The sequence below is a fragment of the Aegilops tauschii genome, chromosome 1, assembly GCF_002575655.3.
Source record: "Aegilops tauschii subsp. strangulata cultivar AL8/78 chromosome 1, Aet v6.0, whole genome shotgun sequence".
Lineage (NCBI taxonomy): Eukaryota > Viridiplantae > Streptophyta > Magnoliopsida > Poales > Poaceae > Aegilops > Aegilops tauschii.
Genome location: NC_053035.3, coordinates 461,548,554 through 461,619,378, shown reverse-complemented (window position 1 = coordinate 461,619,378; position 70,825 = coordinate 461,548,554). Strand labels below are relative to the sequence as shown.

Sequence of the window (70,825 nt, the reverse complement as noted above, 5' to 3'; positions counted from 1 at the left end):
GAATTAAAAATAAATAAATAAATAAATAAATATTAAAAGAATTAAAATATTAATTAATTAATTAATTGATTAAAGAATTAATTAACTTAATTAATCATGATTAGATTAACCTAATTACTAGTTAACTTAATTAACCCCTGATTAGCCTGATCAGTCAATGACATGTGGACCCCACACGTCAGTTTGACCCAGTTAACCTTCTGTTGACTGCTGACGTCAGCAAACACTATTCTGGATAATGTTGATTTAAATAATTAAATAAATCCAAAAATGATTTAAATCTTTTAAAATTAATATAAAATAAACCGTAGCTCGGTTGGAAAAACTGTGTACATGAAAGTTGCTCAGAACAACGAGACGAATCCGAATACGCAGTCCGTTCATCCACCGCACGTCCCTAGCATAGAGAACATGCAACAACCCACCTCCGTTTCATTTTCCTGAAAACGACAAACACCGGGAATACTTTCCCGGATGGTTTCCCCTTCGTCGGTATCACCTACTACCGCGTTAGGGCACACCTAGCACTGCTCGTAGTCATGTCATGCATCGTCATGCTTATGTTTGCATTATATTTATTGTTTCTTCCCCCTCTTCTCTCCGGTAGACTACGAGACCGACGCCGCTGCTGCCCCGATCGACTACGGTGTTGACGACCCCTTCTTCTTGCCAGAGCAACCAGCCAAGCCCCCCCCCTGATCACGAGATATCGCCTATTCTTCTCTGTACTGCTTGCATTAGAGTAGTGTAGCATGTTACTGCTTTCCGTTAATCCTATTCTGCTGCATAGCTTGTCATTGTTGCTACAGTTGTTACCCTTACCTGCAATCCTATATGCTTAGTATAGGATGCTAGTATTCCATCAGTGGCCCTACACTCTTGTCCGCCTGCCATGCTATACTACTGGGCCGTGATCACTTCGGGAGGTGATCACGGGCATATGATATATACTTTATACTGTTACATTACTTATGATACTGTTCGGAGATGGGGGCTCAAGGGGCAGGTGGCTCCATCCCGGTAGAGGTGGGCCTGGGTTCCCGACGGCCCCGACTGTTACTTTGTGGCGGAGCGACAGGGCAGGTTGAGACCACCTAGGAGAGAGGTGGGCCTGGCCCTGGTCGGCATTCGCGGATACTTAACACGCTTAACGAGATCTTGGTATTTGATCTGAGTCTGGCCACTGGCCTATACGCACTAACCAACTACGCGGGAACAGTTATGGGCACTCGGCGTCGTGGTATCAGCCGAAGCCTTCGTGACATCAGCGACTGAGCGGCGCGCGCCGGATTGGACTGGAACGCCTGCTAGGCTATGTCTGCTTCTGGCCGCCCACGCAACGTGCATGTGTGCAATGGGCGATGGGCCGAGACCCCTGTGCCATAGGATTTAGACCGGCGTGCTGACCTCTCTGTTGTGCCTCGGTGGGGCTGCGACGTGTTGATCTTCCGAGGCCGGGCATGACCCAGGAAAGTGTGTCCGGCCAAATGGGATCGAGCGTGTTGGGTTATGTGGTGCACCCCTGCAGGGAAGTTTATCTATTCGAATAGCCGTGATCTTCGGTAACAGGACGACTTGGAGTTGTACCTTGACCTTATGACAACTAGAACCGGATACTAAATAAAACACACCCTTTCAAGTGCCAGATACAACACGGTGATCACTCTCTCACAGGGCGACGAGGAAGGGATCGCCGGGTAGGATTATGCTATGCGATGATACTTGGTGAACTTACCATCCACTCTCTCCTACATGCTGCAAGATGGAGGCTGCCAGAAGCGTAGTCTTTGATAGGATTAGCTATCCCCCTCTTATTCTAGCATTCTGCAGTTCAGTCCACCGATATTGCCCCTTTACACATATACCCATGCATATGTAGTGTAGATCCTTGCTTGCGAGTACTTTGGATGAGTACTCACGGTTGCTTTTCTCCCTCTTTTCCCCCTTTCCATTCTACATGGTTGTCGCAACCAGATGCTGGAGCCCAGGAGCCAGACGCCACCGTCGATGACGACTCCTACTACACCGGAGGTGCCTACTACTACGTGCAGGCCGCTGACGACGACCAGGAGTAGTTTAGGAGGATCCCAGGCAGGAGGCCTGCGCCTCTTTTGATATGTATCCCAGTTTGTGCTAGACATCTTATGGCAACTTGTTTAACTTATGTCTGTACTCAGATATTGTTGCTTCCGCTGACTCGTCTATGATCGAGCACTTGTATTCGAGCCCTCGAGGCCCCTGGCTTGTATTATGATGCTTGTATGACTTATTTTATTTTAGAGTTGTGTTGTGATATCTTCCCGTGAGTCCCTGATCTTGATCGTACACGTTTGCGTGTATGATTGAATCGGGGGCGTCACAAGTTGGTATCAGAGCCGACTGCCTATAGGAATCCTCCTTCCACACTCCTTGGCCGAAGTCGAGTCTAGACATTGCAAAAAAATTTACAAACATGGTTGTGTGTCTTACGGGCCCACGTCGCCATTGGGTGGTATTAGGATCTTTTATTCCTCGTCTATACTCTGGGATTCTGATCTCTCTTCTATTCGGGTTAAATGATTTTACTAACTCTGACTCTAGGTTCTCGTAATTACTTCCTCCCGGAGAGCTCCTCATTGCAGATGATTACTTTGTGCATCAGAAGATTCCGAAGATACTCTCTGATGTTCTCCCGAGACTTTGTGACCACCACTTTTGCTATTTCCCGACCACCGATAAATCCTTAAGGATAACTACTTACACTTGTCGTTCATACCTTCGTACCGAGTTGCCCTTGTTATTACTTGACACCTTGAAAAATTCTCCGATATTCCGAGAACCTTTGTGTCTACTGCTTGGAAGCTCTTTTCTGCATTAATACCCTTACGGATAATTCCTCGCACTTGTCGAGTATCCGTTCATCCCCAGTTGATTCATGTGTTTCACAAAAGTCTTCGAAATACCATTCGGTCTTCCAAAAATCCTGAGCAGCCTATTGCTTTTGAAATTCTTGCTTGTTTGCATTATGGTTAATCCCATAAGTCTCGTTATCTTATTGGCATCCCTTGTCATTATCATTTTGAGTCCTTTGATTCAGTATGTTGCGAATGCTCGCAATCCTCAGTCAGATCCTAGAATTCATCCTTTTGGCTTAGACGTCATTTTAAACATGAGTTGGATCTCGACCAATCAAATTGCCATTAATTGTTCCCCTAAGCCTACTCGACTTATCCATCCTTAATCAGAGCCTTTGCTTCTGATCCCTTGATTTAGAAATCCCAATTCCTTTGCATTTGAGCTTTGAATTAGTCAGTTGTTTCTATAATCCAATTCATTTGCATTGTTACTTCCTCTGATTGTGTGCCGATGCTCACATCAGCTCCATTATGGACCGGCAGATCCTTTGTTGGATTTTATCCAACAGGGTCCTTCATATTCAATAACCTTGTGAGCCTTCCCTCGGATACATAATGCCATTGGTAAATTGTATCCTCTGCTTTCTCAACCATGCTTTGCTTTCGAGCTTGTATAAATTACTCCTGAAGTTGTGGTATATATTTCTAAGATGCCCCGATGGGTTGAAGCTATGCTTTTTCTAATCTGTGTAAACCCGGAAGCTTCTACGAGTCATACTCTTCTGGTATTTTGCCAGATAAAAATTCAACACTACAACTTCATCGAACGCGAGAAGTGAATGAAAGGTTATGCATTGGAGAAGTGGGAGTCGACCTTGAACTTTGTGTTCATGCCCATGGACACGATGTAGATCTTCTCATCGAAGCTTCTTTTAAAATTAATTATTCCCTTGGTATAAGTTCATCTTAGATCTGGGATCTGGTCTTTTGTAATCGTGGTTTTGACCATATTATCTTTCTTTGATCCCATTTCTCGGACGAGTAAAATACTTGCTTTCATAGAGCAATACCCCAGTCCAACCTCTACTTTGATCTTTCGTCGAGTATTACCCCCCTGGTATCTCGAGATTATCACGAAACTGCATAACTTATGAGTTCTTCATCAAGTACTACATTCTCACTGATTCCAATTTTTTCCCATGGGATCTGAGTTATTAAACACTCAAAGACACCCATAACTGAATCGAGTTTGCACCGCGATTAAACAACTGTTGGTAACCTTCATTACCTACGAATTTGAACTCGATCACGTAAGTCCTAGCCTTCTCGGCTATATCATTATCGTGCCGATTTTAACTGTGCTACCTGGTCCTTAACCCCGGAGCACAACTTTCGATGATGAGCTAAGCTTACGCCGATCTTCCTCGTCATACCATTTCGCCTTGAACAACAAGCTTGATTTCGAGTTTGTGTCGTACATGTGGTTCCAATAACCTCTTGCTTCATCATCCCGTTGACTTGATGTCATCGTTGATCGATTACATTTTCATGAAATCTCTCGACAAAATTTGTCGTGATCATCATCAACATTTTGACTCCTTTCAGGATATCGATCGAATTCATGATGATAAGTACCATCCTCGTCCCTTGGTAATTTGAGTTACCATCGACAACATCCTTACTCCCTTTCATCACAAACTTGTTCATGTTATGGATGCAATTTGCTTTCCAACTAGTATTATGTTCTACCTTGAAGTAGTATTGTCTTTTATGTCAAGGATGTTGTGAGGATTGCTCCACCTCTTAAGAAATTCTTGATATAGTAATACTTATCGCCGTCTCCATTCATTCTTGGTTTCCGTGTTGTTTCTAACCGGAATACCGACAAATGGACTGTGAGGTGTAAAATTCAAAACTTCTAGCAACCCTATTGCTTGTAAGTTAATGAATGATAATTTCATTCTTTGGGTACTCTTTATCGAATCACCATTCTAACATGATCATGTGTCTAAGCCCATATTTCGGGTGCACCTTTCAACCAATGTTTAAGTGTGTGTTTTTCCTCGAGCATACATCATTATATCATTTGATATGACAAATGTTATCTCCTTGTTCACATGATTGTGGAAATCCATCTTTTTGAAAATCTCAATGCTATGTCGCTGAGTCCATCAGCCACCTACCCATCCTCTCCTTGGTTTATTGATGAACTCTTGTTTCGGGACTCGCTTCCATGGTTCATTTCCCGAGAATCTTACAATGTCATCTCGCCAATTTGTGTTGCACCTTTTTCTTTTCAGGAATCCCGTGTCTGAGTTATCTTGACACCAATCAGATCTGAATCTCGGTCAGGTATGATGGTTGGAACATATTTTCAAGAGTTATAACATTGATCCTCATATGACCCGGTAAGGTGATGTCATGCACACCTGACCGGAGGACCAAGTGTTATAGTTTCCTTTTTAACAAGGTTAACCATTTTTCCATGAGGAAATTGAATGACTTGTTTAATAAGTTTATCCCGATGGATCCTTTGTGTATCCAAAGTCTGACCTTTGCTTGAAGACCTTGTCAATGCTACCTCAAAACATGTCTATGGTACTTTGATTTTCAATAAAAACATTTAAAGCACAATGCTAAATTTTCCTTATCAATTATCCAAACACCGTTGTATGGGTAATGTCAGGAAATTTCTCTCCCCTTACCTAAATTGTTTTCTAGCTTCTATCATGTCATGGATATCATCTGCTTGTCCTTGGGAAGGATATACCCATGAAATATGTGTTTAAACACATTTTCCTTTCCATTGTTCTGTTTAATCTAATAATCATATTTTCCTTTTCATTGTTTGGTTTAACCTTTCTTGTGATCTATATGATCTAAGCAGTAATATTCTCCTGCTTATGTAAACACCACGGTGTACAATTCTGTCAGCAAGACCCTGTTACTATTGTTGATGACATTCCGGTAGCCACCGATGGATGAGAACTTTGCCTATCGGTGCGCCTCGTTCAACGAGCAGGATAATGGTTCTCTTCGTCCCTCGCCCTTGGTACCGATGTTGTTGCCAACATAACTGACAGGCTATCCTCTGACATGCCTTACTTACATGATCGTGTATGACGTCATCGCCTTCCTACTTTTAACCCACATGGTGGGCCCATACCCCACAGATCCACAGGATCGAAACCTGACTCTCCTATACACCCTGTTGTCAAAGTTATTCCTCGCGCTGGACTTCGTATGTAATTCACGGGCCACCTGCCTAGCGATCTATTCTGGATCAAACACAAAACTTATTACCATTGCTCTGGACCCTCTTTTACACTTTGTTCAGGCTTCAAACGATTGCCTGCCCGCTCGAAACTTCCCATGATATCTCCTTACTTTGCTCTTGATATTTTCTTAAGTTTCAATTCGAGTGTTACTTTCCCCCACCTTCCTTGATGTTATCGACCAGATAGTCAACGTTGCCAAGGTCCGTTCTCCCGGAATACTCCCCCTTTATTCTTTCGTAAGTACGATGGAGTTTTCGAAGAAAGGATGCCGACTTCACCATGATGACCTGAAGCAGAGAAATAAAGACATCAACGAGGAGGGTCAACTACTTCAGGAAGAGCAACCAAGACCGAGAAGATTCGTTAGAAATTTGTAACCAGACCTTTCCCTCTTACTCCACCTCTTAAATCTCGGGACAAGTTTTCTTGTAGTGGAGGACAATTGTGACGCCCGGATAATTAAGCTACAATGAACCTCTGCTAATGATGCCACGTCACCTCGATTACTGTTGCTAATCCCGCGTTAGTTCGAAACCGGTTCGAATTCAAATTTAAAATCTAGTCAAACAGTTAAAGTTTTCAAAAGTCAAAACTAAAATATTCTAGATGTGACAAATAATTCATAGGTAATATTGGTGGAGAAACCACATTTTTATAAGATAGTTAAATGCACCCAGGTAATTAAAACAACAGCTAAAACATTAATAAAATGCCTTTTATAAATTATATAATATTAAGACATCTTAATTGGGGGTCAAACTTTTTGTGGCAGTGGGTTTAAAGATAATACTAATTTAGAAGTTTGTTTTGTATTTCAGTTAAACTAAAATACATTAAAGACTAAAAGAAAACAAATAAATAGAAAAGAAAAATAAACACAAGGGAAAAACAAAATACAAAAAAAGGGGGAAAAGGGAACCCTTCCCTCCCTCGGCCCAACTGGGCCTTGGCCCAGCCAGGCCAGGCCGCTAGCCCAGCCGGCCACCCCATCCCCCCTTATTCCCCCGAAACCCTAACCCCTTCCCACAGTCGCCCAACTCCCCCACGTCGCTCGTTCCCCTCCCCTCTCATGATCCAGATCGGGATCGATCCGATCTCGCCGCTCGTCGTCTCCAGCGCCGCCCCGCCGATGCCGCGTGCCACCCTGCCGCACCTCGTCGGCGCCCCGGTGCTCCGCTGCCATCCCCGGGCCTCCCGCGCCTCTCCCTCGTTGGATCAACCGCGCCGCTCGACGCCGTCGCCGGAGGCCACCCCGCTGGACCGCCACCTCGCCGGACTGCCACCCCCGTAGTCGACCCCGCCGCCGTCGTCCCCGACATCCTCCCCGCGCCCCACTGCCCTTTCCCTACGGCCATCGTGAGCCCCTCCTCTCCTCCACTCTCCCCCGCGCCCGTAGCTCGCCCGCTCCGGCGTCCGTCGCATGTGCGCCCCACTCACCTACCGCACCGCCGTCCGCCTTGTCCGGACCTCGCTCTATGCGTGCTTGCTTGTGCCGTCTGCCCACGCCCTGCCTTGCTGAGGCCTCGTTGGCCGTGTCCCGGCTGCGCCCTGTGCGTGCGCCGCCCGCGCCATGCCTCCCTCCCGCATGCATGCTGCTGCTTCTGCCGCGCGCCCGCCTGCCTTTGGCCGCGGCCGCCCTTGCCGTCCGCACGCCCAGCTGCCTCCCTTGCCGCATCCGTCGCCGCTCGCCTCATCGCCTGCCTCACTCACAACCGCCCGCGCCTCCCGCTCGCCGCCCCCGGCGCCCATCCGTGCGTGCCCCGCCACTGCTCCCCTCCCCCTACCCTGCAGCGGATGCTGCTCGTTGCTGGTGCGGCTACCGCAGCCCCTGCCGTCACCCGCTCCCACCCAGTCCGCTCCTCGGCCGGCGCCGTTGGCCTCGCTCGAGCCAGCGCCCGGGTTCGCCCCTGTCGGGCTCCCACGCGCCCGTTACCGGTAGCGCCCGCACCCGTTTGGCCTATGGGCCTATGGCAAACGGGGCCCAGCCCCTAGAACGTTTTATTAAAAAAAGGAATTAAAAATAAATAAATAAATAAATAATAATTAAAAGAATTAAAATATTAATTAATTAATTAATTAATTAATTAATCTTGATTGGATTAACCTAATTACTAGTTAACTTAATTAACCCCTGATTAGCCTGATCAGTCAATGACATGTGGACCCCACACGTCAGTTTGACCCAGTCAACGTTCTGTTCACTGATGACGTCATGCTGATGTCAGCAAACACTATTCTGGATAATGTTGATTTAAATAATTAAATAAATCCAAAAAATGATTTAAATCTTTTAAAATTAATATAAAATAAACCGTAGCTCGGTTGGAAAAACTTTGTACATGAAAGTTGCTCAAAACGATGAGACGAACCGAATACGCAGTCCGTTCATCCACCGCACGTCCCTAGCATAGCAAACATGCAACAACCCACCTCTGTTTCATCTGCCCGAAAACGACAAGCACCGGGAATACTTTCCCGGAAGTTTCCCCCCTTCGCCGGTATCACCTACTACCGCGTTGGGGCACACCTAGCACCGCTCGTAGTCATGTCATGCATCGTCATGCTTATGTTTGCATTATATTTATTGTTTCTGCCCCCTCTTCTCTCGGTAGACTACGAGACCGACGCCGCTGCTGCCCCGATCGACTACGGTGTTGATGACCCCTTCTTCTTGCCAGAGCAACCAGGCAAGGCCCCCCCTTGATCACCAGATATCGCCTATTCTTCTCTATACTACTTGCATTAGAGTAGTGTAGCATGTTACTGCTTTCCGTTAATCCTATTCTGCTGCATATCCTGTCATTGTTGCTACAGTTGTTACCCTTACCTGCAATCCTATATGCTTAGTATATGATGCTAGTATTCCATCAGTGGCCCTACACTCTTGTCCATCTGCCATGCTATACTACCGGGCCGTGATCACTTCAGGAGGTGATCACGGGCATATGATATATACTTTATACTGTTACATTACTTATGATACTGTTCGGAGATGGGGGCTGAAGGGGAAGGTGGCTCCATCCCGGTAGAGGTGGGCCTGGCTTTCCGACGGCCCCCGACTGTTACTTTGTGGCGGAGCGACAGGGCAGGTTGAGACCACCTAGGAGAGAGGTGGGCCTAGCCCTGGTCGGCATTCGCGGATACTTAACACGCTTAACGAGATCTTGGTATTTGATCTGTGTCTGGCCACTGGCCTATACGCACTAACCAACTACGCGGGAACAGTTATGGGCACTCGGCGTCGTGGTATCAGCCGAAGCCTTCGTGACGTCAGCGACTGAGCGGCGCGCGCTGGATTGGACTGGAACGCCTGCTAGGCTAGGTCTGCTTCCGGCCGCCCAGGCAACGTGTAGGTGTGCAATGGGCGATGGGCCCAGACCCCTGCGCCATAGGATTTAGACCGGCGGGCTGACCTCTCTGTTGTGCCTAGGTGGGGCTGCGACGTGTAGATCTTCCGAGGCCGGGCATGACCCAGGAAAGTGTGTCCGGCCAAATGGGATCGAGCATGTTGGGCTATGTGGTGCACCCCTGCAGGGAAGTTTATCTATTCGAATAGCCGTGATCTTCGGTAACAGGACGACTTGGAGTTGTACCTTGACTTTATGACAACTAGAACCGGATACTTAATAAAACACACCCTTTCAAGTGCCAGATACAACCCGGTGATCACTCTCTCACAGGGCGACGAGGAAGGGGTCGCCGGGTAGGATTATGCTATGCGATGATACTTGGTGAACTTACCATCCACTCTCTTCTACATGTTGCAAGATGGAGGCTGCCAGAAGCGTAGTCTTTGATAGGATTAGCTATCCCCCTCTTATTCTAGCATTCTGCAGTTCAGTCCACCGATATTGCCCCTTTACACATATACCCATGCATATGTAGTCTAGATCCTTGCTTGCGAGTACTTTGGATGAGTACTCACGGTTGCTTTTCTCCCTCTTTTCCCCCTTTCCATTCTACATGGTTGTCGCAACCAGATGCTGGAGCCCAGGAGCCAGACGCCACCGTTGATGACGACTCCTACTACACCGGAGGTGCCTACTACTACGTGCAGGCCGTTGCCGACGACCAGGAGTAGTTTAGGAGGATCCCAGGCAGGAGGCCTGCGCCTCTTTTGATCTGTACCCCAGTTTGTGCTAGACATCTTATGGCAACTTGTTTAACTTATGTCTGTACTCAGATATTGTTGCTTCCGCTGACTCGTCTATGATCGAGCACTTGTATTCGAGCCCTCGAGGCCCCTGGCTTGTATTATGATGCTTGTATGACTTATTTTTTTTAGAGTTCTGTTGTGATATCTTCCCGTGAATCCCTGATCTTGATCGTACACGTTTGCGTGTATGATTAGTGTACGATTGAATCGGGGGCGTCACAACAAGCCGCGACTATGAAGCCGATTTAGTGAACTTGATGAAGGAATGATATGAGGTAACTACTGCTTAACTCTGCATGACTGTTTCTCTTCTGTCCAAATATCAACTCCAGTAACCCCCAAGGGCCGGTTTATGATATCGATCTGAACCGGGACTTTGTAATATCTCAGCTTTGCTTGCGTAGCCCCCAAGGGCCGGTACAATTTATTAAGATTAACCGGAACTTTATAATAATAATCTTGTCACGTTCGCCAGTGTAGTCCCCAAGGGCCGGTTTATCTTTCCTTGATGAACCGGGACTTTTACCACTATTTATTTTGAGCAAACACACATTAGCCCCCAAGTGCCAAGAATAATACTTGTATTGTGCTTGGGACTTTGTAAAAAATTCTGATAACAAGCAAATAGGCATTAGCCCCCAAGTATCAAGTGTATAACTTGTTATGCGCTTGGTACTTAAAATATGTGCTGCCCATTCATGTTATATCTGTCTCTTATAGGCTGAGCTGAGCAAAAAGGAAGCCCAAACTGCTGATCTTCAAGAAAACATCAAGTCCCAACAAGCAGAAACCTTCAAGGCAAAAGATGAGCTGACCAGCGCCTTAGCGGCCATGGAGAAACTGAAGGGGGATTTCAAGAAGGAGCGGGCGGATGGGAGATAGAAAAATCCACCTTGCAGAAGAAGGCTGATGACGCAGAAGCAGCCCTTAGACCGGTGGTAGAAGAACTAACCGGTTTAAAGCGGCAGATAAATGCTATGACCACTGCTGTATTTGGTAATCATCCTCCCTTTAAATTTTCAACATGTATTATCCCATAAGTTGCCGGTTTACTGATGTCCGCAGTGATGTAGGAACTCGCATTACTCAGCTGGGCTCTGACATGCGGAAGAAATTGAAGGTTGCCTATACTCTGATAGAACAATTATACACCGGCGCGCAACGGATCATCTGCACCGCTTCTCACAACAAGCCGCCCCCAACCTTAATCAAGGAAACCTTAGAAAGGTTGTCAATGCTACCTGCCCGGGTTGAAGAATTAAAAAGATCAGCTGCTAGGGCAGGTGCTCTGACCGCGCTAACCCGGGCTAAAGCATGGGTGCCTGATCTTGATCCGGTGGATGTGGGTAAAGGAAATCCAAGTTTAAAGGAAGATGGATCAGACTTTGACAATGATGCCCTCCGAGCCATAACCAGAGAAGTACGTCCACTGGCTTGCCAACTGGCTGAAGAGACTGATCTATCATACTATCAGTCGATTTATGATGCTGACAACAAGCGGGTTGCTGCACCGATTCCTGATGTCCAAAATCTCATCCCTCCAATCCGTAAGCACACTTATGCCCCTGACGTTGAACCGTCCACACTTATAAGTGATGAAGCTGTATTCCAAGCCCTAAATGGGATCGATTGGGCAACCATTGACTTCCAGCCACTGGGTAGAGAGGAGGAGGATGAACCGGTGCAAGATGATCCACAGCCGTCAAGTCAGCCTGGTGACGAGTCATGATCCGGAGGCCGGTTTAGCCTTCTGCATACTGCGACCCTTGGTGAAAACAGTTATACTTTTGGGCATTAAAGCGCCTTGTAATAGGCTAGTTCAAACTCTTGGTCTGCTATGCCATCGCGCATATTTGTTTTGCCTGACACTGTTAATCCGCCATGCTTAAGATATATTATGCTCATAATCCATAGCAGTTTATTCCAGTTGTTCCTGCGTACATAAAGTTTGAAAGTGTCCTGGCGGTTTACCGCCGGACGGGTCATGATGCCCAGATATATAGCCAGGGTGTATAACCAAGGCTTGTATTTGAAAATAAACAAAAAATAGATAATACCTGTGACCTTGAATCACATCGTTGATTTACCAACTTTTTGCAGTAAGGGTGATAACCCTAATCTTGAATACTAATAATTTCTTCCATATATTGCCGGTTTATGATAAAACCGTACCGGGTTGTGATAAACACCGGATTATCCATATATAATACTGGCGACTTATAGTCGGAACCAGACCGGATTAATAAGTGCCGGATTATAACTGATCATGTACTGACAACTTATAGTTGAAAGCCAAGCCGGGTCAATGAACGCCGGTTTATCAAAAAACATTATAAACCTCATCAAAGGAGAAAAAACTTGGCAAATAAAAGCATAAAAGGAACATGCGAGGATTTTCACGGGCTGCCAGGCCCCAAATCGAGGCTTTTCATGGGCTGCCAGGCCACTGATTAAACCATTTCACAAAGCCTTTTAAGATGGACCTCAATCTTTAACCAATCGTCGTTTTAACTTTGACAAGTTCAGGGTCTATGAGATTGACTTGTCAATCGTTCGGCGGGTCATACCAGGTTTACTTGGACGGAGTGGCTTACCTAAAAAGGCATGATAACCCGGGGTTTTAGGTGAATACACCTGGCTTCCAAGCCGTGGCTTGATAGCCTATTACAAGTGTAGATTCTTTGTTCATTGCGAAGCAAAGAATCCCCAAGCAATATTTTGAGCTATGCTCAGTGGGTGCCTATGTTTGAGTTGTGCTTTTGCAACACTCTCTTTGGCCCCTAAGTAATTTTCTTTTGGCCTTGAGCCGATCAAGAGGTGTAGCTATGGTTCGAATACGACCAAGCCCCCAAGTGATTTTCCTGGTGGCCTTGCGCCGATCAAGAGGTGTAGCTATGGTTCGAATACGACCAAGCCCCCAAGTGATTTTTATATATGGCTTTATAAGCTGAATCAAGGGGTAAACCGGACTCCGCTTTATAAACATAAGCCCCCATGTAACCACACATGATGTAAGAAAAACAACAGATGCCCCGCTTTAGCCGAGGCTCCGGTTTATTATATTGATCATAATATATACATTGTCATAACTATGTACATAAGCAGAGCCTGTGGCTCAAGTATAGTAAGGCTGAAGATGCACGATATTCCACAGCCGGTGGGTCTCCTCCTCCGATTTACGTGAGTCTTTGTGCTCTCGAACATCTATAAGGTAGTATGACCCGTTATACAAATTCTTGCTGACCAAAAAGGGCCCTTCCCAAGGCGGGGATAACTTGTGCATACCAGTCTGATCCTGGATGAGTCGGAGCACCAGATCGCCTTCTTGAAATGTTCTGGTTCTAACCCAGCGGCTGTGATAACGATGCAGATCTTGCTGGTAAATCGCCGAACGGGCTGCTGCAATGTCACGCTCCTCATCTAGCAGGTCAAGTGCTTCCCGTCGTGCCTTCTCATTGTCAGCTTCAACATAAGCCGCCACACGAGGCGAATCATGACGGATGTCACTAGGGAGAACCGCCTTTGCTCCGTAAACCATGAAAAAAGGCGTGTAACTCGTAGATCTGTTGGGTGTGGTATTGATGCTACATAACACAGAAGGTAACTCCTCCACCCAACAACCCGGCGTCCGTTGCAAAGGAACCATAAGCCGGGGCTTGATGCCTCTCAAGATCTCTTGATTGGCTCTTTCCGCTTGACCATTAGATTGGGGGTGACCTACTGATGATACGTCAAGCCGGATGTGCTCACGTTGACAGAACTCTTTCATAGCACCTTTGGACAGATTAGTACCATTATCAGTTATAATGTTGTGTGGAAAGCCAAACCGGAAAATCACCTTCTTGATGGATTGTACCGCCGTAGCTGCATCACACTTAGTGACTGGCTCCGCCTCCACCCACTTAGTGAACTTATCAATCGCCACCAAAAGGTGTGTCTTCTTGTCATTGGATCTCTTAAAGGGGCCAACCATATCCAGCCCCCAAGTCGCAAACGGCCAAGTGATTGGAATCATCCTCAACTCTTGAGCCGGTACATGAGCGCGTCGTGAGAATTTTTGACAGCCATCACACCTTTTGACCAAGTCCTCAGCATCGACATGAGCCGTCAGCCAATAAAAACTATGACGAAAAGCCTTGGCTACCAGAGACTTTGAACCGGCGTGGTGACCACAATATCCTTCGTGCATCTCACGCAAAATCTCACAGCCTTCTTCAGGAGACACGCAATGCTGAAACGCCCCTGCTACACTGCAATGATGTAACTCTCGATTGACAATAGTCATGGACTTGGACCGCCGGATTATCTGTCTGGCCAAGGTTTCATCCTCCGGTAACTCGCCCCGGTTCATATACGCCAAATATGGGACCATCCAATCCGGATGACATCAAGAGCCGCCACCAACTGAGCCTCCGGATCAGGACCAGCCAAATCCTCCTCTGTAGAGAGCTTGACCGACGGATTATGTAGCACATCCAGCAAGACGTTGGGTGGAACCGGTTTACGCTGGGAACCCAAGCGACTTAAAGCGTCCGCTGCTTCGTTCTTCCGCCGGTCCACATGATCGACCTGATAACCTTTGAAGTGACCTGCAACAATGTCCACCTCTCGACGATATGCTGCCATGAGTGGGTCCTTGGAATCCCAAGTACCAGACACTTGTTGAGCCACCAGGTCTGAGTCACCAAAGCACTTAACTCGGCTTAAATTCATCTCCTTAACCATCCGAAGACCATGGAGTAAAGCCTCATATTCAGCTGCATTGTTAGTGCAAGGGAACATTAAATGGAGAACATAACAAAACTTATCACCTCGTGGGGAAGTTAATACGACTCCAGCCCCCGAGCCCTCCAATTGCTTGGACCCATCGAAGTGAATAGTCCAATAAGTATGATCCAGCTTCTCTTCTAGCGCATGTAACTACGTCCAGTCATTGATGAAATCCACCAACGCTTGGGACTTGATTGCCATCCGAGGCATATATTTTAACCCATGAGGTCCAAGCTCAATGGCCCACTTGGCAACCCGGCCAGTTGCTTCCCTGTTCTGGATTATATCCCCCAAAGGAGTAGAACTGACCACAGTGATGGGATGACCCTGGAAATATTGCTTAAGCTTCCGGCTCGCCATAAAAACTCCATACACCAGCTTCTGCCAATGTGGTACCTTTGCTTGGACTCAATAAGTACCTCACTGGTATAATAAACCGGCCGTTGAACCGGATACTCCTTTCCGGCCTCCTTGCGCTCCTTGCACTCAATAAGGACAGGCGGCTCGGCTAGCTGCCGCTTTAAGTCCTCAAATGCTTCATTGGCGGCGTCACTCCAGACGAAGTCATCCGTCTTCTTCAGCATCTGATATAAAAGGATAGCCTTCTCCCCATGGCGACTGATAAACCAGCTCAAGGCTGCAATCCGGCCTGCCAGGTGTTGAACATCATTGATACACTTCGGTTTAGCCAAAGAAGTTATAACCTTGATTTTCTCCGGATTAGCTTCAATGCCCCTGTTAGACACCAGAAAGCCCAAGAGCTTGCCTGCCGGTACACCAAAGACACATTTGGTCGGATTAAGCATCATCTTATAAACCCGGAGGTTATCAAAAGTCTCCTTCAAATCATATATCAATGTCTCCTCCTTTCTGGACTTCACCACAATATCATCCACATAAGCATGAACATTGCGCCCGATCTGGTCATGAAGACAGTTCTGCACACAGCGCTAATAAGTCGCCTGGGCACTCTTGAGCCCAAAAGGCATAGATACATAGCAGAAGGCTCCAAAGGGAGTTATGAAGGTTGTCTTCTCCTGGTCCTTAATTGCCATTTTGATCTGATGGTAACCAGAGTATGCATCCAGAAAGCTCAAATGCTCACAACCTGCCGTAGCATAAATGATCTGATCAATACGAGGGAGAGCAAAAGGATCTGCTGGACAAGCCTTGTTCAAACCTGTGTAATCCACACACATACGCCAAGTGCCGTTCTTCTTAAGCACCAGCACCGGATTAGCCAACCACTCAGGATGAAATACTTCAACGATAAACCCAGCCGCTAAGAGCCTGGCTACCTCCTCACCAATAGCCTTGCGCCTTTCTTCATTGAAGCGGCGGAGAAACTGCTTGACCGGTTTAAACTTGGGATCAACATTAAGAGTGTGCTCAGCGAGTTCCCTCGGTACACCTGGCATGTCGGAGGGTTTCCATGCAAAGATGTCCCAGTTCTCACGAATGAACTCGATCAGCACGCTTTCCATGCTCATACCGAAAAAATCTGAATTTTTGAACTCCCGCATAATATAACAATCCTTCCAGAGGTGCGTGGCCGGCTTATCCCGTGACCCGTGCTTTGGGCAAGGCTGGTTTAACAGGTGAGACAGGCGCTCAGGATTGGGACCTGACCCTCCACCAATGCGGGGGCGGTTTACCCTTACGACACTGGCCATTATCCTGCGTGTTGGTATTAGCCACAAAATCTAAACTGTTATCCGCTTTACGCTTACCGCTGTTTCTATGACCCGCCGGGTTATGCTGCTGCCCTTTGGTGCTGCCACTCTTCTTTCCCTTCCCTGTCTTGTCATCATCAAACTCGGGGTCCTTGGTACTATCAGAGTCGGCATACTTTACCAGAGCTGCCATTAGTGTCCCCATGTCATTGCAATGACGTTTGAGCCGTCCCAATTTCAACTTCAGAGGTGCAAACCGGCAATTGCCTTCCAACGTTAAAACTGCTGTATCAGCGTTGATGCGGTCCGATGAGTGCAAAATCTCTGAAACCCGACGCACCCAACAGGTTGTTGATTCTCCTTCCTCTTGAACACAGGCAGCTAAGTCCACAATTGACATGGGCTGCTTGCAAGTGTCTTTGAAATTCTGAATAAACCGGGCTCTTAACTCGGCCCATGATCCAATGGAGTTAGCTGGCAAGTTCTTCAACCAAGTGCGAGCAGTCCCTTCCAACATCATGGTGAAGTATTTAGCACATGCCGCATCATCAACATCCAGCATCTCCATTGCCATCTCATGCTCTCAACCCATGACTCGGGGGATAAATCGGCAGTGTAATTTGGCACTTTACGTGGGCCCCTGAAATCCTTGGGCAGCCGTACATTGCGTAGCGCCGGGACGAACACGGCACCCCCAAAGAACTGGAGGTGACTCCTGGTTCCACCGAAGTTGTTGGACGAACCAGAGTAAGCTGACGGGCCGCGTTCTGTGCCGCTAACTCGGCCTCTCGACGTGCCCTAGCACGATCCACCACGTCCTGAGCATCAACACCGCCACCTGCCGGGTTATGGCCACGAGGCGGATTATGATTCCGCGCACTGCTCGATACGGCCGGTTCATCAATATGCCAGATGTAACTCCGGCTTGGTCGGGGTTGGAATGAATCCTTTCGCGACTGTATGAATAAGCCTGCTGCTGAGTCAAAGCTGTCTGAAGGAGCTCCCTAGCCCGTCGCGTCTCCACCGCTACTGGGGACTCACCGTCGACTGGGAGGGCCGCCAATCGTGAAGTGGCTGCGACTATGTTATCCAAAGGGTTGGAGTAATGACCCGGAGGCGTCGACACGTGTTGGGACGGGATATTCTGTGGAGGTGGATCCATTGCGCGCGGCTGAACCGGCGTCCCCGTTCCAGGTGCTTCGACCCGGTTTACCACTGGCTGGTTGCTGGTTCCTGCTCCTGGCGTGTTGAAGAGATTCCTGGCTTCGTAAACCGGAGGCAGGTGAGATCGGTACCTTCTCCTCATTACATCATTCGATGCATTCTGATCCAACATAAGCCGATAAGATTGTGCATCTAACTCGGCCTGCTTTGCCGTCATCCTGGCGTTTTCAGCGGCCAAGTCCACCTTGGCTTGTGCTATCTGATCCTTCACCTTCGTCACTTCTGCGTTGTGCTGCTCCCGATTCGCCGGGCTGACTTCAGCCGCTAGCAGTGCTGCCAAGGTGTCGAATAAATCAGACAAAACCTGAGACGGCGGTGGCGCAGGGCCTCCCGCCCCAGCTGCTGTTGCCGCCGCTGAACCGGAGATCATCGCCGCGGCGGTCGAAGATTGTGGCGCTGACTGTGTACCGGCCATGAAGATCGCAACTCGGCTTGGCGGATCAAGGGGGTCCGGAATACTGTCGCCATCGGAGCAGCCCCCAAAACGGCCATCCTGCAGCTGGTACAATGACTCGGTCTCTCTAGTAGATGACTCGTCCCCGGAGTAAACGACGGTTTCACCACCAGATTCCGATCTATCCTCAGATTCCACTCCGTGGATGACTCCCACGAAGGCACGCTTCATGGCAGGCTTAACCGGGGCGGATCTCGCACGCTGAGCCATTTCGACGATGTCGGTGCAGATGTCCGGCTCGGGCCCGGTTCGCCAATCTTGCCAATGAACACGTGAATGCCGTCGAAGGGGACCCGGTACCCGTACTCAATTGAGCCGGCCTCGGGGCCCCAGCCTGCGTTGTCGATGTAGAGCTTGCCGCGACGACTCTTGGTCATCCGGCCCACAGCATATCCCTTGAGCCCTTCGAAGCTGCCCTCTAAGAAGTCGAAACCATCGTGTGATAGCCCCACGGTGGGCGCCAACTGTCGTGGTTTTGTCACGGCAGATGTCCTAGTGAAAGGACTTAGTCGTGGAGCCATCGCGACGGGTTAGCTTAAAGGGGTTAAAGCGGACAAAGGACGCAGAGAGTTTTATACTGGTTCGGCCCCTTGCGGTGAAGGTAAAGGCCTAATCTAGTTGTTATGGAATTGCTAGGGTTTCGATGACCAGGGAGCGAATCCGCTATGCCTGGCTCTCGAGTTGTTGTTTCTTGTCCCTAAACCGCCGTCGAGTCGTCCCTTTATATACACAGGTTGACGCCCGGCGGTTTACAGAATCCCGAGGCCGGCTCATAAACGTGTCCGGCTCGGTTTCTACCTTTCTTATCTTACAACACAAGTTACATATGATATGACGGTTTATGTCTATAGGCCATAACCCGCCTCTGGGCCTTGGGCCTTCGTAAAGAGCCATACTTCTTGTCTTCATGGGCTTCAAATAAAAATAACTCATTATGGGGGTAACCCGGCCTTTCCTGGCCGGTTTATACCCCCCAACACAAAGGTTGCCCACTTTGGATATATCTCATTCGCTAGGTAGTGACTCATGTTGTATGAGTGGCCATTTGCTTGAAACTCCACTGACGGTGATTCCCCAATACCTTTCTTGAGTCTTTCTGGTATAGCGTCGCGTTGGTCGATGTCGCAGAGTCCAATCCTTTTCCGAACTTGGACTCAGTGGGTTCCAGCAGCTAGCTTATGCTGGAGAAGAACCACAACTTGTGATGTCTCGTTCTCAGCGGTGACAGTCTCCTTTTCAGTTCATTACCAGGGAAATAGATGACACTGATCCAATCTTAAATTGGTCGAGGGCGGGTATCTCACTTGCATTTCTAGAGCCCAGCATCTCTCCTGAACGACACCTTCTGCAGACTCTACTGGTGGTATTTCCTGAGGCGAGGGTAAATATGTGCAATCATATCGGTCAGGAAACGACAATGACTCTTCTTCTTTCCGGGAAGCTATGGGCACCTCACAATTCTTATACGACATTAGTGGAAGCGAACATTCATAGCATTCATTGTCACCGATCATTGACAAAAGAAGAAAAAAACGTATGCCAACTTAAGGAATCTTTAGATTTGGTAGTGAACCGTGCAAAGAGTGGTGATCAGTGGAGCATATTGATATCATTGCAAGCTCCAGGCATGTCAAAACCATGTCTCATGATTTGCCATAGCTTCAAGAATGACAGGGGCATCCTTCACACGGCCTTTGAACTGTTTATGCCATACCATCGGGAAGTTATCCACCTCAGTGCATCCATTCAACAAAGTTGAGTATCCCGGGAAACCCTCATGCTTTGTTCATCTCGAAAATCCTATGAGGGTCCTGAGCACTGGATGCTCTCAAATACTGTGGCCTAAACACTTCAGAAATCGCTAGCAAATTGCTTCACACATGTTATGTAATTTCTCTCTCCCATCGCCAGGTGATGTTTAATCAAATCTGTAGGAATACCATATGCAATCATGGACAATGCTGAAGTCACCCTTTGGATAGTGTTGCATCCAAGATCTCCGATGCAATTCCTCCTCTACATGAAGAATCGATCATGCTCGTTGACATAGTTGACAATGTGGAACAAATCTATAGTCATTCTAAATCGGCATTGAAAGTATCTCTCTGGATACACCGAATTTGCACAAAAATAATCAAGCATGAGTCTATTATGCACATCTTACCTCCTTCTACGAATCACCTCACAGACAATGGAACCACCATGCTTTGGCCGCTTATTTTTCTCCATGTCGAGCAACATGACCATGGCAATCTCCTCATATTCATCCCACACATATTCCTCTTCGGAGGAGGAATCATCATACACGGGCGACGACGAGGATTGGCAACAAATCATCTACACAACACAACATCTACCATCACGAACAAGTCTTAGGACGCAACAAATGACAGAAAATGAAACGTAATTACGTTAGAGAATTTTGTCGAACACCTTGTGGACACGGATAACCCACAAGTATAGGGGGTCATTTGTAGCCTTTTTCGATAAGTAAGAGTGTCGAACCCAATGACGAGCTAAAGATAGAATTTATATTCTCTTCAAGTTCCATCAACCATCGATACAACTCTACGCACACTAACGTTTTCTTTACCTAGAACAAGAAATAAAACTAGTTTGCGGGAATAAAACTATAAGTACTTTGCAAGATAAGAAAAAGTTAATTGGTTTAGTAGAGAGCTTTTGTAGAACAATTAGAAATATTTGTCCCTAGGCAATTGATAACTAGATCAGTAATCATTATTGAATTTTATATGAGGGAGAGGCATAAGCTAACGTACTTTCCATACTAGGATCACATGCACTTATAATTGGTACTCTAGCAAGCATCCGCAACTACTAAAGATCATTAAGATAAAACCCAACCATATCATTAAGTGTAAAGTCCTCTTTAATCCCATACGCAAAAACCCACTTACCCAAGTTTGTGTTTCTGTCCCTCACGCAACTCTGTTAGTAAGCAAATCATGAACATATTGCAACACCCTACAAAGGAATCCCACATGTTTGTGCAGAACGAAGGGCACCATAGGACAAAACCAAAATAAAACATACAACTCAAACCAATCATGCTCATCAATCAACCCATAGGACAAAATGAATCTACTCAAACATCATAGGATGGCAACACATCATTGGATAATAATATGTGGCATAAAGCACCATGTTCAAGTAGGGGGTATAACGGGTTGCGGGAGAGTGGACCGCTGATAATAGATGAGGGAAGATGATGGAGGTGTTGATGAAGATGACAGAGTTGTCGGAGTAGACCGTTGTCACGATGGTTCCCTCCGACGGCATTCCGGTGCCACCGGGAGAGAGAGGGAGAGAGCCCTTTCCTTCTTCTTCCTTGGCTTTCCCCCTAGATGGGAGAAGGATTCCCCCTTCTGGTCCTTGGCCTCCCGGTCCCCAAGGGGCGGGAACTCCTCTAGATTGGATCTCTCTCCTTGTTTTCTTCTCTGTTTTGCGTTCATGTTTTCTGACCGAACACCGTTTCTTAAATATCCGAAGATCCGTAGCTTCGATTGGGCTGAAATTTTGAGGATTTTCTCCGGATATTAGCTTCCTTGTGGCCAAAGGATACCTCCAATCGGCTTACGAGGGAGCCACAACCCTAGGGTGGGGGGCACAACCCTTGAGTTTGTGGGGCCTGTGCCCCCCTTCTGTTGATTCTTGCGCAAAAAAATCCCATATATTCCAAAAAGAATTCTCCGTAAAATCTTATCGCGTTGGGACTTCGTTTGATATGGATTTTCTGCGAAATACAAAAACATGCAAAAACAGGACTGACACTGGGCACTAGATCAATATGTTAGTCCCAAAAATAATATAATTTTTTGCCAAAAGTATGTGAAAGTTGTAAGATAATGGCATGAAAGAATAAAAATTATAGGTACGACAGAGACGTATCAGACACCAAGCTCAATTTTGGCCGGTGTAGATCGCCTAGGCCGACACGGTCATTGGACCGCCCAGGAAAGGCGTTGAGATGGACCAGGAGCCAGAGGGGAATCAGGGGACTGCAACTCCAGCGGTTCGCGCCGCTTGAGCGACGAGTGGTCCGGATGGAGCCTCGACTCGGCGGTGGTCACACCGATCGAGTGGGGCTCGCCTGGCCGCTAACCGACATCAGCGGGCGACGTTGGTGCGGCGGCAAGAATTTTGATCGGCAAAGGGGCATGGGAATGACTGGAATCGGCGGGAATGTGCAATGATGTTCCGAGGTTCCACAACGGACGCGGGGTCGTGGCGGACTGTCCCGACTGACGGGAACGGGCAAAGGGGTAGCGGTGGGGCTCGGGGCGGCCAAGGGAGTGGCGTCGACAGCGGGAGAATCGGCCGATGCCGAGGTGGGGTACGAAGAGGCGGCGGTGGGAAAGTTTTGGATCGGGTGGTTGGGGTTCGGTTATGGTTTTTGATTTTTGGTCCTCTACTAGTGGTGACCCAAATATATAATTTCTATAGCATTTTTTGGTTAGGACAAAAAAAACTGTGGCAATGCAGGATTGGTCTCCTCTTGTGGCCTTTTTTTCTTCAAAGGAAGAAAAAACATTTTTTTCATCTGTGGTTTTTGTCTCCTGTTGGTGATGCTCTAATTGTGCTTCCCGCAAAAATAAAATAAAAATAGTGCCTAAACTACATCGTCTGTTGCTGTATCACATTACAAGATTGGACAATCAGACATGACCACGGGCGAAATGGAGATGCTCTAGCCGTAGGACACAAGAAAAAAGGTGTGGCAAGAAAATGAAGATAAAAAGAAGTATCATTTAGTTAATTGGAAAACTTGGTGTTTACCAAAAGAGCAGGGTGGTTTGGGAATCCTAAACCTAGAAATCATGAATAAAACTTTATTGGCTAAGTTGTTTTGTAGATTAGAAACTGAAAGTGGTATCTGAGTTGATATTTTTTTAAATAAATATTTTTTTAAATAAATATGTTAAAAATAAATATGTTAAAAGTGGGATTGAGAAAAAACCTGGAGATTCTCAATTTTGGGGGAGTTTGATGGGGGTTAAAAAGATTTACTACCAACATGTTAAAAAGAAGTTGGGGGATGGAAAAAATACTAGGTTTTGGAAAGATTGGTGGGTGAGATCCAAACCTTTAAAGGATGCCTATCCCAAGATATACAATATTAGCTTTGACCACAATATATCTGTTGCAGAGGCCATTAGTAAAGGATGGAGTGGTTTTACCTTCAGGAGAAACCTGATTGGTGAAGCTGCTGATTTGTGGGCTAGCTTGGAAGCTAGATATGGGAAGTAAGAATGTATAGGGGCAGAGACCAACCTTTGTGGATGCTCACAGAGAACATAAATTTTTGTGTGAAATCTCTTTATGCTTTCTTGATTAGGACTGATGTAGGTTTCCCTCACAAGTTCCTGTGGAAAATGAAAGTCCCTGCCAAAATTTGAATGTTCTTTTGGCTGCTTGCTAGACGAAGTATTTCAACTACAGATAATCTGATTAGAAAAGGATGGAAAGGGGGGAAAACATTGTGTTTTCTGTGGACAAGATGCGAACATTAATCATTTGTTTTTTGATTGCTCGCTGCTAGATTGATTTGGAGTCTGGTCAAATGTTCTTTTGATCTTAAAACAACTCCAAAAAATTTAAATGAGTATTTGAATATCTGGATAAAGACATTTCAGAAACCAGAAAAACAACTGGTGCTGGTTGGGGTTTCTGCTTTGTTCTGGTCCATTTGGAAATGCAGAAATGATATTGTGTTTAGATAAAAAAAAAAATCATGATCCCATGATTATCGTTCATACCATGTGCAACTAGGTTATTGATTGGTCAATTTTGCAGAAAAGAAGCCCGGATGAAAAGCTAATGCTGGGGGCAAAACTAATCGAACGGGTGGCAAGTGAGATTTAGCTAGGGTCGCAAGGATGGAGGCCAGGAGTGTGAAGGCTGGGCTACTGACGATGTGCTTCGGCTGGATGTACTTCGTTCCTGTTCACTAGTGTCGTTCTCTGTTATCTCTGAACTTGTCTTTGATTTGTTGGGAGCCTTGTTATTCTGTAATAGGGTTCAGTTGTCGTCGGAGCCCCTCTTTTATTCAAAAAAAATGGACACAAGAAAAATTGTATCTCTCGAAAAATTTACGAATTTTTAAGATTGGAGACAAACTCATGCCTCTTCTGTTGCTGTATCACATTACAAGATCACAGACAGCCAGACATGACCACGGCCGAAATGGTTGCAAGTTCGCAACAGCTTCACCAATCTGCATTTTCTTCGCCATCAAGATTTTCAGTCTCTCCGTGCAGCATTCCGGTGCCCGTGGTCGGGGCCTGCAGCTGGACGAAGCCCTCCTTGCCGACATGTCGTGCCCTGCCCACCGCCGGCGATCTTGCTCCGCTTGCTCAGGTTACAAGATCTGAACCGGAGCACTCGAGCAGAACGCATCCGGCGGCCCGCCGGCGGCGACACGGAAGTGCCAGAGGCGCCCCTTGGCGGCGACGAGGTTGTCCTCGCAGAGGTACTCCCTGGCGTACCACCGCTCCACCGTCCGGTTCATGTCGTGCACCGCCACGTCCACCGCGCCGCCCGCCGCCGCGCGCGCTAGCGCGGCCGCGGTGTATATGGCGCCCATCCGCCCCGGCTCCCCGGGCCCGGCCCCGCTCGGCCCGTCGACGACGACCACGTCCCACCGCGCGTCGAGCACCTCCCGCGGCAGCGAGGTCAGCGCCAGCCGGCAGCCGGACTTGCGCACCGTCCCCGTGGGGCGCCCGCACACGGGGCTCGCCCGCGCGCGCCGCAGCAGTGCCCACGCCTCCCCGGCCGGGTCGGGGTAGCTGGCCCGGTGGACGGCCGCCGAGCCGCGCCCCGCGAGCACGCGCCGCGCGCTGTCCGCGTCCTCCGCGCTGTCGGTGACGAAGGCGGTGGCGGCGCCCTGCCCGGAGTTGACGGCCGCGAGCGCGAGGAGCTGCGGCGAGAGGCCGAACACGAGCAGCCCGCACGGCGCGCGCGCGGCGACGACGGAGCGGAGCAGCGCGAACTCCTTGGCGTTGAGGCCGTCCGTGGCCGCGGTGCCGTTGCCGGAGCCGGCGGCGTCCCAGGCCGACCGGCCGGGGCGCGCGGGCGACGACGATGCGGAGTGGGTGAGGAGGAGCAGCTTGATGAAGGAGAGCGTGGAGAAGACGATGAGGATGGTGGTCAGCAGCTGCTTCGGCGACATCATCATCTTGGTTCTTGCTGCTGCTGCTCAATCTCTTCTCGATCTGGTCTTCCTCCTTCAAGCAGATCTCGTCTGCATCTGCAGCTCTGAATTCTTCTTCTTTCCTGAGAAATATTTGCTCCCAAATCTGAATCTGGTGTGTGGCTTTGGTGACTCTAACCTCTGCTGATCGCTGTCCGGCTGGTGGGGATTGACTTTATTTCGCGCTGGCTGTTTCCCTCGCTGCTGACTCCGTGTCACTTTCCGCGACGTGGTTGAGGTGCTGTTGAGTTCTTCAGTGAATCTATCATCTAAGTGAATTTTTTAGAGGCAGTTCATTTTGTGAAATGATTTTATCCACAGTTAAAATTGTCAAATTTACCGAATCTATGATACTACTCTCTATGTCCACGAATAAGTGTACTTTTACTTTTTGTTTTAAGTTAAAGTTTGAAAATTTGACTAAATTAGTACTCCTTTCTTCTATATGACAACAAATTGGTATATTATGAAACTACATTTCAAAACGAATCTAGTGATACTAATCTAACGTCATAAATGCTGCTCGTTTTTCCTATAAAGTTGATCAAAGTTCTAAAACTCTAAAGACAAAAGCTAGATGTATATTTATTCGCCGACCGGGGAAGTATACTGTTGTGTTGTTACCTTTGGTTGGACAAATGGACAACTCATGGATATTATCATATTTTTGTCTTGTCTTGGAAATTATGCTTGACTTTGAAGGCATGTTCATTTATATCTATCTCAAACAAAAAAATGTTTTATTTCATGAATCCACACACACCGCATACAAGCTCGCGCTACAATATCAAATTCTGGGAACAGTTTCACCAATCAGCAGCATCTTCTCCGTCTTGAGCGTCTCCGGTGGTCGGGGCCGCCTGCAGCTGGACGAAGTCCTCCTTGCCGAGGCACGACTCCGGGAGGACGTCCCCGACGTGCTTCCCGAACGCCTGGTGGCAGAACGCGGACGTGCTGCCCCCGCCGGCCGTCGTCAGGTTCACCCCGTCCAGATACAGGCGCCTGCACGGCATGGCGTCGCTGCACGCGAACGTCACCGCCCGCTCCGTCGCCGACGTGCCGGTGATGTCGATGTAGTTGATGTTCTCCACCGCCACCGCGCTCCCGTTCTGTACCACGACAGAGTTACAAACAAGTTCAGAGACACGCACGGCGTTCTGCTGCTAGGCAGTGAAATGCACCATCGGATTCAGACAAGACGGCCGGCGAGCTCAGTCGTACCGGCGTGCCGCATTGAGTTCCCCGGTTGGCAGCGGAGTAGTGCTGGTCGATGACGATGGGGTTGGCCACGTTCCTCATCATGATCTGCGCGAACTTCACCTTGCGCGCGAAGCCGCAGCCGTCCTGAAGGATGAACAAGAACATCACAGAAAAATGTTACCATGTCACACGGCCATTCTTGGTTCAGATGAGAATTTTGGCTATTGGTTTGTGCTTTGTAGTACCTCGTAGGTCTTGACGCGTACGCCGTTCTTGGTGTTGGAGATGAACATGGTGTCCGTCTTGATCTTCTCTATCTTGTGATTACTCTGGTTCTCGCCCAAGCCTCCAATGCTGACGATGAGGAAGAAGAAGATGACACATTCAGCTTAAGATTTGATGAAAATTCTAGTATTTGCAAAGAGACGACACATTACCTGATGCCGAGGCCAGGCCCGCAGGAGATGGCTCTCAGCCGGACATCGGAGCAATTGCCCACAATCGACACGCAGTCGCCACCTGAAAATGACACACAAAATATAAACACCAGCAGAATTCGCCTGCCAGAGAAAATTTCAGTTCAGATTCAGAACCAGTGCAGCGTACCTACGGAGAAGAGGTCATCCTTGATGTGGACGTTGGTGGAGCTGACGACGAGGACGCCGGCGGTGCCGGGGCTGTACTCCGGCGAGGTGACCCGGAGGTAGTTGGCCTCGACGTTGTAGCAGCGGGTGAAGACCAGGTGCTGCCGCTGGCTGTTCTGCAGCGTGAGGCCCTTGACGCTCACGTCCTGGCAGTCCTCGAAGTGGAGCGCCATGGGGGCGACCTCGTGCTGGCGGTACGAGGTGCAGTTCTCGTCCTCGCAGGCCCCCGCCCACCATTGATGGCCCCGGCCGTCGACGATGCCGCCGCCGCTGAGAGACAGGTCCCCCACGCCGGTGAAGTGGAGCCACCTGCCTTGGTCGCCGTCCTCCCACTCCTCCGGGCTCTCCGGCGCGATGATGTTCCCGGAAATCTGCGAGGCACGAATTAGCTAGAGTGTACTGTGACTGTGACTGTGACGTGGCGGAGGGAGAAGAAGGGGGAATGAATACCATGAGCTTGATCTCGCCGCGGCAGGGGCCGGCGAGCGTGACGGGCCAGATCTGGTAGGACTTGCCGGCGGGGACGTTGAGGTAGGTGTTGCCGCCGGTGGCGCACGCCGCCTCCCACGCGTCGACGAATGCCTGGAGAAAACAAGGGGAGAGTCAACGGAATGCCGCCGTGCCGCCCGAGATCGATGGCACTCGCGGCGTCGCGCACCTGGGTGTCGTTGGCAATGCCGTCCCCGACGGCGCCGAAGTCGTCGAGCGAGAGCAGGACGCGGGCCTCGGCGGCGCCCGGCAGCAGGAGGGCGACGGCGCCGGCGAGGGCCGCGAGCAGGAGCGGCGCACTTGCAAGAAGCGCCATGCTGCACGCGCGCACGCACGAGCTCAGTCACGCTGCTGCTGCTCAGTGACGGAAGCTGATTTGGCGCGAGCTGAGTTCGGTGAGTGGGGGGCAGCGGCAGGGCGGGTGGAGGATAAGGGCGCGCGGGCGAACGGACGGACACGTGGGCGCCAAGGGCCAAGCACGGCGTCGCACGATCGACTCGAGTACAGAACGAAACAAGATCCGGATCTGCGGGAGGAGCCATCTCTCGCCCGTGCACCTGCGATCGCCGGACGATCAGCCCGGGCCTGAATCACGTGGGGATTCTTCTCCCGGTGATCAGTTTGACTTTGTAGATGGACGATCTTGGCATTCATTTGCAGCTTGATACTCAACTTCATAGAAGTCAAGGAGAAGAAGCGCGATCTAGCCAACTTGGGCATCATGATCCACCAATCGTGAAATGGGCTCTTTATTTTTAGAGTAAATTCTATTTATTTTTTACCCCGAGATTGATATTTGTGACAGATATTATTCATTTTTCAAGAAATTCTTGCCACATTTTACCCCATACCGCAGCTTTCCCCATTTTGTGTTGTTTTCGAGTTGTTCTTTTATGAGTCGAATTGCTTAACGCTGACCCGTACTGCAACGACTTGTAACTTGGGCCTCAGTCCGTGGGCCGAGGGACCGGCGCATCGTGCTCAGATATATAGACGTTGCGTATGTAGGTGTGAGGTACGAAATGATTGTAGCAAATCGAGATCTTATCCCCTGAGCTTCTTCTTCTCCAAGCCTTCCTCTCTCTGTAATTCTCCTCGAAACCTTGCCAAGGTCAAGTGTCTAATTGATGAGGAGGTTGGTTCTTGGAATGAAGAGTCAGTCAGAGCTTTTTTCAGGAACGATGTTGCTGAAAATATTCTGCGGATTCCTATTAGTAGATGGGGAGGTGGATATTTTGCTAGTTGGGCGTTTACAAAATCTGGGGATTTTTCCGTTCGCTCGGCATACAACATGGCTCGATCGGAGCAGTTTCTGATCGACCACAGCAAGGCTGGGCATGGTCTCCCCTCAAATTTGGCGAATGAAGAAAAGTGTTGGAAGTCAATTTGGGTTGTCAAAGCCCCAAACAAGATGAAGGTGGTGCTCTGGCGTTTCGCCCATGATTGCCTTCCCTCGGGGGCTCAATTACAACGACGTCATGTGTCGGACACTGAGTCTTGCTGCTTCTGCGGCCGGCTCGAAACAGTGGAGCACGCCATGCTTTTCTGTGTGCGTACAAGAGCAGTGTGGGATGAAATAAAAAACTGGACTGGAATGGTGTTACGGCGTTCTGAATTTAGAGACACCAATATGTGGCTCTTTGATTTTCTATCAAGGTCTTCAGATCGCGATGCTATGGTGCTGGCTGTTACTATGTGGCATTTGTGGGAAGCTCGAAATGATGCTCGACACTCTCCTGAAGCACCAACGATTCGTACTACAGTGGAAAAGATCCGAGCGTATTCAGACTTGATCTTGAAGCATCTTTTCAACTCTGAATCTGTCAAGAGGTGTGAGTCGACTTCACCCAATCCTCTCTGGACTCCGCCGCCGACAGGTAAGGTTTTGATTCATTCGGATGCTGCTGTTTTCTCTGACCTGAACAAGTCTGGAGCTGGTGTGGTAGTGTTGAACCATGATGGGTGTTGTACTGCTGTTGTTTCTGAACCTCTTCGTGGTGCACTTGATCCTGAACTTGCGGAGGCTTTGGCCTTACGTAGAGCTGTGCAATTAGCTAGTGATGAAGGCTATTCTGATGTTATCTTTGCTTCGGATTGCCTTTCGCTGGTGCAAAGGATGAATTCTAAATCTTGCGATCGCTCTAGCATTGGTACTGTTGTTGAAGACATCAAGTTTGCTTCTCAAAGCTTTGTTTCTGTGGTGTTCAAGCATGTTCATCGGCAAGCTAATGTAGCGGCTCAATTGTTAGCTAAATCTTGTAAGAATTTGTCTAGCTTTGTGATTTTTCATTCTGTTCCGATTTGTATCCGGGAGACTCTTTGTAACTTTGTTAAGTGATCAATAAAGCCGATGTTTCTCTCAAAAAAACCTTGAGATCTATGAACCACACCCTCGCCATGGCAGGGAATGCTATCTGTATCGTAGCATTTGGTATCTAGAGCCTCGTCAGATCCGCGCAATTTTTTTTCCGGTGATCTGATCTGCCGATTGACCCCTAATTCCTGACGAAAGGTGCGAATCCTCTGGGAATTACGCGCAAAACACTTCGGTGTACCTGAGTTGGGTTGGGACGACCGGCGGTAACCACTGCCAAGAAATCCGACAAGCCGACGCTCTCTGCACGCATGGCGGCAGCAGAGATGACGCTCGCGGAGATGCAGCAGTTGATTCAGGCGACCATCGCACAGAACAAGGCCGTTTCGGAGGCAGGGGCGCACAACGCCAAGGGGATCGAGGAATTGTGCACCACCGTCGACAGCTATGCGTCGTCCTCGGCGAAGGCGTTCGATGCGCTCGCACAGACCACCACCGCGTCGCTCGACCGTACACAGACAACGCTGGGTCGGCTCCTCATCGCCAACAATGGGCTGGATGCAGCGGTGGACGAGATGAAGCGCTCCCTCACTGGAGTCCTCAAGCGCGTCTCGTCCCTGGAACTGGCGCAGACCACACCATCTACTCTGCCGCAACCATAGCAGCGCGCAGGGGGGTTGAGGGTGGAAGTGCCGCGTCATGAGGGGAATTCGGCAGGCGCCGAGATACGGGCACAGCGCAACATCCGATCAGTCCAAGGACAGGGTGAGCATTCCAGCAATCACTTCCAAACATATGAGGAATTCTCCGATGAACTTGATGAGCACGGAGTGTCGCCCAATTCAGCAGCAAAGTGTTCCCATTCGAGATTCAGTCCTTGCATTCCTCGATCTGATTTTCCCGAATTTGATGGTGATAATCCAAAGTGATGGAAACAACAATGCGAGAAATACTTCAAGATGTACTCTGTCCAGGCAAATCCGTGGGTTGACTTTGCTACTATGCATTTTCAAGGCAATGCGGCTCTCTGGTTGTAGACATATGAAGCTATTGTTGGGGAACGTAGTAATTTCAAAAAAATTCCTACGCACACAGAGGATCATGGTGATGCATAGCAACGAGAGGGGAGAGTGTGTCCACGTACCCTCGTAGACCGAAAGCGGAAGCGTTAGCACAACACGGTTGATGTAGTCGTACGTCTTCACGATCCGACCGATCCAAGTACCGAACGTACGGCACCTCCGAGTTCAGCACACGTTCAGCTCGATGACGTCCCGCGAACTCCGATCCAGCAGAGCTTCACGAGAGAGTTCCGTCAGCACGACGGCGTGATGACGGTGATGATGCTGCTACCGACGCAGGGCTTCGCCTAAGCACCGCTACGATATGACCGAGGTGGAATATGGTGGAGGGGGGCACCGCACACGGCTGGAATAGATCAACAGATCAACTTGTGTGTCTTGGGGTGCCCCCCTGCCCCCGTATATAAAGGAGCAAGGGGGGAGGCCGGCCGGCCCTCTAGGACGCGCCAGGAGGAGGAGTCCTCCTCCTAGTGGGAGTAGGACTCCCCCTTTCCTAGTCCCACTAGGAGGGGGAAGGAAGGAGACGGGAAGGAGAAGGAAAGAGGGGGCGCAGCCCCTCCCCTAGTCCAATTCGGACTAGGCCCACGGAGGGCGCGCGGCCAGCCCTCGTGGCTTCTCCTCTTTTTCCCCTAAAGCGCACTAAGGCCCATATGTACTCCCGTATTCCCGTAACTTCACCGGTACTCCAAAAAATACCTGAATCACTCGGAACCTTTCCGATGTCTGAATATAGTCGTCCAATATATCGATCTTTACGTCTCGACCATTTCGAGACTCCTCGTCATGTCCCCGATCTCATCCGGGACTCCGAACTACCTTCGGTACATCAAAACACATAACTCATAATATAAATCGTCACCGAACGTTAAGCGTGCGGAACCTACGGGTTCGAGAACTATGTAGACATGACCGAGACACATCTCCGGTCAATAACCAATAGCGGAACCTGGATGCTCATATTGGCTCCCACATATTCTACGAAGATCTTTATCGGTCAAACTGCATAACAACATACGTTATTCCTTTGTCATCGGTATGTTACTTGCCCGAGATTCGATCGTCGGTATCTCAATACCTAGTTCAATCTCGTTACCGGCAAGTCTCTTTACTCGTTCCGTAATGCATCATCCCGCAACTAACTCATTAGTCACATTGCTTGCAAGGCTTATAGTGATGTGCATTACCGAGAGGGCCCAGAGATACCTCTCTGACAATCGGAGTGACAAATCCTAATCTCGAAATACGCCAACCCAACAAGTACCTTCGGAGACACCTGTAGAGCACCTTTATAATCACCCAGTTACGTTGTGACGTTTGCTAGCACACAAAGTGTTCCTTCGGTAAACGGGAGTTGCATAATCTCATAGTCATAGGAACATGTATAAGTCATGAAGAAAGCAATAGCAACATACTAAACGATCAAGTGCTAAGCTAACGGAATGGGTCAAGTCAATCACATCATTCTCCTAATGATGTGATCCCGTTAATCAAATGACAACTCATGTCTATGGCTAGGAAACTTAACCATCTTTGATTCAACGAGCTAGTCAAGTAGAGGCATACTAGTGACATTCTGTTTTGTCTATGTATTCACACATGTATCAAGTTTGCAGTTAATACAATTCTAGCATGAATACTAAACATTTATCATGAAATAAGGAAATAAATAATAACTTTATTATTGCCTCTAGGGCATATTTCCTTCAGTCTCCCACTTGCAAGAGTCAATAATCTAGTTCACATCGCCATGTGATTTAATATCAATAGTTCACATCTTTATGTGGTTACACCCATAGTTCACATCGACATGTGACCAACACCCAAAGGGTTTACTAGAGTCAGTAATCTAGTTCACATCGCTATGTGATTAACACCCAAAGAGTACTAAGGTGTGATCATGTTTTGCTTGTGGGATAATTTTAGTCAACGGGTCTGTCACATTCAGATCCGTAAGTATTTTGCAAATTTCTATGTCTACAATGCTCTGTATGGAGCTACTGTAGCTAATAGCTCCCACTTTCAATATGTATCTAGATCGAGACTTAGAGTCATCCAGATCGGTGTCAAAGCTTGCATCGACGTAACTTTTTACGACAAACTCTTTATCACCTCCATAACCGAGAAATATTTCCTTATTCCACTAAGGATAATTTTGACCGTTGTCCAGTGATCTACTCCTGGATCACTATTGTACCCTCTTGCCAAACTCTTGGTGAGGTACACAATAGATATGGTACACAACATGGCATACTTCATAGAACCTATGGCTGAGGCATAGTGAATGACTTTCATTCTTTTTCTATCTTCTGCCGTGGTCGGGCTTTGAGTCTTACTCAATTTCACACCTTGTAACACAGGTAAGAACTCTTTCTTTGACTGTTCCATTTTGAACTACTTCAAAATCTTGTCAAGGTATGTACTCATTGAAAAAACTTATCAAGCGTCTTGATCTATCTCTATAGATCTTGATGCTCAATATGTAAGTAGCTTCACCAAGGTCTTTCTTTGAAAAAGTCCTTTCAAATACTCCTTTATGCTTTACAGAAAATTCTACATTATTTCCGATCAACAATATGTCATTCACATATACTTATCAGAAATGCTGTAGTGCTCCCACTCACTTTCTTGTAAATACAGGCTTCATCGCAAGTCTGTATAAACTATATGCTTTGATCAACTCATCAAAGCGTATATTCCAACTCCGAGATGCTTGCACCAGTCCATAGATGGATCGCTGGAGCTTTGCATACTTTGGTAGCACCTTTAGGATTGACAAAACCTTTTGGTTGCATCACATACAACTCTTCTTTAAGAAATCCATTAAGGAAAGCAGGTTTGACATCTATTTGCCAAATTTCATTAAATGCGGCAATTGCTAACATGATTCGGACAGACTTAAGCATCGATACGAGTAGAAAATCTCATCGTAGTCAACACCTTGAACTTGTCGAAAACATTTTTGCGACAATTCGAGCTTTTTAGATAGTAACACTACTATCATCGTCCGTCTTCCTCTTGAAGATTCATTTATTCTCGATGGCTTGCCGATCATCGGGCAAGTCAACCAAAGTCCATACTTTGTTCTCATATATGGATCCCATCTCAGATTTCATGGCTTCAAGCTATTTCGTAGAATCTGGGCTCATCATCGCTTCCTCATAGTTCGTAGGTTCGTCATGGTCAAGTAACATTAACTCCAGAATAGGATTACCGTACCACTCTGGTGCGGAACGTACTCTGGTTGACCTACGAGGTTCGGTAGTAACTTGATCTGAAGCTTCATGATCATCATCATTAACTTCCTCACTAATTGGTGTAAGCATCACTGGAACTGATTTCTGTGATGAACTACTTTCCAATTCGGGAGGAGGTACAATTACTTTATCAAGTTTTACTTTCCTCCCACTCACTTCTTTCGAGAGAAACTCCTTCTCTAGAAAGGATCCATTCTTGGCAACAAAGATCTTGCCTTCGGATCTGTGATAGAAGGTGTACCCAACATTTTGGGTATCCTATGAAGACGCACTTGTCCGATTTGGGTTTGAGCTTATCAGGATGAAACCTTTTTCACATAAGCATTGCAACCCCAAACTTTAAGAAACGACAGCTTAGGTTTCTTGCTAAACCACAGTTCATTTGGTGTCGTCTCAACAGATTTAGATGGTGCCCTTTTTAACATGAATGCAGCTGTCTCTAATGCATAACCCCAAAACGATAGTGGTAAATCGGTAAGAGACATCATAGATCGCACCATATCTAATAAAGTGCGGTTACGATGTTCGGACACACCATTACGCTGTGGTGTTCCAGGTGGCGTGAGTTGCGAAACTATTTCACATTGTTTCAAATGAAGACCAAACTCGTACTCAAATATTCATCTCCGCGATCAGATTGTAGAAACTTTATTTTCTTGTTACGATGATTTTACACTTCACTCTGCAATTCTTTTGAACTTTTCAAATGTTTCAGACTTATGTTTCATCAAGAAGATATACCCATATCTGCTCAAATCATCTGTGAAGGTCAGAAAATAACGATACCCGCCGCGAGCCTCAACACCCATCAGATCGCATACATCAGTATGTATTATTTCCAATAAGTCAGTAGCTCGCTCCATTGTTCCGGAGAACGGAGTCTTAGTCATCTTGCCCATGAGGCATGGTTCGCAAGCATCAACTGATTCATAATCAAGTGATTCCAAAAGTCCATCTGCGTGGATTTTCTTCATGCGCTTTACACCAATATGACCTAAATGGCAGTGCCACAAATAAGTTGCACTATCATTATTAACTTTGCATCTTTTGGCTTCAATATTATGAACATATGTATCACTACGATCGAGATTCAATAAACCATTCACCTTGGGTGTATGACCATTGAAGGTTTTATTCATGTAAACAGAACAACAATTATTCTTTGACTTCAAATGAATAACCGTATTGCAATAAACATGATCAAATCATATTCATGCTTAATGCAAGCACCAAATAACATTTATTTAGGTTCCACACTAATCCCGAAAGTATAGGGAGTGTGCGATGATGATCATATCAATCTTTGGAACTACTTCCAACACACATCGTCACTTCACCCTTAACTAGTTTATGTTCATTCTGCAACTTCCGTTTCGAGTTACTACTTTTAGCAACTGAACCAGTATCAAATACTGAGGGGTTGCTATAAACACTAGTAAAGTACACATCAATAACATGTATATCAAATATACCTTTGTTCACTTTGCCATCCTTCTTATCCGCCAATTACTTGGGGTAGTTTCCGCTTCCAGTGACCAGTCCCTTTGCAGTAGAAGCACTTAGTCTCAGGCTTAGATCCAGACTTGGGCTTCTTCACTTGAGTAGCAACTTACTTGCCGTTCTTCTTGAAGTTCCCTTTCTTCCCTCTACCCTTTTTCTTGAAACTAGTGGTCTTGTCAACCATCAACACTTGATGTTTTTCTTGATTTCTACCTTCGCCGATTTTAGCATCGCGAAGAGCTTGGGAATTGTTTTCGTCATCCCTTGCATATTATAGTTCATCACTAAGTTCTAGTAACTTGGTGATAGTGACTGGAGAACTTTGTCAATTACTATCTTACCTGGAAGATTAACTCCCACTTGATTCAAGCAATTGTAGTACCCAGACAATCTGAGCACATGCTCACTGGTTGAGCTATTCTCCTCCATCTTGTAGGCAAAGTACTGTCAGAGGTCTCATACCTCTCGACATGTGCATGAGTATGAAATACCAATTTCAACTCTTGGAACATCTCATATGCTCCGTGGCGTCTCAAAAACGTCTTTGAAGCCCCGATTCTAAGCCGTAAAGCATGGTGCACTAAACTATCAAGTAGTCATCATACCGAGCTTTTGTTAAACGTTCATAACGTCTGCATCTGCTCCTGCAATAGTTATGTCACCTAGCGGTGCATTAAGGACATAATACTTCTGTGCAGCAATGAGGTTAATCCTCAGATCATGGACCAAGTCCGCATCATTGCTACTAACATCTTTCAACTTAGTTTTCTCTAGGAACATATCAAAATAAAACAGGGGAGCTAAACGCGAGCTATTGATCTACAACATAGATATGCTAATACTACCAGGACTAAGTTCATGATAAATTTAAGTTCAATTAATCATATTACTTAAGAACTCCCACTTAGATATACATCCCTCTAATCATCTAAGTGATCACATGATCCAAATCAACTAAACCATGTCCGATCATCACGTGAGATGGAGTAGTTTTCAATGGTGAACATCACTATGTTGATCATATCTACTATATGATTTACGCTCGACCTTTCGGTCTCAGTGTTCCGAGGCCATATCTGCATATGCTAGGCTCGTCAAGTTTAACCCGAGTATTCCGCGTGTGCAACTGTTTTGCACCCGTTGTATTTGAACGTAGAGCCTATCACACCCAATCATCACGTGATGTCTCAGCACGAAGAACTTTCGCAACGGTGCATACTCAGGGAGAACACTTATACCTTGAAATTTAGTGAGAGATCATCTTATAATGCTACCGTCGATCTAAGCAAAATAAGATGCATAAAAGATAAACATCACATGCAATCAATATAAGTGATATGATATGGCCATCATCATCTTGTGCTTGTGATCTCCATCTCCGAAGCACCGTCATGATCACCATCGTCACCGGCGCGACACCTTGATCTCCATCGTAGCATCATTGTCGTCTCGCCAACTATTGCTTCTACGACTATCGCTACCGCTTAGTGATAAAGTAAAGCAATTACAGGGCGATTTTATTGCATACAATAAAGCGACAACCATATGGCTCCTGCTAGTTGCCGATAACTCGGTTACAAAACATGACCATTTCATACAATAAAATATAGCATCATGTCTTGACCATATCACATCACAACATGCCCTGCAAAAACAAGTTAGACGTCCTCTACTTTGTTGTTGCAAGTTTTACGTGGCTGCTACAGGCTGAGCAAGAACCGTTCTTACCTACGCATCAAAACCACAACGATAGTTCGTCAAGTTAGTGTTGTTTTAACCTTCTCAAGGAACGGGCGTATCCACACTCGGTTCAACTAAAGTTGGAGAAACTAACACCCACTAGCCACCTGTGTGCAAAGCACGTCGGTAGAACCAGTCTCGCGTAAGCGTACGCGTAATGTCGGTCCGGGCCGCTTCATCCAACAATACCACCGAACCAAAGTATGACATGCTGGTAAGCAGTATGACTTGTATCGCCCACAACTCACTTGTGTTCTACTCGTGCATATAACATCGACGCATAAAACCTGGCTTTGATACCACTGTTGGGGAACGTAGTAATTTCAAAAAAATTCCTACGCACACACAGGATCATGGTGATGCATAGCAACGAGAGGGGAGAGTGTGTCCACGTACCCTCGTAGGCCGAAAGCGGAAGCGTTAGCACAACGCGGTTGATGTAGTCGTACGTCTTCACGATCCGACCGATCCAAGTACCGAACGTACGGCACCTCCGAGTTCAGCACATGTTCAGCTCGATGACGTCCCGCAAACTCCGATCCAGCAGAGCTTCACGGGAGAGTTCCGTCAGCACGACGGCATGATGACGGTGATGATGTTGCTACCGACGCAGGGCTTCGCCTAAGCACCGCTACGATATGACCGAGGTGGAATATGGTGGAGGGGGGCATCGCACACGGCTGGAATAGATCAACAGATCAACTTGTGTGTCTTGGGGTGCCCCCTGCCCCCGTATATAAAGGAGAAAGGGGGGAGGCCGGCCGGCCCTCTAGGGCGCGCCAGGAGGAGGAGTCCTCCTCCTAGTGGGAGTAGGACTCCCCCTTTCCTAGTCCCACTAGGAGGGGGAAGGAAGAAGACGGGGAGGAGAAGGAAAGAGGGGGCGCAACCCCTCCCCTAGTCCAATTCGGACTAGGCCCATGGGGGGCGCGCGGCCAGCCCTCGTGGCTTCTCCTCTTTTTCCCCTAAAGCCCACTAAGGCCCATATGTACTCCCGTATTCCTGTAACTCCACCGGTACTCCGAAAAATACCCGAATCACTCGGAACCTTTCCGATGTCCGAATATAGTCGTCCAATATATCGATCTTTACGTCTCGACCATTTTGAGACTCCTCGTCATGTCCCAGATCTCATCCGGGACTTCGAACTACCTTCGGTACATCAAAACACATGACTCATAATATAAATCATCACCGAACGTTAAGCGTGCGGACCCTACGGGTTCGAGAACTATGTAGACATGACCGAGACACATCTCCGGTCAATAACCAATAGCGGACCTGGATGCTCATATTGGCTCCCACATATTCCACGAAGATCTTTATCGGTCAAACCGCATAACAACATACATTATTCCCTTTGTCATCGGTATGTTACTTGCCCGAGATTCGATCGTCGGTATCTCAATACCTAGTTCAATCTCGTTACCGGCAAGTCTCTTTACTCGTTCCCTAATGCATCATCCCGCAACTAACTCATTAGTCACATTGCTTGCAAGGCTTATAGTGATGTGCATTACCGAGAGGGCCCAGAGATACCTCTCTGACAATCGGAGTGACAAATCCTAATCTCGAAATACGCCAACCCAATAAGTACCTTCGGAGACACCTGTAGAGCACCTTTATAATCACCCAGTTACGTTGTGACGTTTGGTAGCACACAAAGTGTTCCTCCGGTAAACGGGAGTTGCATAATCTCATAGTCATAGGAACATGTATAAGTCATGAAGAAAGCAATAGCAACATACTAAACGATCAAGTGCTAAGCTAACGGAATGGGTCAAGTCAATCACATCATTCTCCTAATGATGTGATCCCGTTAATCAAATGACAACTCATGTCTATGGCTAGGAAACTTAACCATCTTTGATTCAACGAGCTAGTCAAGTAGAGGCATACTAGTGACATTCTGTTTTGTCTATGTATTCACACATGTATCAAGTTTGCGGTTAATACAATTCTAGCATGAATAATAAACATTTATCATGAAATAAGGAAATAAATAATAACTTTATTATTGCCTCTAGGGCATATTTCCTTCAGCTAGCACACAATCGACTCCTGGCCTCAGCCGTGTGTTGCAGTGTTTGCTAAGTTCAATAGAAATAAGTATTCCAGATTAATGGATGTGTTCTTTGCCTTGCGACAGGAAGGTTCAATGGATGGTTATGCTCATTGTTTTGAGGAGCATATGCATAAGATACTCATGTACAATCCTTCATATGATGAGACATTTTTTGTCAAAAGGTTTATGGAAGGACTGAAACAAGAGATACGGGTAGCTGTTAAATTGCAACATCCAGTAACTGTGGATGTGGCATTTGCTTGTGCACAAACACAGGAGGCATTGCTAGCTGAAGATACCACTCGACCCATAGTCAAACCAGATTTCAAGCAGAGGAACAAACAGTATGTGCACCAAGGATTACTTGGGTCAACTCCTGGAGATCAGAAAATAACAGAAAAAGGGAAATTCTATGAGAAATTTGATAATCTTAGGGCTCAGAGACGGGCCAGAGGGGTGTGCTTCAAATGTGGAGAGAAATTTGGACCAGGTCACAAGTGTCCCACATCCATTCAAATACATGTTACGGAGGAGTTATTATCAGCACTACAATTTCCAGAGCAATTGGATGAGGCACAAGCAAGGGAAGACAGTGATACTGCGTCTGAGACAGAAGAAATTGTAATGAAGTTATCTATACAAGCAGTTAGTGGAACTTCTTGCAAAGAGAGTATCAAGTTGGAGGGCATGATAGGGAAAACTCATCTGCTTATTTTGATTGACTCTGGTAGCTCAAATAACTTCATCAGTGAAAAATTAGTGGAGAAACTGCAGTGCCCTATCGAGCAACTCAATCCAGCTTCGGTTAGAGTAGCAGGTGGTGGCTTGTTAACCTGCACTAAACAAGTATTGGGACTCCAATGGTGGTGTCAGGGTACTAGCTTTACTACATCTCTGAAAGCATTACCACTGGATAATTATGACATCATTTTGGGTATGAATTGGTTGGAGACCATGAGTCCCATGTGGGTTGATTGGCGCAAGAAAATTATGAAATTCAGTTACAGAAACACAGAAGTAACACTGACAGGAATTCTGGAAACTGCAACTGATTGCAAACAAATGTCAGCACAAGAACTGAAAGGTTTACTGCAGACTGATGTTGTTGATCACATTATTCAGCTCTACCACATATCTGATACTCCACCTCAGTCTGAAATTGTGCCTGAAGAAGTACAGAAATTGCTTGCTGAACACAAAAATTTGTTCTCAGAACCTACATCTCTACCTCCACACAGAAGTTTTGATCACAAAATTCCTCTGTTGCCTGGGGCTGTGCCTGTCAATGTCAAACCCTACAGATATAATCCAATCCAGAAAAATGAGATAGAGAAACAAATAGCTACTATGTTACAACAAGGTATTATTGAACTAAGCTCCAGTGCATTTGCTTCTCCTATTTTATTAGTCAGGAAAAAGGATGGTACCTCGCGTTTCTGTGTTGATTGTCATCACTTTAATGCAATCACTGTGAAACATAAGTATCCCATGCCTGTCGTGGATGAGCTATTGGATGAGTTAGCTGGAGCTATGTGGTTCACCAAGTTGGATTTGAGAGCGGGATACCACCAAATTCGATTGGTGGAAGGGGAGGAGCATAAACCTGCTTTTAAAGTGCACAATGGGTTATATGAATTTAAAGTTATTCCTTTTGGAGTGACTGAAGGACCTGCTACTTTTCAGACTGGGATGAATACTGGTTAGCTCCCTTACTCAGGAAAAGTGTGCTCTGTTTTATGGATGACATATTGGTGTTCAGTGCTACATTCAAGGAACACCTCAAGCATCTTAAGGAAGTATTCGACCTGTTAGCTGCTAACCAGCTCTATGTGAAGATGAGTAAGTGTTCCTTTGCTCAGCAGAAATTAGAATACTTGGGCCATGTTATTAGCAAGGATGGAGTGAGTACAGATCCTGCTAAAGTGCAAGCAGTCAAAGACTGGCCTGTTCCCACTACTGTCAAACAAGTGAGAGGATTTTTGGGGCTCACATGATATTACAGAAAATTCATCAAGAACTATGGCATCATCAGTAGAAGCTTGACTGATTTACTTAAGAAAAATACTATGTTTGTGTGGACACCCACTAATCAAGAAGCTTTTCAGCAACTACAGACTGCATTGATCATTGTTCCAGTGTTAGCCTTGCCAGATTTCAATAAACCCTTCACAATAGAGACAGATGCTAGTAATATGGGGATTGGAGCAGTCCTGATGCAGCAAGGGCATACTATTGCATACCTCAGTAAAGCTCTAGGTCCTAAAGCACAGGGTATGTCCACTTATGAGAAGGAGTGTTTGGCCATCTTGCTAGCAGTGAAGAAATGGAAATCTTATCTGCAACATGATCACTTTACTATCAGCACTGATCACCGCAGTCTGATACACTTTCAGGACCAAAACATTTCCAACCATATTCAACAGAAAGCACTGTTAAAGCTTATGGGCCTCAAATACAGTGTGGTGTACAGAAAAGGGTTGGAAAATGGTGCTGCTGATGCTCTCTCCAGAGTGGAAACACAACCTACAATATTCTCCTTGTCTTACTACACACCTGAGTGGTTGGAAGTAGTAGCTGATGGTTACCTGACAGACCCTCAAGCAAAAGAATTGCTCACTAAATTAAGTGTAACTGGCAGTAATAACAAGGGTTTTTCTTGGCAGCAAGGAATTATCAGGCACAAGGGGAGAGTTTGGTTGGGAGCAAACAAAGAAGCACAGCAAGCAATTCTGCTCTCATTGCACTCGAGTGGCATTGGTGGGCATTCAGGGGTGCAAGCCACATATCAGAGAGTGAAAGCAATATTCTCCTGGCCTGCTCTCAAACAATCAGTGGAACAGTTTGTCAAATCATGTTCTATCTGTCAACAAGCTAAATCAGAACACATAAAGAAACCAGGTTTTCTTAGCCCTCTTCCCATACCTAAAGAAGCTTGGAATATGGTTAGTATGGATTTCATCAGTGGTCTTCCCTAAAGCAAAAACTATGACACAATCTTGGTTGTCATCGACAAGTTCAGCAAATATGGTCATTTCTTACCACTCTGCCATCCCTTTACTGCACTCTCTGTTGCACAAGCATATTTGGACAATGTTTATAAGTTGCATGGACTACCTAAAGTGCTCATAACTGACAGAGATCCATTGTTCACTAGCAATGTGTGGCAGGAGCTATGCAAACTTACTGACACCAAGATGAACATGGGTACTGCAAACCACCCTGAGACTGATGGTCAAACAGAGAAGTTAAATCAGTGTGTGGAGACATTTTTAAGGTGCATGGTGCATTCTGCACCCAAGAAATGGGCACAGTGGATCTCACAAGCTGAATACTGGTACAATACAAATTTTCATTCTGCTCATGGACATACACCCTTCAAGGTTCTCTATGGTTATGAACCAAGACATCTAGGTGTTGAAAATCTACAGTCAGATACACCTACAGATCTTACCAGTTGGTTGTCAGAGAGAAATGCCATGACTGCACTTATATGTGATCAACTCCAACGCGCTCAATAGCGCATGAAAACTCAGGAAGACAAGCATCGCTCTGAGCAGGTTTTTCAACCAGGCAATTGGGCATATCTAAAACTTCAGTCGTATATGCAAAAGTCGGTGGCTCGTCGCACTAACCACAAACTGGGTTTCAAATATTTTGGTCCCTTTCAGGTCTTGGAGCGAATTGTGGATGTCGCTTATCGCCTTCAGTTACCAGCAACCAGCAAGATACACCCGGTGGTGCACGTCTCCTTGCTCAAGCCGGCCGCACCACCAGGTGACGGTAGCACAACTGAAGAGCTTCAGTACGCACAACAACTGACCGCATCGTCCAAGCCCGCGCAAGTTCTGGCATCGCGGTGGGTGCGCGTCGGAGGGCGCACACGCAAGCAGTACAAGATCGCATGTTCAGGGCTACCGCTGTCCATGGCAACCTGGGAGTGGTCCAATGCACTGACAGAGCTTCCTACAGCTTGAGGTCAAGCTACTGCTTAAGGAGGGGGGGAGTGCAACGACTTGTACCTTGGGCCTCAGTCCGTGGGCCGAGGGACCGGCCCATCGTACTCAGATATATAGACGTTGTGTGTGTAGGTGTGAGGTATGAAATGATTGTAGCAAACCGAGATCTTATCCCCTGAGCTTCTTCTTCTCCAAGCCTTCCTCTCCCTGTAATTCTCTCTGTAATTCTCCTCGAAACCTTGAGATCTATGAACCACACCCTCGCCATGGCAGGGAATGCTATCTGTATCGTAGCACGTACAGAACCAGTCGTCGCGCCCACACGGTGGAGCCGCACCAACTCTACAACCGGTCTAGCCGCACCATGGCCTCCCGTGTCGCGCCCACCACCTTTCTCCGCGCCCTTTTTTCGTCTTCAGCTCATTGCTCCGCTTGCACTCCCACGGCTTTATTATTTCCTTTCACGATGGTGTTGCAACCAAGGAGATCAAGGCAATGGAGAACTCGCTGAAGGAGTCAACGCGGCCGCCGTCCAGATTGTATGCTCTACTCCTTCTCCATCTCCTCTGTCAGAAGATATATGCAATGTTCTATTATGGAGGACAAACATGATGGCAGTGCTTGTTGATCCATCGTCTTTACTCTCTTACTTCTTGGTTTTTTTGCTTCTCCGATCTGCTGTTGTTGATAGGGCGGTGCTGGTTAGAAGGGTTTGCTGCAGATGTACTACTGTTCCTTATAAGGTTTGGTGGAAAAAAGAAAGATCTTTTTCTAAAGATGTTAAATCTTGGAAAAAAGATAGGTCTTTGATGATTTATTCTTGTGTTTTCTATTGGATTAGATATGTATTTAATGAATCTTTGCATAAAGAGAAGTATTTAAGAGAGGTCAAAGTTAGGGTTTAGGGTTTTAGCATAGAAGAGGCTCGTTGAAGAGATGAAGGTAGGGTTCTGATGGATTTGATGTGAGTTCAGTGATGGTTGGCCTAAAAGAGAAGAATTTAGGATAGATCAAAGAGAATATAGGGTTTTAATAGTACAAATTCTTATTTCAGTCAAAGTTCGTTTATAGGTGTCATAAGAAATCAGTTCTAGTTCAGTTATACGTGTCATAAAAATTTAGTAATATGTGTCAAAGTTCAGTTACATGTGTCAAAGTTCAGTTATAGATAAAAATCAGTTACAGTTGCATTGAACTATTCTTGATTTTGTTTGTTTCAGATTGAAAGCATGTGGCTGCTTAGGTTCACTGTGCACGGAAAAAGTGATTCTCAGCATCCACAACCCAAGGCATGGGTTAGGGACTCAGTTACCTATGATAACTTGAAGGAACAATTGTTGGACTGCGGGTTATGCAGAAACGATTTTATCTACTATCAAAGGTTTGGTCAAGTGACAGGATGACCATGACTGAACTAAGAAATGATGCTACAATCCAGAAGATGCTTAAAGAAGACCAAACATTGCATATGATTGCTTTGCATTGTTATAGGGGACTTGTTTGGTATGTAGAGCCACCCCCGATGTTTTTCTGCTCCTGGTTCAATTGTTGATGTTCCTGCTCCTGCTCCAATTGTTGTTGTTCCTACTCCTGCTCCAATTGTTGCTTCTGTTGTTCCTGCTCGAGTTGTTGCTTCTCCTGTTCATAGCAATGATGCTTTTGCTGCTCCTAGCAGTGTCCAAGTTATAGCTAGTTAATACATTTCTGTGATTGCTGCTAATCCAATGGCAGAGGAAGAGATTCAGTTAAATCAAGGAATTTTTGAAAATGATTGTCATTTGTTGTCAGACTCTAGTGATGATGAGATTTTTTGAAAGTGATGTTGGACAACCAATGAAACATATTTACAATGGCTTTCTTGTCTATGACTCTAGTGATATGAGGATATTGATATTTTTGTGACAAAAAGAATGAAAAAAGAATATGCAGAGAGAGCTGGCAGAAAACGGTGTTCATTCAAAGAATGAGTATGATGATTTGTTTATAGGTGAGGATGCTGACTCAATTGACAAGGCAGAAGCTCAAATGTTTATACAGATTGCTTTTGCAAAGGAATAGGAGGCAATATAGAACAAGAAGATAGTTGATAGGAAGCTGGCTCTGACAAATAGTAGGCCACGAAAGGAGAAAAAGGTTGATGACTTCTTGGAGCTATATGATGCTCCATTGTATGATGGTGGTGATGACACTTTGTCAGAAGACAATAATGATGAGACAATATATGTGATTGTATTCCATGAGAGAAAAAAGATAAAAAAAAGCCAAGAAAGAGATAGGTCCTAGAATGAAATTTGATGACTTGTTTTACGAAAGATACTGATAAGCTGCCAACTATACTAGTTAGGGACATGTGTTTCAGAGATGTCAAATAGTTCAGGGTTGCTGCCAAGTGTTGGGGAACGTAGTATTTCAAAAATTTACCTACGATCACACAAGATCTATCTAGGAGAAGCATAGCAATGAGCGATGAGAGTGTGTCTACGTACCCTCGTAGACCGAAAGCGGAAGCGTTTAGTAACGTGGTTGATTTAGTCGAACGTCTTCACGATCCAACCGATCCAAGTACCGAATGTACGGCACCTCCGCGTTCAACACACGTTCAGCTCGATGAAGTCCCTCAATCTCTTGATCCAATTGAGGACAAGGAAGAGTTCCGTCAGCACGACGGCGTGGCGACGGTGATGATGAAGTTACCTATGCAGGGCTTCGCCTAAGCACTACGACGAATGACCGAGGTGTGTAACTGTGGAGGGGGGGCACCGCACACGGCTAAGACAATTGTCTGTTGTGTCTTTGGGGTGCCCCCTTCCCCCGTATATAAAGGAGGGGAGGAGAAGGCCGGCCAACAAGGGGCGCGCCAGGGAGAGGGGAGTCCTACTAGGACTCCAGTCCTAGTAGGATTCGGCCCCACCCTTTTTTCCTTCTACCGGAGGGGGAAAAGGGGAAGGAGAGGGAGCGGGAGTAGGAGAAGGAAAGGGGGGTGGCGCCCCCTTCCCAAGTCCAATTCAGCCTCCTCCCTTGTGGGGGGCGCACCAGCCCCTTGTGGGCTGGTTAGCCTCCCTCCTATGGCCCATAAGGCCCATATCTTTCCCCGGGGGGTTCCGGTAACCTCCCAGTACTCCGGAAAAATGCCCGAATCACTCGGAACCATTCCGATGTCCGAAAGCAACCTTCAAATATATGAATCTTTACCTCTCGACCATTTCGAGACTCCTCGTCATGTCCGTGACCTCATCCGGGACTCCGAACAAACTCCGGTCATCAAATCACATAACTCATAATACAAATTGTCATTGAACGTTAAGCGTGCGGACCCTACGGGTTTGAGAACTATGTAGACATGACCGAGACACATCTTCGGTCAATAACCAATAGCGGAATCTGGATGCTCATATTGGCTCTTACATATTCTACGAAGATCTTTATCGGTCAAACCGCATAACAACATACATTGTTCCCTTTGTCATCGGTATGTTACTTGCCCGAGATTCGATCGTCGGTATCATCATATCTAGTTCAATCTCATTACTGGCAAGTCTCTTTACTCGTTCCGTAATGCATCACCCCGTGACTAACTCATTAGTCACATTGCTTGCAAGGCTTATAGTGATGTGCATTACTGAGAGGGCCCGGAGATACCTCTCCGACACACAGAGTGACAAATCCTAATCTCGATCTATGCCAACCCAACAAATACCTTCGGCGACATCTGTAGAGCATCTTTATAATCACCCAGTTATGTTGTGACGTTTGATAGCACACAAGGTGTTCCTCCGGTATTCAGGAGTTGCATAATCTCATAGTCAGAGGAACATGTATAAGTCATGATGAAAGCAATAGCAATAAAACTAAACGATCATTATGCTAAGCTAACGGATGAGTCTTGTCCATCACATCATTCTCTAATGATGTGATCCCGTTCATCAAATGACAACACATGTTTATGGTCAGGAAACATAACCATCTTTGATTAACGAGCAAGTCAAGTAGAGGCATACTAGGGACACTCTATTTTGTCTATGTATTCACACATGGACTAAGTTTCCGGTTAATACAATTCTAGCATGAATAATAAACATTTATCATGATATAAGGAAATATAAATAACAACTTTATTATTGCCTCTAGGGCATATTTCCTTCACCAAGTCTTTGCACCTATTGCAAGGAAGAAGATTTACTTTTGTTAAGAACAAGATGCACAAGATCAGGTTAAGGTGCTCTAAAAATAAGCACATTCCAAATGTTTTTACCAATTAGCTCGGCGAGGACGAGCGATCGCTAGGACATGGCTTCTGCGTTGCGAGCTTGACGATGTCAAGGTGCTCCGAAGGAGGCCGCTGATGGGTAGGATGGGGCCGAGGGTGGCAACAAAGTTCACGGTGCCTGACAGAGTGGTGGTGGCAGTGACCGGTGGCCGGAATCGGGCGGCACGGAGGCAGGGTGAGGCGGTGCGGTGACGTGGAAGTTCACACTGGCGGATGGGTTTCCGCTACAACCGTTTTTCTTTTTGGCGGCCGTCAGTGGTGCCACAAATATACATCACTTCTAGCAAAATTTAGGGCATTTAAAAAAAATTAAATTAGGCACCAAACAGATATTGGACATCTGTTGAAGCTTTTTTTGGCCCAAAAGGCCCCAGACAAGCATTTTTTCGCACAGCCAATGCTCTTAGAGTATCTACAACCGGATATACCAAATCCAACCCCTATACATCCACGGACCGGCCCAGCCATGTCCACGGATAGTGACCGGTCACCCCTCATATGGCCACGTCCACAACTGGATTCCTCAGAGTCTGCACACAGTTATGGGTCACCTATTAAAACTATCCATGCAACGTGAGAAACTATCTATGTTCATCATCATACAGATATAGATGAACTGATGAACACCATACTTAAAACTAAATAACATACGAGCATATAAACACAGTCAATCGGACCAAAAGTCTTAGTTCATCGTCGTTAACATAGTTAAAAACTGAACTAACTAAATACTATTCCCTCCGTAAACAAATATACGAGCGTTTAGATCATCACGAGGGGAGTAAATCGGAGACGGAGAGCGTCGTCGGGACATCACCACTTCCGTGCCGCTTCCTTGCCTTTGCGGTCGCCCGTGCAGCTATCCTTCGATGTAGGCATCGGCGACGGGAGGGGCGTAGTCGTCGTCAAAGGAGATGATGTCGGCCAGTCGACGGACCACACGCTGCTGCTCCTTCGCCATCCGGGTTGCCTTGGCTTTGACCGCCGCATCCGTGGGTCAGTGAGCAACATTTTACGACGAGGTATATGCCGATCGGTGCGGACGAAAATTGCTACTAGGTACCCACGTCCAAATTGGAATGACCCAATCCAAATTTACTCGTGGTTTTCGCGATCGGTGATCTCCGCCACCCATGTCCCCACGCTCGTTGGCGCATGGCGTGGTATTTCCTCTGCGATGATGACAACGGTGGGAGATCGGGAAGCGAAACACAGCGCAATGGGAGGAGGAAGTGCTGTCACGACCATGGGCTCAAGACTGCGCGTGGCGGCGCAGATCGGCGCTTCTGATCGACGGCGGGCAGCGGCGATGTCCGAATCTTACCATTCTTGGATCGCTTTTCTAAAATGGCACATTTCATTCCATGTAACAGAGTAGACGATGCTTCACATGTTGCAAATCTCTTTTGTAGGGAAATATCGCATCTTCATGGAGTGTCAAACATAATTGTCTCTGACAGTGACGTCAAGTTCTTGAGTTACTTTTGGAAGACACTATGCACTAAGCTTGAAATCAAGCTCATGTTCTCTTTGGCAGATCACCCTCAAACCGATGGCCAAACCGAGGTGGTCAACCTAACGCTATCTACACTTCTTCGCATCGTTCTCATGAAGAACATCAAGGAGTGGGAGGAATGCTTACCCATCAAAAACTTCGCCTACAAGCATGCAAGGCACATGACTACGAACAAGTCTCCATTTGAAGTGGTGTACAGCTTCAACCCTTTGTCCCCATTGGACATCCTACCGCATCCATTCCAAGAGCGCACGAACATGGATGCGAGTGCCTGTGCCACATACATGAAGAAGATGCACGAAGACACAAGGCTCACCATAGAGCGGCATGAAAGTCACACGACACGCATCCAAGATCAACATAACAAAGAAAACGGTGGTATTCAACCCCGGAGATCTCGTATGGGTTCACCTTCACAAGGATCGATTTCCCAACGAACGCAAGTCAAAGCTCATACATCGTGCGAACAATCCATTCAAGGTGTTACAACACATCAACAACAACGGATACAAGATCGACATACCACAGGGCAAGTACTCCGTGAGCAACGTCTTCAATGTCATGGACTTGACATCTTACCATGGTGATGAGGTTCACGATCCGAGAGTGGATCTTTCCGCGCGAGAGGGGGGGTGATGGTGCGGAGCACCCTATGATCTCCCCATGGACACTACACCAACCCCCAAGCACCAAATGGACCTTTGTCAAGAGCTCGTGCACCCGCCATTCAACATGAGGTGAACGCTCCTAAGTGAATCCCTTTTCCTCCACATGTGAGACATGGTTACTACCTAAGTGAATCCCTTTTCCTCCACATGTGAGACATGGTTACTACCTAAGTTGGGAATGCTATGTGTGATTAGGTACCTAGAAGATGGCCATGGAGAAGCTAGGAACAATGGACAAAAGACGGCATGGAAGCAGAGCAAGCGATGCAAGTGGAGAAGATGTTGTTGTGCATCAACCACCGGACATCCGGTGCAGCGCGTGGAGAAGCCCCAGGTACACCCGGTGAAGACTTCTAGCGGACGATATATGGTGCGAACCGGACATCCGCTAGCTCCCGTAGGACATGACATTCGGCCAGCACGAGAAATCCGGCGACACCTATCCAATACGGAAATCGTCGAATATTACCACACTTCTAGCATACATCGGATGTCTGGGCCCAAGCGAGCCACCGTACATTCGATGACTACCGAACATTTGATACCCCGTGAGCCATTGGACATCCGTTACTGCCTGTGCGCAGCCACTAGGGTTTTGACCCATGTATCCCTCTCCCCCTAGACTATATTCCCCTTCCCTTGGACAAATTAGAGTTAGCAAAGCATAGACTATGAACTAGAAAGAGCTTTGCTCATATCTATCCCTCTCCTTTGGAGAAGAGATCTCTAGTGGATCATCGAGGCCTCCTCTTGTGGAGAAGAATCCTCCAATACGGTTAGCGGATCCCGAGGACATAAATCGGAGCCAAATGAAGCGAGACGAGGGGGTAGTTGCGGTGAAGCTCTTGACGCATCACTCACCATCACATGCCCCCGTTAGCGGCCGAGGTCATCTGCCGCCGTATTACTCCCTCCGTCCCATAATATAAGAGCGTTTTTGAAAATGCTCTTATTTTGTGGGACGGAGGGAGTAGTAACGAAGTAGATATCCATCACTGAGTACAAAACAGAGTATTGCCTTTTTTCCCTTAAAGAATCGTTTACGATAGAAGATTCAAAGTGGACACATAGCCTTAACCTTATAGCTACATGGATCCAGACGCACGAGATCCGACGACCCCTCACCACCGAGATGATCAAGAGGTCGTCAGGAGCATGGCTGGTGGAAGACTGGTCGCCCCTAGATTGCTGCGAACAGTCAGCACAAACTTTATCCCTCCAAAAGGATCTCCCAACACGAAACGACGAAAATTGCTACTAGCACATTTTGTACAAGAAAATACAACACGCCTGAATACGTACGTTTTAGCTATACGTCGGTCAGCTGAAATTTTCACTTTGGGTCACTCGATTTTGTGACCATTTGATTCTGCTTTGAGATGTGTGATGTTTTCTTTTTTTTCAGTGTAATTTTGGTGATGAGTTGGATTGTGTGGAATCGATTGACCCCAATTTTGGGTCAGTCGAATTTCTTCTTGGGCTCTTTTTGGCTCTTCTGGGTTGCATTTTTCCATTTTGTTTTCTCTTTTTTTATTGGTTATTTTTTGTTTTTGTGGGTTTTTGGCTGAGTCTAATTATATGCATACAAATACTATATAATATGTGTTAAAATTTCATGATTATATGATTATTTTTATGATAAAGTGCAATCTCGGTGCAAAGTTGTGCGTAAGCTTTTTTCCAAATCTCTCCGCTTAAAATAAATACCAACGCCACTAGTTCATTCTTTTTCAGGAAAAGTCATTATTTTGATATTGTTTTAGTGTTTACTTCATTTTCATTGTAATTAATGTTAATGCCAATTCCACTATTCATTTGCTTTTTGCAAAAGTTCCCCTGTTATATGCTTATTCTTGCATATTTTTAAAAAGCGCAATTTTTATGTATATTTCGTGCAAATTTTGTCAGTGTTTATTTTAGATTCTTTTGCCCTTTTCTTTGTTCTTAAATTGTAATACCAATGCAACTAATTCGTTCTTCCTTAGGAAATTTAATTCTTTCTTTTGTTGGTGTTTTTGTTTATTTATTTTTGTTTTCTATTTCTATGCGTATTTACTTTACCCTTTTTCTGTCCTTTATTGATTTTTTTGTTTTTTGTGGGTTTTTGGCTGAGTGTAATTATATACAAACAAATACTATATAATATGTGCCAAAATTTCATGATTATATGATTATTTTTGCATATTACGATTAAGTGCAATTTCGGTGCAAAGTCATGCGCAAGTTTACATGTGCGCCCCAGCCCTCTCTCCCTTTGTTTTTTCTGTTCTTATTTGTTTTGCTTGTTATTTTTCTTCTTTTTATTAGTTGGATTTTTTGTGTGTGGGTGTTTTTGGATGCTGGATGATTGTAAAATATATGCATACAAATACTATAAAATGTATGAAAGAATTGTACTATTATATGAGTATATTTTGCATGATACAGAAAAGTGTAATTTTAGTGCAATTGTGTGCAAGTTTTCTTTTCTTTCTTCCAAAGTGTAATACCAGTTCCACTAATTCATTGTTTCACATAAAACTTCACTATTTTATTTTTTTTAGTTATCATTATATTTTTTCCTCTTTATGGGCAATACCAACGCCGCTAACTCATCCCTTCTTAGAATTTTTTTTTTGTGAAAACTTCGCTATTATATGCTTATTCTTGCATATATTTTAAAAGTGCAATTTTTGTGTATATTGTGTGCAATTTTTTTCATTTTTTGTTTGAGTTTTTAGTTCATTTTATTTCTTATTAAAGGGTAACACCAATGTCACTAATTTATTCTTCCTTAGAAAATATCATTGTTTTGTTTTGATTTTATTTTTTATTTTCTTTCTTCTTAATGGGTAATACCAAAACCACTAATTCATTCTTTCATAGAAAAGTTCATATTTTTATTTTCTTTAAGTTTTTGTTTGATTAATTCATTCCTTCTTGGGAAATGTCCTTTTTATGAAATTTTTACTATTATAGGTTTATTCTTGCCTATTATAAAAAAAACACAATTTCTATGTAAAATGTGTGCAAATTTTGCCATTATTTATTTATAATTTTCTTTTTCTTTATATATTTGCATTTCTCTTTAACTACACAAATGCATGGGATATGTGTAGTGATACGATAGCCCCTGGCTAGCTTGTACTGTTTGTGTCTATACATGCATGGCGGCATGCTGGCTCGCTTCCGCTGAGGGTGAGGCAGCGAGCCGTTCCCTGCAACCTTTTGATTTTTTATTTCTTTCAAAAGGCATATTCCCGCATATTATGAAAAGTGCAATTTTTGTGTAAATTATGTGCAAAATTTATTTTTTTTATTTCTTTCATTTTCTTTTTTTTGAAAGGGTAATACAAATGCCACTAATTCATTTTTTCCGAGAAAAATTTCATTCTTTTGATTTTTTTAGTTTTATTTCATTTTCTTTGTTCTTTAAGGGTAATACCAATGTCATTAATCTATTCCTTCTTGGGAAATGTCTTTCAACAGAAATTGTACTATTATACACTTGTTCTTATGTATTATAAAAAGGCGCAATTTTTGTGTAAATTTTGTGCAACTTTTGTCATTGTTTTTATTTTCTTTCTTCTTAAACGGTAATACCAATAAAAGTAATTCATTCTTTACAGAAAAATCATTATTTTTACCTTTTTTATTCTTTTTTTCCTTTTTAAGGGCAATAATAATGCCACTAATTCATTCCTTATAAGAAAACTTCTTTTTTAGGAATTACAATATTATGTGCTTATTCTTAAATATGAAAAGGTACAATTTCTTTGTACATTCTGTGCAATTATATCATTTATTGTTTCTTTACAAAATGTCACTAATTCATTCATCTTTATAAAATGTATACATGTAGGTACTACACGTATGTGCTTAAATAATACTAGAGTCGAAATTTGAACTATTGTATTATTATTTTTGCATACTACAAAAGGTGCAATTTTAGTGCAAGGTTGTGTGCAAGTTTTTTAAAGTTTTGTCACATTCATTCTTTCTTAGAAAAACTATTATTATTATTTAGTTTTATTTCATTTTATTGCATATTATAGAAATGCACAATTTATATGTAAATCGAATGGAAAAAATCACTATATGTTTTCATTTGAGTCAGTCGACTAATCCAAATTTGCCAAGTGTAATTTCGTCCTAACATGTCTATAATTCCGTGCCTTGGTCGTCATGCCAAAAATAGGTAGTACTTGAGATGCATCCATGCTTGTGTTTGAAGGCTTTCGATCCGAAAGGAAAAAAAATGAAGAAGAGGAATGTAGCTAGCTAGCAGTGTTGTTGTACGTATGTAGGTACGTTGTTTGTGCATGTGCACTCGTCAGCGCTGCCCGTACGAATTCCTCGAAAGCTAATTAATTTCGGAGTGTGACACCGGCCGGCCTGCTCGCCTAGTTAGCTGAAACGAGTTCGACCCAAATTTACTTTTTCAGTCGACTGACCTATAGTCAGTCCCGAATACGTACGGCGGTACGGGAGTACAGTACATCACAATATGTAATACAAAGTACAATACACGGCCGGATTATTCATGCCGGAGCATCACAGTGAGACCAAGAACCCGGTCGAGACCTCACGGCTCACTGCTCCTCGACGCCAGCGGCCCTGGCTCCGGCGAGGCAGGACTCGGGGACGACGACGCCGGCGGCCTTCCCGGACGCGCTGCGGCAGTAGGCAGAGGCGCCGCGCCCGCTGAGCCGCTTCAGGTTCACGTCCTTGAGCGACACCTGCCTGCACGGCACGACGTCGCTGCAGGAGAAGGTCACCGCCCGCTTCGACGCCGACGTGCCGGCGATGTTCACGTAGTCGATCTTCTCCACCGCCACCGTCCTCGTCGCCTGCATGCATGCGCCCAAGAACAAGAAGCAGACCACAAAGTTCGTTTCAGACATCGATCGGCGTGTTTGTCCGTCAGGCGAGCAGAGATCGTACCGCGGTTGACCCGCAGGGTATGGGGTGCTCGGAGCGGTACTGGTCGATGATGATGGGGTCGGAGACGTTCTTCATCACCACGTTGGCGAACTTCACCTTGCGCGCGTAGCCGCAGCCATCCTGATCCAGACAACACAAGTTCATGATGAGCTCCTGCAGTTCATGATGAGCTACTGCTAGATCCATCTTGCCTGCCAGGTCTTGATGAGGAGGCCGTTGGAGGTGTTGGCGATGAACATGGTGTCGACCTCGATCTTTTCGAGCCTGTCAGCCACCGGGGTCTCGCCTATGCTCCCAATACTGACAGATCCAACGCATGAGCAATGAGCAGACAAGCATTTACCAATGGAGTTGCTGATGAGTCAGCTAAGAAGCTACCTGATGCCATTGCCAGGTCCACAGGAGATGTATCTGAGGCGAACGTCGGTGCAGTTGCCCACCATGGACACGCAAGCGCCACCTGCTCAAAATAAGAGATTCAGTTAGCTAGGAAACCCCTTTCTTCTTCAGATGCAGAATGCCATTGACGGATCGAACACACACCTGTGGCGATGTGGATGTCGTTGACGTGGATGCTGATGGAGTTGACGAGGTGGATGCCGTCGGTGCCCGGGCTGCTCTCCGGCGAGGCCACCCTGAGGAAGCTGGCCCTGGCGTTGGAGCAGCGGGTGAAGGTCAGGTGCTGCTGCTGCCCGTTCTGCAGCGTCACGCCCTGCACCCGCACCCCATGGCACTCCTCGAAGTGAAGCGCCTGCATGCATCCGCCAAGAACAAAGAAAAAAGTGATAAATGAAAAGGCAAATGATGTCCCCTGATCCCACTGGAGCAAACATTCAGAGTAGTCAAACGGGACAGAGGAGTTCACCTTGGGAGCCTCCGGGGCTGTGCAATGCTGCAGAGACACAATTGGAGTAAAACAAATCAGTCTTCAGTTGTGTGATAGTGATACGCACAATCATACAGTGATGAAACAAGTAGTGAGTTCAACATTCATTCTCATACCTTGTCGTTGCGGTGCCTCCCCTTGCAGGCCTGCGCCCACCACTCCTGCCCGCGGCCGTCGATGACGCCGCCGCCGCTCACCGTCAGGTCCTGCACCTGGAAGAAGTGCAGCCACTTGCCGCCGTCGCGCCGCTCCCAGTCCTCCGGGCTGTCCGGCGCGATGATGTTCCCGGAGACCTGTCCCGCCCGCCGGGGCACAAACCAAGACTCGATGAGCGAAAACGCGCATGCAGGTGCGTGCATGCCGGACAAGAGAAGCGCACGCGGCGGCAGGAAGGAAGGAAGGGACGTACGAAGATCATGATCTCGTCCCTGCAGGGCCCGGCGAGCGTCACCGGCCAGATCTGGTACGACCTGCCGGCGGGGACGTGGATGACCACGTGGCCGTTGGTGCTGGCACAGGCCGCCGTCCATGCGTCAACGAGAGCCTGCACAGCAGAGCCAAAAAGACAGTGTCATGTTTGAGCAAGGTGGAGGCATGCTCTCGCATGGACGTACGTACCTGCGTGTCGTCGGCAATGCCGTCGCCGACGGCGCCGAAGTCGTCGAGCGAGAGGAGGATGCGGGCCTCGGCGGCGCCCGGCAGGAGGAGCGCGACGGCGCCGGCGAGAGCCGCGAGACGGAGCAGAGCCATCGCCGTCGCCATGTACGGTACCGCGTTGCAGGTGGGTTCGCTGCTCTTGTTGGTGCCACGCCCGCGCTAGTGGTTGCTACCGCTGCTGCGGGTCACGGGCCGGAGGAACATTTGACGAGGCGCGGCGCGGCGAGAGGACGGGCGGCGGGGGCCATGCCGAGGACGGGGGCGCAGGCGCTCGCTGCCCGCTTTTCAGGCGTCTGGCCGGGGGCGGGGTGACACGGAGCATCAAAGCATCGGCGCAGCGGGTTCACGTGGGCGGTTGGACGTGACCTGACCTGCCGCGTTTGTACGGGCCAAACTGTGGCGTTGCGCTTGCGTCCGGGGGAGCTGTACGAGAACTGCAGGAGGTGCGTACGACTGGTTATCCTCGTGGCAAATGATCAGATATTTTGGGTTGGGAAACGTGCATATCTACAGTTTGAGCCACAAGTAATTCCGGACATAGGAGTACCAATTTTCAGTGAGGCATCACACAAGAGAGTTTTCGGGCATGGTAATGACAGACAAAATTGCACGAACCATCAACTATTGGGGACGATTTTGCACATAACACTTACATTAGGGTTTGTTGCACGAGACACCGCATATTGATGTAACTCTTTGCATCTAACTCTAATCCATCGTTTAACTCTGTTTACATGAAGAACTCTCGTCTAGGGTTTCTCTGCCTCTCGTCGGCGCCGGCGCCGGTCCGCCTCGTCTCCTATGATCGTTGGACCATGGAGGTGCGGTGGATGCCAGCCCTTGTTGACGGGAGAGCTCCGGTTTTAGGTGTTTTTCTGAGTTTTGTTAGGGTCTATGCCATGATAAGAAGACGAGGCAGCGGCGGTTTCTTGAAGACGGAATAAGGTCCTCCCAGCCTAGCTCCCATCCTGGCGATGCATCTACCGTCGCCGGAGGGCGTGTGGCGGCGGATCTCGTGGGATTCGATCGGCGTTTGTCTTTGGTGGATCCGTCTGGATCCGGTCATCGTTCGTCTACGTATGTGTGTCTGCAGGTTGGATCCTTTCGATCTACGATTCTATTCATCGGCGATGGTTGTTGTTCTGGTGTGTTAGTCCTATGGGGCCTTACCACGACGACTTTCTGACTGTCTACTACAACAATATTTGCCCTACTCCAACGAGAGAGGGGCAATGACGGCGGCACGCCTTCGGCTCGCTCCAGTGTTTGTAGTCGTCGGTAGGTGATCTACGGATCCGGATGTAATTTTTACTTCTGATGTTCTTTGTATTACCTTGACAGTTGATGAATAGATTGAAAGATTCCTTGGAAAAAAAAACTTTGTTTACACAATTCGTAATGGGCGAGTCCCGCTTGTAAGTGCACACATGGCAAAATCGACGGCCACATCATCTTGCTAGTTAAAACCATTAATATTTGTAATTTTAGGTTGTTCATTCAATTTTTTTGGTTCAAAATATGTTTTAAAAAATCCAATCATATTTGTACCAAGTATTGGTATGAAAAAAGCTTTAACTTATTCGGATCATAGTTTTGGGCAACTAACATCATACTACTTGAAGAACATAACTAGCAATTCTCACGGCTCGTCCTTAACAACATCCTAGATATACAATTGCCATTTTAATTACTTGTCCAGGCTACCCCAGAAACCACTAGCAACTATACATACTTGCACAACCAAATTCATATTGTGAGGTTATCATGGATGAGTGTAAAGGGGACAGAGCCACAAATGTTCCCGCCCATGTCTGGGAATGTCGTGCATCCCGGCAAGGGTTTCACCTTGGCTTCACGGTCAACACTTACAGGGTACTTCAAGAGGTGGCCTCTCATCTCAGTCACCTCATTGGCAGCGAACTGACCCCAGTTATGTTCCCCGAGATGTCGAACCCGCCTCATGCACTCTATGCTCTCTGGACGGTTGAAGTCTTCCTCGATAGCTCCGATATGCTCAGCCCAGAGCGACATTCTGTACCCGTAAACCTACACAAATTTGATTTAGAGAACAATTCCAGATATATCAGCTGAGTCATATAACTCACTAAATTATTTACTAACTTAAAATGCATCAAAAGCTGAGTAGTAGAATTGGCATCACAAGTGCCTAGTGTCATTCGTAGTATTCCAATAAATAATAAGAAAATGTATCAATCTGATATCATGTAATGGCAAAAACGGCAGGTAGAAAACAGAGCCAATCAGCCAATGAAGACATGCCAGTCCTACAAGTACCAAGAAATGTTATGCAGAAGCAAGAGCTTGAAAAATGAGGCATAACACGATTACCTGTCCACGAGGGGCAGATATTTTATTTGCCCAGGTGTACTGTGGTTGATACGCTCCCATAGCAATCTCAGTATCTCTGGTTCCTTCCATGGACCTCTGGTTGATATTAGCCGATCCGATTATCACATATTCATCGTCCACAATCATGCCTTTGGAATGTACATAAACCATGAACCTCCTATTTTTCCTAGCTTGTTCCTAAACAGTAAAGTGTAAATGAGTACTATGTCCAAGGTCAAAGAAAATATGACAAAATTCATAAGACCTTATACCAATCTCCTTTCAGAACTAATGTCACACGGCTATTCAAAATAAAACCCATATGATGTAAGGATGCAGGTGGGTATCCTGCAAAACCCACATATAGGGCTATCAAAAGTTAATCCTATGTTAATCTCAAATTAAAAATTATACTAGGCTGATTTTTGTATGCTTGTATGGGGGTATTCGCGAGCCTCCTGCTTTCATCCTTCTGCAGCAAGAGATAAAAAAGGATCTGAACCTCTGGCATTGTCGTGCATCATGGATCATAGAGGCTAATAGAACCATGTCAGTACTTTTCTGAGACAAACACAGAACTGTCAAGTTCTCCAGGTGAAGGCCATTAAGCTCAACGCATCTAACTTCTCTACTATTATATTGCAACTGAAAACTCAAACATTTCAACCTTCCTGGGATGAATCAAAATAGCCAGGGATCACAAGCACAATGTGTTCAGACTCAAAAGGAAAACAAGACATCAGTCTCTCTCACCTGAGGACTATCTGCTGTGCTTGAAGCGCTAGGACTGTCAGAAGCTTCACGATTGCCAAGACAAAAGAAGACCAAATAATCCTGAGGCTCATATACATCATCCAAACCTACTTCTTTCAAGGCTCTATATATTATCTCGTACATCATTTGCATTGTTTTGTTCTACAATGCCAGAGGAAGAGAGAAAATTAGCGATTCCACAATATAAAATGAACCGAGATGCTCCATAACGAATAAACAAGTAACATGGCACAAATAAAGGTGCCCAATCTAACCTGCCAGTAAAGAATTCTTTGTGCTATGTGACCAGTTGGTTTACCCTCAGGCCACATAGGAAGCACTATGTATGCAGAGAACCTCTGGTTCACCTTAATTTTGGTTGCAATTTTGAGAGCAATTTCAATTGGTACTAGATTGTTAGCCCCTGAAAGAAAACATATTGCAATCTTGAGTAGTCAATCAAGGAATTTGGTGTATTCTGTACTTCCATGAGAAGAATACTGAATCCGAAGTGGAGAAAAATACACTACACCCTAGTTAGGACTTTTTTTGGTTTAAAGCTAACTTTGTCACAACTAAACTATGGCTGTTTGGCTGTCCACAACAGCACAATCCTTGCACCTATCTTTTGTCAAGCCACAATAATTAGGTAATCTTAGATATGTTCTTGATTCCCAGCCACAGGTGTGGCCTACCACGTTTTATTATCCATATATAGCACATGTGCCATAGGCATAACTTTTTGCCGCACTTGTGACTATAATTTTATTGGCCACACTTTTGTGCAAGCCACATATTGCCGAAACTTAATTGTGTCCTGGTTAACCTTGAACAGCCAGCGTAGCTATAGCTGAGTCTAAGACTCCCTTAGACAAAGCGTGACTAAAAATCAGCGTCACACTTGTGGCAAAATTTGGCAAATAGCGGAGCCTAAGACGCACAGATCATATGAATAATAAAGTGTAATAAGCCGCCATTGTAGCGATCAATCAGGCACAACCTAAGATACTGTGGCATGTAGCACGTCTAAGCTTAGGCTGAGAACTAAGCATACCTAACTTCTCATGAAAGGAGGGTGACTATGCATTAAGTCAATGTAAAAGAACAAAGAGAAAAATATAAAGTACATTAAAAAAAAGCTTAGGCTGAGGGTAATCCTCCTTTTCTAAAAAAAACTATAAAGTACATGCTTACCAATATCTTTGTTTGAATCCCAATCGAATGAAGAACCTATGAAGTACTGATTCTCAATATAAATAAAGTGTTGGGCTGCCCGGATGGCATTCACATAAGCTGTGTGTATGCTCATATCAATTAGTACATTCTTTCCACAAACAAGATTCTGTTAGCCAAAACAGGAGTGTTAGTTAAAAACACGCAAACTGCAGTACATAATGTTAGCGGTGTTGCTGCTTTAATTGATTCAGTAACCTTTCTGGTTGCTTCTCGTGGATCCTTTGGAAATCCCTTGGCAGAGTTGGAATCAATAGATCGAAACACCTGAATATCAAAGTACAAAAGAGTTAAATGCCCGAAAGTTGAAACAAGAAGCAAGGAAAACCCTTGATTCTTGAGTTGCTCATTCGAAAAGAGAGATTCTTCAGTTACAGAATTTTGCAAGTACCTGAACATGCCATGCCTCAGGATCGTTGTCGCTAAAATATAATGTGTCGTTAATGTTTATGATATCAGGTATTCTTTCAATCCTGAGAAGTGCGTCATCATATGATTTTCCAAACTTCTTAATACCATGGCGTTTCGATGCCTTCAACCAACGCTCCTCAAAATTCTTTAGAACGTCATAAGCTGCTGGACCGTCGATTTTCGAATGCAAGTCATGCCATGGTTCCCTTGGGCCACGAGCATCAACCGCCTGTAAACAGATGACAAGGATAATTACTTTCAGAACAGAGATTTGAATAAACACTGAGCAGAGGACATGATGCAATTATTCTTCCTGACCTAAGATGATCTCCTTTCAATGATTAAAAGGCGAACAGCACATAAGGCTCCTACTCTTGGAAAAAAAGAAGACTCCGGTAACACACAACACAAGTAGTACATGACAAAGGAATCAAACACTTACAGCAAAGTTTGGATTGTGATAATCCTCCTTGTGCAAAGTTTGAAGAGTCCGAAACAGAGGGTGCCCAGGTATATCGTAGCGTCCACCACATAAATCAAGGCCTCCAATAAAAGCAATTATTTTTCTCCTATTACCGCCAGCATCAGCATCCACGATAACTGTTTTCTGATGATGACTATATGTTGTTCCTGTTTCCTAGTAATCAAAACCTTCATATCATAAATAAATGGGACTGAAGAATTGATACAATACAAGATTACTTCATAAAATAAATACAAAAATGATTTAAATTGTGTGCAGCTATATATTTTAGTTTCTTGGTTAAATAATACTTCCTCTGTTCCAAATTATAAGATGTTTTGGTAGGCTAAGATAGCCTAACAAAACATCTTATAATTTGGGACGGAGGTAGTAAATAGTAAGAACTGATATTCTGAAGTATAAGACAGCAGCATAATATAAGTTTAAGGTTGCAAAAATAATGGATGGCACACAAACTAAAATCACACACATTAGCTAGGTGCACTGAACATAATACTTTCAGTCTCCAACAAAAGATGATCTACAATAACAGATAAGCAAAATGGTTATATGACATAATAATAGGGATAACCTTCTGTTTCACCCAGCTGTGACGTTTCCCAGCAGATCTTGGGCAAAGCAATATTTGAACCGGAGAGTGCTTGAAGAATCTACGTGTTTCCTCATCTCGTGTTCGCATATATCCATCCTATAATAAAATTTTCATTAGGAGGTGTACATAAATTCTTTCATCAGAAGTAAAAATAGACTGTCCTATCTTTAACATGTTTAGCAACTTAAAATTTACAAATGAATGATAAGTATTACTGGGAGATTGGTTGCACTACAATTTTCATCTTGGATGCAAAATTGCCTCAACACAGCAGTTTTGGCCTCTATACGAGTAACTCATACCATTCTGCCGATAATGGTCTCCGATGTTGGATCGTCCCATACAAGAAGCAACACCCTCACTCCTTCCTGTGACTTCATCTTCAACAGGTCCCCAAGTGACGGCACCTCCTCGGCCCCGTCCCTTACGAGGCGAATGGTGTGGAACACCGACCACCCGGCGATGTAAATCAGCCGCCGTGCCTGGATTATGGCGGTGTACATGTCGCGCCAGCATTGCCCATGTTGGTATTGCAGCCCATTGTCAAGCCGGATGTCCGGGAGACAGCCCTCCGGTACATGTGCATCCTGGTAGAGGGTCACCCTCATGCCACGGCGCAGAGGAAAGTATGCATCTGGCACGCCATGGCTGTCCGGCCCAGCAGTGACACCACGGTGGTACGCTGTGAGGTGAGCCACCGGGGTGTACTGTATGGAGAGCCGCAGCACTGCGCCGGGAGCGCACGGCCTGCCATTGGGATCCAGCAGAGGATAGGCGCCCTCGATCTTGTCCCCGCCGAGGAGCTGCTCGGCGGGAATGGCCGCGGCGCCGATGACCTGGCCGCCGAAGACGTCGTTGTCCTTGACGGCGAACTGGACCTCGGCCGCCTCGTGGCCGACGGGCACCACGAAGTTCTGCGCCCACACGGGGTCCTCGCTGTTGGGCACGACGTAGGTGCGGGCGACGGTGGCGGCGGAGACCTGGACGGTGACGTACGGGTCGCTGGTCATCGAGGCGCCGGGCACCTTGTCGGAGACGGAGCCGACGATGCGCAGGCCGAGGAGGTCGCCGAACCTCTTGTAGAGCACGCCCTTGTCGGGGAGGCCCCCCGCGTCGCGCACCCAGATGTCGAGGCTGCCGTGGAGCAGCACCACCTTGAGCGACGCCCTCGCGCTGCCGGGGCGGCGGCTGCTTTCCTCCATCGCCGGCCGCCTCCGCCAGTGCCTTCGGGCTGTGGGGTCCTCTGGTTCTGTACGGCTTCATCTCGCTCCCCGTCGACCAGTCGGCCTGGAATGGGCGGGGGGCGAGGCGAGGACCGGGACCTGCGGCAGCCGTGGGCTCTTCGGCGAGATGGGGACGAGGCGAGGAGCGGCAGCCGCACGGTGGTGTGGAAGGGAAGAGTCCTCGGCTCCGACAACGACGGCGGAAATGCGATGGAAGTTAAATCGGGAACACGACGGCGGCCGGTCCCGGCACGGCGGTCAATTGGATTCCCCGACGGATTTTCCTAGTGTTATTTTTCAACAAGAAAATTCCGCGACTATAAGTCTATGGCCCAAGGACGAATTATCTTTTGAGACAAATTCCTCGTGTTCACGCAGTGCATAGTGTCACAGCCACAAGGACAGCTGTCATTGCCAATTACTCCCTCCGTTCGTAATTATAAGATGTTTTAGATATTTTAAGATCAACTATATACAGATTAAAATGAGTGAATATACACATTAAAATGTGTGCAAATCTAAAGAAATAGAGAAGAACTAAAACATCTTGTATTTAGGAATGGAGGGAGTATATCAAAGACCCCAGAAAAAAGAAAATTGCACTGAAGGCCCCTGAAACTCTGCGCTGCAACATCTTTTTCGATAAATAATTTACTTTATTTGCTTAAAATGAAGCATTAAGAAGATACCATCTCCATTTCATAATGTAAGAGCGTTTTTGACACTACACTAGTGTAAAAAACACTCTTATATTATGGAACGGAGGGAGTACAAAACTTAAACATAGGAGCACACACCTGGCCTCTGCATAGTTAGGATGCACACGATCAACATCAACTCACACGTACATGAAACGTCGTCAACTAGCAAAGTCATATAATACCAAAGCTATGTGTAGACGGGAAAAAAAGAAGAAAAAACCAAAACAATCAGATGTTCACTTAGCAAACTACAACAATGACCATGGGAAAGGGAAGATATCAGGTGATACCGGGGAAAATATCAAGTGCTACCAGCACTTAGTTGATACCATGGTACGGGCTTCTGGGCCGTTGGATCTGAGATCCGACGGCTCCTTGAAATCTACTGTACTTACGTGAAATTTGAAGACTTTTGGATGACTTTTTGCAAAATGTTCAAGAGCTCCCGGGATCCGTCGGACCTGAGATCCAATGGCTCCCAGGAGCCCGTATCACGGTATCACCTAACGCCTGGTATCACCGGGAAAGTATCCCATGCTCCGGGAGCACCTACTCCAGAGTGAGCTCTGTTCCAACAGTCATCTAAGGATGCGTGGGACCTAAACATAATTACAGGACTCCTTGAGGACTTTCTTGTAAATTTGTGTGAGCTCTCACTACGGACGTTGGAGTTGAGATTGAACGGCTCAGGAGCTCCCGGAGCACCTAAGCTCAATATTTCCCACCAACCATCTCATGACACCACATGGACGATGAGATTCTTCAACAACAACGCCTTCAGGAAGGGATCGACACTCTAACACTGTCGTCACCGGATCCAACCACAATGTCATAATCTAGGTTTTCACCCTAAAGATTTAGTCCGAGCATATCCCAGAAATGTCTTCAACGAGGTAACGGAGGGGCGCCGCCACCACCGTCAGCGGCAGTGGCCAGGGATCATGGATGGGAGGGACTTGCGACGACGGCTAGGGTTTTGGCCCTCTAGAGCTGCCCGCGCGAGGATCCCAGGAGGAAGAGGGGAAAGTGATCTACTTCTTGCTTCCAACTGTGGCGACGAATCAGAGGATTACGGAAAGGGGAGGGGGACTTCGAGTTGCATCTTTTTAATACGCAAAGTAGCAACTACGAGACCCGAATCTTAAAGCCGTGGATAGGTATGCTACACCTGTCGCCGTGTCCAATCGCACAATTCATCACAAACATGGTGCTCCTTTAAGGTTTTGTGACCGACAAAGAAACTTCGGCGGTGTAAGAGCAACTCTAACCGATCTCCTAAATTTTAGAGGAGTAATGGCTGGGTATACTCTAAAAATGTCGTTTCTAACCGAACCCCAAACCTAACAGAGGAAAAAAATCAGCGACACATAAACAGAAATTCGGTGTAAATTAAAAATATTTTAAATAAAACTTATTAAAATAAAGTTCATAATTTAGGCTAGAACTTTAAACCTACTTGCTAATCGAACTTATTCTCGATCTCCTTCCGCTCCGCTCTGCTCATCCCACCGATCATAGGGTCGGGGTCGTCGCTGTCGTTGTCGCCGTCGTCGTCGCTGGAGAGGTCGATGACCTATGTCCTCTACGCCGCATACTCTTTGTACATATGGTGCTCCGCCTCGATGTGCATCGTGTAGCGGAGGCGAAGCCCTGCCATGTAAGCATCACCGGCTTGCTCCGCCGCGATACGCTCGTGAGCCTCCCAATCTTCCCGCCTCTCATGTGGGGTTGCCACCCAGTGGTCGACTGATACGTCCATTTTGCATCATGCTTTTATATCGATATTTATTGCATTATGGGATGTTATTAAACATTATGTCACAATACTTATGCATATTCTCCCTTATTTTACAAGGTTTACACGAAGAGGGAAAATGCCGGCAGCTGGAATTCTGGGTTGGAAAAGGAGCAAATATTAGAGTCCTATTCTGCACAACTTCAAAGTCCTGAAACTCCACGGAAGTCAGTTTTGGAATATATTAAAAATATTGGGCGAATAAAGCACCAGAGGGGGGCCACCCACCATCCACGAGGGTGGGGGCGCGCCCCACCCCCTGGGCGCGCCCCCTGCCTCGTGGGCCCCCTGGCAGGCCTCCGGTGTCCATCTTTGGCTATATGAAGTCTTTCGCCCTAAAAAAATCAGAAGGAAGTTTTCGGGAGAAGCACCGCCGTCTCGAGGCGGAACCTTGCGGAACCAATCTAGGGCTCCGGCGGAGTTGTTCTACCGGGGAAACATCCCTCCGGGAGGGGGAAATCGTCACCATCGTCATCACCATCGATCCTCTCATCGGGAGGGGGTCAATCTCCATCAACATCTTCACCAGCACCATCTCATCTCAAACCCTAGTTCATCTCTTGTATCCAATCTTTGTCTCAAAACCTCAGATTGGTACCTGTGGGTTGCTAGTAGTGTTGATTACTCCTTGTAGTTGATGCTAGTTGGTTTATTCGGTGAAAGATTATATGTTCAGATCCTTTATGAATATTAATACCCCTCTGATTATGAACATGAATATGATTTGTGAGTAGTTACATTTGTTCCTACGGACATGGGAGAAGTCTTGCTATAAGTAGTCATGTGAATTTGGTATTCGTTCGATACTTTGATGAGATGTATGTTGTCTTTCCTCTAGTGGTGTTATGTGAACATCGACTACATGACACTTCACCATTATTTGGGCCTAGAGGAAGGCATTGGGAAGTAATAAGTAGATGATGGGTTGCTAGAGTGACAGAAGCTTAAACCCTAGTTTATGCGTTGCTTCGTAAGGGGCTGATTTGGATCCATCTGTTTCATGCTATGGTTAGGTTTACCTTAATACTTTTTTTGTAGTTGCGGATGCTTGCAATAGGGGTTAATCATAAGTGGGATGCTTGTCCAAGGAAGGGCAGCACCCAAGTACCGGTCCACCCACATATCAAATTATCAAAGTAACGAACGCGAATCATATGAGCGTGATGAAAACTAGCTTGACGATAATTCCCATGTGTCCTCGGGAGCGCTTTCCTTTATATAACAGTTCGTCCAGGCTTGTCCTTTGCTACAAAAAGGATTGGGACACCTTGCTGCACCTTGTTTACTTTTGTTACTTGTTACCCGTTACAAATTACCTTATCACAAAACTATCTATTACCGATAATTTCAGTGCTTGCAGAGAATACCTTACTGAAAACCGCTTGTCATTTCCTTCTACTCCTCGTTGGGTTCGACACTCTTACTTATCGAAAGGACTACGATAGATCCCCTATACTGTGGGTCATCAAGACTCTTTTCTGGCGCCGTTGCCGGGGAGTGAAGCGCCTTTGGTAAGTGGAATTTGGTAAGGAAAAATTTATATAGTGTGCTGAAATTTACTGTCACTTGTTACTATGGAAAGTAATCCTTTGAGGGGCTTGTTCGGGGTATCTTCACCCCAACTAGTAGAGCAAAGAGTTGCTCCTCAACCTACTAAATCTACTGAAAATGTTTACTTTGAAATTCCTTCGGGTATGATAGAGAAACTGCTAGCTAATCCTTTTACAGGAGATGGAACATTACATCCCGATTTGCACCTAATCTATGTGGATGAAGTTTGTGAATTATTTAAGCTTGCAGGTATGCCTGAGGATGTTATCAAGAAGAAGGTCTTCCCTTTATCTTTGAAGGGAAAGGCATTGACATGGTTTAGGCTATGTGATGATATTGGATCATGGAACTAAAAACGATTGAAATTGGAATTTCATCATAAGTTTTATCCTATGCATCTGGTTCATCGTGATCGTAATTATATATATAATTTTTGGCCTCGCGAAGGAGAAAGCATCGCTCAAGCTTGGGGGAGGCTTAAGTCAATGTTATATTCATGCCCCAATCATGAGCTCTAAAGAGAAATTATTATTCAAAAAATTTATGCTCGGCTTTCTCTCAATAATCGCTCCATGCTCGATACTTCTTGTACTGGTTCTTTTATGATGAAGACTATTGAATTCAGATGGGATTTATTGGAAAGAATTAAATGCAACTCTGAAGATTGGGAACTCAACAAAGGTAAGGAGTCAGGTATAACACCTAAGTTTGATTGTGTTAAATCTTTTATGGATACCGATGTTTTCCGTGAATTTAGCAATAAATATGGACTTGACTCTGAGATAGTAGCTTCTTTCTGTGAATCCTTTGCTACTCATGTTGATCTCCCTAAGGAGAAGTGGTTTAAATATCATCCTCCCATTGAAGTAAAAGTAGTTGAACTTATTAAAGTTGAAGAAAAGACTATCACTTACAATGTTGATCCTATTGTTCCTACCGCTTATATTGAGAAACCACCTTTCCCTATTAGAATAAAGGATCATGCTAAAGCTTCAACTGTGGTTAGTAAGAGTAATACTAGGACACCTACACCCCCTGAGCAAATTAAAGTTGAACCTAGTATTGCTATGGTTAAAGATCTCTTGGCTGATAATATTGATGGGCATGTTATTTACTTTTGTGATGAAGCTGCTAGAATTGCTAGACCCGATACTAAAAATAAACATAGACCTGTTGTAGGCATGCCTGTTATTTCTGTTAAAATAGGAGATCATTGTTATCATGGCTTATGTGATATGGGTGCTAGTGCGAGTGCAATACCTAATTCTCTATACGAATAAATTATGCATGATATTGCACCTGCTGAGTTAGAAGGTATTGATGTTACAATTAAGCTTGCCAATAGAGATACTATTTCACCAGTTGGGATTGTTAGAGATGTTGAAGTCTTGTGTGGGAAAGTTAAATATCCTACTGATTTTCTTGTTCTTGGTTCGCCACAACATGACTTTTGTCCCATTATATTTGGTAGACCCTTCTTGAATACTGTTAATGCTAAGATAGATTGCAAAAAGGATGTTGTTACTATTGGTTTAGGGGATATGTCTCATGATTTTAATTTTGCTAAATTTCGTAGACAACCCCATGATAAATAATTGCCTAGTAAAGATGAAATTATTGGTCTTGCTTCTATTGTTGTGCCTCCTAATGATCCTTTAGAACAATATTTGCTAGACCATGAAAATGATATGTTCATGAATGAAAGAATGGAAATAGATGAAGTATTCTTTAAACAGGGACCTATTTTGAAACACAACTTGCCTGTTGAAATTCTAGGGGATCCTCCTCCACCCAAGGGTGATCCCGTGTTTGAGCTAAAACCATTACCTGATACCCTTAAATATGCTTATCTTGATGAAAATAAGATATATCATGTTATTATTAGTGCTAACCTTTCAGAGCAGGAAGAAGAGAAATTATTGAAAACTCTGAAGAAGTACCGTGCTGCTATTGGATATACTCTGGATGATCTTAAGGGCATTAGTCCCACTCTATGCCAGCACAAAATAAAATTGGAGAAAGACGCTAAACCGGTTGTTGATCACCAACGACGGTTAAATCCTAAGATGAAAGAAGTGGTAAGAAAAGAAATACTAAAGCTTCTGGAGGCAGGTATAATTTATCATGTTGCTGATAGTCAGTGGGTAAGTCCTATCCATTGTGTCCCTAAGAAGGGAGGTATTACTGTTGTTCCTAATGATAAAGATGAATTGATCCCACAAAGAATTGTTACAGGTTATAGAATGGTAATTGATTTCCGCAAACTAAATAAAGCTACTAAAAAGGACCATTACCCTTTACGTTTTATTGATCAAATGCTAGAAAGATTATCCAAACATACACATTTTTGCTTTCTAGACGGTTATTCTGGTTTCTCTCAAATTCCTGTGTCAAAGGAGGATCAAGAAAAGACCACTTTTACTTGCCCTTTCGGTACCTTTGCTTATAGACGTATGCCTTTTGGTTTATGTAATGCACCTCCTACCTTTCAAAGATGTATGATGGCTATATTCTCTGACTTCCATGAAAAGATTGTTGAGGTTTTCATGGATGATTTCTCCGTGTATGGAACTTCTTTTGATGATTGCTTAAGCAACCTTGATCGAGTTTTACAGAGATGTGAAGAAACTAATCTTGTATTGAATTGGGAGAAATGCCACTTTATGGTTAACGAAGGTATTGTCTTGGGGCATAAGATTTCTGAAAGAGGTATTGAAGTTGATAAAGCTAAAGTTGATGCTATTGAAAAGATGTCGTGTCCTAAGGACATTAAAGGTATAAGAAGTTTCCTTGGTCATGCCGATTTTTATAGGAGGTTCATTAAAGACTTCTCAAAAATTTCTAGGCCTCTGACTATTCTCTTACAAAAAGATGTTCCTTTTATCTTTGATGATGATTGTGTAGAAGCATTTGAAATACTTAAGAAAGCCTTGATTTCTGCACCTATTGTTCAGCCACCTGATTGGAATTTACCCT

The 70,825-nt window shown here is 45.9% G+C and overlaps 5 protein-coding genes across 6 annotated transcripts; 1 reads left to right on the top strand and 4 right to left on the bottom strand.

The window, feature by feature from the left end:
• Nucleotides 1-24,481: 24,481 nt before the first annotated feature.
• On the bottom strand, nucleotides 24,482-25,839 carry LOC109745360 (arabinogalactan O-methyltransferase 2). Its single transcript, XM_020304477.4, has one exon. It carries the CDS (start codon nucleotides 25,582-25,584, stop codon nucleotides 24,769-24,771), a length of 816 nt encoding a protein of 271 aa, XP_020160066.1. The 5' UTR covers nucleotides 25,585-25,839; the 3' UTR covers nucleotides 24,482-24,768.
• A 471-nt stretch (nucleotides 25,840-26,310) lies between these two features.
• LOC109745359 (probable polygalacturonase At1g80170) lies at nucleotides 26,311-28,360 on the bottom strand. Its single transcript, XM_020304476.4, has 7 exons — nucleotides 28,102-28,360; nucleotides 27,894-28,025; nucleotides 27,406-27,814; nucleotides 27,237-27,318; nucleotides 27,045-27,153; nucleotides 26,821-26,943; nucleotides 26,311-26,708 (listed from the first exon to the last, which is right to left on the bottom strand). Exons 1-7 carry the CDS (start codon nucleotides 28,246-28,248, stop codon nucleotides 26,406-26,408), a joined length of 1,305 nt encoding a protein of 434 aa, XP_020160065.1. The 5' UTR covers nucleotides 28,249-28,360; the 3' UTR covers nucleotides 26,311-26,405.
• A 2,585-nt stretch (nucleotides 28,361-30,945) lies between these two features.
• Nucleotides 30,946-43,858, top strand: LOC141039121 (uncharacterized). Its single transcript, XM_073506428.1, has 6 exons — nucleotides 30,946-31,011; nucleotides 39,969-41,244; nucleotides 41,568-41,723; nucleotides 42,021-42,723; nucleotides 43,039-43,264; nucleotides 43,553-43,858. The coding sequence occupies exons 1-6, from the start codon at nucleotides 30,946-30,948 to the stop codon at nucleotides 43,856-43,858; spliced, it is 2,733 nt and encodes a 910-aa protein (XP_073362529.1).
• Nucleotides 43,859-54,677: 10,819 nt separating this feature from the next.
• On the bottom strand, nucleotides 54,678-57,049 carry LOC109745357 (probable polygalacturonase At1g80170). Of its 2 annotated transcripts, XM_020304474.3 has the most exons (9): nucleotides 56,719-57,045; nucleotides 56,510-56,644; nucleotides 56,217-56,393; nucleotides 56,080-56,106; nucleotides 55,758-55,965; nucleotides 55,593-55,674; nucleotides 55,406-55,514; nucleotides 55,215-55,334; nucleotides 54,678-55,120 (listed from the first exon to the last, which is right to left on the bottom strand). In XM_020304474.3, exons 1-9 carry the CDS (start codon nucleotides 56,860-56,862, stop codon nucleotides 54,863-54,865), a joined length of 1,260 nt encoding a protein of 419 aa, XP_020160063.1. In that variant the 5' UTR covers nucleotides 56,863-57,045; the 3' UTR covers nucleotides 54,678-54,862. The 2 variants fall into 2 exon arrangements, with proteins under 2 accessions (XP_020160063.1, XP_073357166.1); XM_073501065.1 differs by having other exon boundaries at nucleotides 55,758-56,106; nucleotides 56,719-57,049.
• A 1,262-nt stretch (nucleotides 57,050-58,311) lies between these two features.
• LOC109745354 (phospholipase D beta 1) lies at nucleotides 58,312-64,094 on the bottom strand. The gene is made up of 10 exons (XM_020304470.4): nucleotides 62,882-64,094; nucleotides 62,559-62,675; nucleotides 61,946-62,140; nucleotides 61,484-61,732; nucleotides 61,291-61,359; nucleotides 61,054-61,201; nucleotides 60,135-60,283; nucleotides 59,860-60,021; nucleotides 59,107-59,304; nucleotides 58,312-58,803 (listed from the first exon to the last, which is right to left on the bottom strand). Exons 1-10 carry the CDS (start codon nucleotides 63,779-63,781, stop codon nucleotides 58,504-58,506), a joined length of 2,487 nt encoding a protein of 828 aa, XP_020160059.1. The 5' UTR covers nucleotides 63,782-64,094; the 3' UTR covers nucleotides 58,312-58,503.
• Between the last annotated feature and the right edge of the window lie 6,731 nt (nucleotides 64,095-70,825).

Bases quoted from the DNA above. Each gene is read 5' to 3' on its own strand.
- LOC109745360 (XM_020304477.4), bottom strand. From the start codon at position 25,584: ATGATGATGTCGCCGAAGCAGCTGCTGACCACCATCCTCATCGTCTTC.
- LOC109745359 (XM_020304476.4), bottom strand. From the start codon at position 28,248: ATGGCGCTTCTTGCAAGTGCGCCGCTCCTGCTCGCGGCCCTCGCCGGC. The intron at 27,319-27,405 runs GTACGCTGCACT...TGTCATTTTCAG, and splicing joins GGATGACCTCTTCTCCGTAG to GTGGCGACTGCGTGTCGATT. The intron at 26,709-26,820 runs GTACGACTGAGC...GTCGTGGTACAG, and splicing joins GAACTCAATGCGGCACGCCG to AACGGGAGCGCGGTGGCGGT.
- LOC141039121 (XM_073506428.1), top strand. From the start codon at position 30,946: ATGAGGGGAATTCGGCAGGCGCCGAGATACGGGCACAGCGCAACATCC. The intron at 31,012-39,968 runs GTGAGCATTCCA...GCCTTGCGACAG, and splicing joins CCGATCAGTCCAAGGACAGG to GAAGGTTCAATGGATGGTTA. The intron at 42,724-43,038 runs GTTTGTCAAATC...ATTGTTCACTAG, and splicing joins CTCAAACAATCAGTGGAACA to CAATGTGTGGCAGGAGCTAT.
- LOC109745357 (XM_073501065.1), bottom strand. From the start codon at position 56,862: ATGGCGACGGCGATGGCTCTGCTCCGTCTCGCGGCTCTCGCCGGCGCC. The intron at 55,675-55,757 runs GTGTGTGTTCGA...TATTTTGAGCAG, and splicing joins CGACATCCACATCGCCACAG to GTGGCGCTTGCGTGTCCATG. The intron at 55,121-55,214 runs GTACGATCTCTG...GCATGCATGCAG, and splicing joins TACCCTGCGGGTCAACCGCG to GCGACGAGGACGGTGGCGGT.
- LOC109745354 (XM_020304470.4), bottom strand. From the start codon at position 63,781: ATGGAGGAAAGCAGCCGCCGCCCCGGCAGCGCGAGGGCGTCGCTCAAG. The intron at 62,676-62,881 runs GTATGAGTTACT...ATTTTATTATAG, and splicing joins AGACCATTATCGGCAGAATG to GATGGATATATGCGAACACG. The intron at 61,360-61,483 runs GTACTTGCAAAA...TTTGATATTCAG, and splicing joins CTGAGGCATGGCATGTTCAG to GTGTTTCGATCTATTGATTC.